We start from the raw sequence: 72,089 nt of genomic DNA, 5'->3' as shown, positions 1-72,089 counted from the left end.
GATTTATGCCATAACACGGTACTGGTGCAGTATATTATGTGAGCAACTTGACTTAAAAAAGGGGCTAGCTGTTATTAATTCTTTCTGCATTAGTAAAGGTTAATCTCCTAACTGTGACACTGTACAGGTGCCTGTGTGACCTGAATTATGATTTGAAAATAAAGAAAAGAGGTTTTCTTTTGCTTGGCGGTGCCCCTAGTCTTTATTTGCAAAACGTATTCAAATATTAAAAAAAAGACTAGTACAAAAGACTTTATTCTTCATTAATGAAATCATTCAGTAACTGAAAGGGGAATGAATACAGGTTTGTAGCTTCAAGGGTACGTACTAGGCTAGCTGCCCTTGTGGGCCATTTTAAGCCTAGCAAATTTCACTTTTGGTGCTTGAATTAACGTATCCCATTTGGTGTCAGTTTGGCCTTACCCATGCCTTGGTCGATAATTATATATTACCCTTAGTAACAATAACTGGAATTACCCATAGATAATTTGAGGGTACCTATGCATGGAATAAAGCATCAGGAGCTGCCTATGTCCATCAGTAGTACAGGGAGCAGTACTCAGGTAAATTAACTATGACTCATCTATCGATCCAAGTTGCCCTTCGATATGGACAGGAATGAGCTTTGTTTACAAGGATGGGGAGTTTGTCCCAGAGCAGTTGTAGCCTCTGTGAGACATACCTCTCCTTCTAAACTGTCCTATTCATGTTGCAAAAGAGGTTTAGATCTCTAGGCCAAATATTTCTGATGCCATTTGACTTCCTGATTTGCAGTAGGTCTGTGACGTCCCCTTTCTGGGCCAGTAATCAAGGATCCTGAATCCTCACCACTGACACTGAAGAAGGACATTCACGAGGAACAAAAATGGATACACCTAGTATTTCCAGATGCAGCTTTCTGCATCAAGCACAATTTTCCTTAAGAGCACACAGGAAACACGCTCAGTCAGTTGTCTGGATTTCTCTCTCTCTCTCTCACTCCAGGGCCCATTAAGACTGTCTACTGGCACAGCTGTAGAGTTGAGTCCTCAGCTGAGTGTCCAAACCAAGTCCTCCAGTACTCTTTCTGTTACACCAGTGCTTCGTGTCCCTGCTGACACACACACATTCTTGGAGATTTGATTTGCACACACACACACATACACACCTGGGAAAGGCTGGCACAGATTTACTAGCTATGCCCCTCTCTGCAAGGCCATAAGGTAGTTACTGCCACCAGACACTCCAAAATCAGCTACTCTAAGGATCTTATAAGGGTAAGTAATTGTACTGAGTGAAATTAATATTAATACACATGATAGTGTTTGACCAATGCAGTAAGGCTTCCAGGAGTGGCCACAGAGTCACCAAATAAATATAAGTACTCTCAGAGGATAAAACACTCTCTAAAGGACCATCCACAATGAAAATTTTAAATATATTTAATAATAAATAATAAAATAACATGAAAATACTAAATATCCATTTACAATAAACACAAGAGTTTTAATTACAGGAAATATTAAAATAACACAGATGAATAGATTGACATAGATACAGGAAAACAGTACTTAACTAATTTCTCTATATTTTCCTGACTGATCTAAAGAATTACTATTCCCTGGTCACTTACTAGAGCAAGGCAAGATGAAGTAGGTGAGGGGTCCTTCTTTGTTAGTTTTCAAAAACAGACTGCTCTGAGACTTCTGTCTCATCTGGTATTAAACATTATTTTTGCTCTAGATTACAGAATGACACCACATACATCTAGTCATCTGACTTCTGGTTCCCATGCTACCCCCATTGCTTGAAACTGAACCAGAATGTAGCACATATGTGTTGCCATACACATAGACAGCAGTTTTTTGAGATGTGTTATTGCATCTGTAAGCTATAATACCATAAAACACTTCCACTCTTACTACAGGAGCTAATAAACTATTCTCTGGCACATGAATTTAGTCTCTAGATGCAGTCAGAACTGTAAGATACAATCTTTATGGTCTAAATTAAGTAATTTAATTTCTTACTATTTTTCAAAGATAGCTGGACTGAGATTAACCTCATCTCTTCCAGTATGCTCTGTTAAAACATATTAGAAAATATACATTTAATCAGTTCCAATACAGTCAAGACCCACTATTGGTACATTTTTAATACAAACAGCTTTACAAATACATTTTTCAGCACAAGCATCTGTACAAATCAGATTGATATACAAATGACATATAATTCTTTACAAAATTCCATCTAGCTATGTTGGCATATGTTACTCATCCACTGCCCTGCTTCTCCTGGCATAGCTGGCAATACCTCACATCATCCTATGGTCCATCAGTATTGTATGCCGGACACAGGTCACTTTATAGCACTACATAGGATACCAAATATAATGATAGGGGGTTTGATTTGGTCCATGTAGGACATATTTTCAGGCCTTTATCGTTTTACTAAGGTATCTATGTGGCCATTCCAGTTTTTGCATGTGTCTGGATGTATGCATGTCAAAGGAGGTATTATACTCAATGACTGGTCTAATGAGGGATGAGTAATGGGGACAATGGCATTCCTAGATCTAGACACAGTCTTTTTGTTTATAAGCTGATCAGTATGGAAGGACTTTCTTATAACAATGAGTAAAAGCTGGTCGAATACAGAATCAAGGATACCACTGCCACACTGGAGACCTCACACCCTTCTAGGTATAGCTAGCTTTGAAGTTGTTGCAAGGTGAGGGGATTTGGTAACAGAACAATTCTGACAGAAGGATTTGGAGAAGGGGATTGATTAGTGAATCACTTTTTGGCAGAGTTATGTTCTCATCTGTCATGCTTCTTCCGTTTACTACAAGTAGCTATTTGCAATCACTTGATGCAGGCATTATATGACAATTTAAAGCTTAGTGCAGAAAATTTACTTGTGGCACCTTGTAGGCTAGACTGGTAATAGCAAAATATTTACTTTTGATAAGAGATGGCATCAGACAAATACAAATTACATGAAATATCATATCTACATTTAGGGTTTTTCTTGTACAAGTAATGCATGCCATACAATACCTTTGTATTTTGTGGATCCCAATTATCTTGTGGTGTTACCCAAGAGATCACCCAACTTAGTTATAATTCCATGAAAGTAAGCCACTAAGTATATCCCTGCTTCCCATCAATATGAGTGTGGTTTCTTTCCATTTGCAGCAGTAAAGAAACCCATCCCAATCTTATGTATGGAAATTTTCTCCATGATCTTATGCCTAGATTTTTTTTTTTTTTTTTGCTTTTAATCATGAAAGTCTAACAAAATTATAAAAAATAAATGATGAGGTTTCAAAATCACAAAACTTGACATAATTTATTATGTGTTGCTTTTTTAACTCTTTCATTAAATGTTTACTCTGGATGTTTCACCTCCTAACACACCACCTTCTATATAATTTACTCTGGTTCTCTCTAGTTTGGCATTTGAAAAAACAATACCTGTATAAATGTCTGGTTTTGTAAGGTTGAAGCCTTGACATGTATTTATTGCAGTTTTGTTATGGACCCATCCATCCTTCACATAGCATGTCTTATGCTTTTATGCCTGCTTGTGCATACATAATTGTTTTAGCCCTCCTTCACTTCCAGTACATTTTCTGTTTTTTTATTTTCCCTTGTACATCATTTTCCTTGCTTTTAATTTTATCCAGAGTTTGGAATACATTGTTACAAGGTACAGTTCCTATCAGTATCTACTGCCTACTTCTCCATAAATGTGTTTACCTGTTCAGGGTTTGCCTTTTACTTAAAGACTACATCAGTGCTGATGGTTTCCTTTAACATGTCACATACCCTGCCACATTCAGTTCTTTCAGTTAATAGCAGCACCTTAAGCAAAAGGAGCTTTTCTGTATGTATTGTGTATTGCATGCATCGCATTGTATATTGTATGTTTATTTTATTATTTATTTATTGCATTTGTTAACCGGGTGATGTCCAACTGGGCTAAGAGCCCATTTTCAGTGGAGACCCAGGGAGAAAAGCTCCACAAGTTACAATATAAGCATACAGAAAATGTACCCGATACATTATAGAAAATACAGAATAGAATTAGGAACTTCGAACAGTGACTTGAAACTAAGTGGGCTAAAAGCAGTACGGAAAAAAAGTACACAGTATTGTCAATACAACTTAATTGCAGTCACAGTAGAAAAACTTGCAAACAACATTATGAGGAATCTGTACAGCAGTATAGTTAGCTAACAGTGAAAGATGTATGAATAAATATTACAGAATATGAGAAAAAAGATTGAAAGAAATAAGTAAAGCATGAATGAAATTACCCTGGAGAATAGCAGGAACAAAGCCAATGATTGAAAAAGTGGAGTTTTATGTGATTTTTGAATTCTAGATAATTAGGGTTTTGTGTGATTTGCTGAGGGAGTGTGTTCCAAAGTTTGGCAATTTTGTAGGAATAGAGGGAGTCTCCGTGTTAGTTTTGGGTGTGGGACACTTGTAGCATCAGTTTATCTGAAGATCTGAGGGCCCTAAGACTGAAACTAGGTTGGAGAAGGTTAGCAAGAGCAGGGAGACTGCTGGGCTGGTGGATAATTTTGTGGGCCATGGTGAGTTGATTGAGGGATAACAGGTTAGGAAGTTCAAGCTAGCTGAGTTGAGAGAGGGCAGTACAATGGTGGGTCCTATATGGCAGATTTGAGACAAATTTAGCAATTTTGTTATAACAGGATTCTAGGTTATTGAGGTCAGACTTGTGCAATTTTGTGAAAATGAGAGAGCCATAGAGGAGAGTAGAGAGCAATTTTGACTGAGCAGTGGCTAGTCTAGCACTGTGGGTTAGGAAAGTATTAGCCCTATAGAGGGCACCAAGTTTGATATGAACTTTTTTGATTGTCAGAGAAATATGTTTGTCAAATTTTAGGTTTTCATCTATTGTGGCACCTAGAAGTTTAGTTTGGTTGGTGGGGACTATCCTGGAACCATTTGAGGAGAGAAGTGATAGAAATGACTGATTGATATAATTTTTTTGATATTGAAGACTATTACCTTAGTTTTGTTAGGGTTTAGAATGAGTTGGTGTTCAGAGAAGTACTTTTCTATGTCTTGAAAGGATAATTGCATTTTTTCTTGAAGTTCTTGGGGTGAGGGGGCTGAACAGATGAGAGAAACATCATCAGCATATTGGACAATGGAGACCAGTTTAGTTTCAGAGTTGAGGTAATTTATAAATATGCTATAGAGGAGAGGGCCAAGTATAGAACCTTGGAGTACGCCGACAGAGAAGTAGAGCAGGGGGAATAGGTTGTTTTCCCATTTAGTTGCCTGCTGGTGGTTGGACAGATAGCTATAGAACCAGGACAGGGATGAGGAATTGAGGCCATAAGAAGAGAGTTTGTAACTAGCTGTTGATGACAAACGGTATCAAATGCCTTGGACATATCAAGAAATATAGAGGAGACAAGCTGGCTTTCATTTAACAGATAATGAATGGTGTTGGTGAATGATAATAAGGCAGTGTTGGTACTATGTGTGGGTCTAAAACCATGTTGGGAACTGGATAATAGGTTGTGAGTAAGGAGATGGTTGAGGAGTTGATTGTGGATGCACTTTTCTAGTATATTTGAAAGGGGGGAAAGGATGGCAATGGGATGGTAGTTAGTGAATTCTCTGGAAGAACCAGCTTTGTGAAGGGGAATGATGTGGGATATTTTCCATAGAGTTGGGACATAATTTTCAGAAATAGATCTATTAATTAGGATTGATATAGGGTAGGCAATGGAGGGAGTGGCAGTTCTTAGAAATTCATTTGGAAGTAGGTTAGCTGCAAGGCAGCAGGATTTTATCTTGTACATAAGAGTTTTTATGTAACTGATATGGATGGGAGACAAAGTGAAGGGATAGTGTTTGTCAGGAGAAGGAGTGGGAAGTGTAAGAGGTTTGTTAGGTTGGTCATTTGGCAGAGTGGTTATGGTATGTACAAAATGAGTGTTGAATTGAGTAGCAATAGGGTCAGAATTATTAGAGGTAGGAGGGCCAGGTGTTGAGGAGTGACCTGGGCTAAAGAGATAATGCTTTGCCAGAAGTTTTTGGGGTTGTTTAAGTATGTATGTTGACAAGTTAGGAAATAAGTTTGTTTATCTTTCCTGATTTCTTTTTTAGCTTGGTTTCTTAGCTGCTGATATGCAGATAGGTTTGTATTGTCTCTGGTAATGTGGCACACTGCCCAAGCTTTGCCTCTATGGTTTTGTTGTCTGTGAAAAGCTAAGAAAGGTGTTTTGCTTTTAGGTGGGTTTTCCTGGTGGGAGCGAGGAGATTAAGTATACTAAGGAAGGTACTGTTAAAGTACTGCACAGCTAGGTCTAGTTGAAGGACTTTAAGTGGTGTCCAGTTACATTGCTGGAGTAACTGATTAAATGTGGAAGGGGAGAGGTTTTTCGTACTATGGGTGTATTTGTAGGTAATGTTGGTCTGAGAATGGACATGCTTTCTGTATACAAAGGCTGGTGTATGGTCACTGAGGGAATCTGGGAGGCAGCCCGCTAGGTAAACAAGGTTGGGTTTATTAGTTAGCATCCAGTCAAGTGTTGACTGCCTATCGGTATGTTTGTCTATGCGGGTTGGGCAGGTTATGGTTTGAGTGAAGTTGAATAGGTTTAGGAAGTTAGAGGGGCTGTTGCATGAGTAGGAGCACCAGTCTAAGTTGAAGTCACCAAGAATAATAGTTTCTTGGTTGAATTTGCTAGAGGCCCATGAGAGCAGACATTCAGTCGGTAGGAGGTTATTGCCAGCAGGGAGGTAGGTGGCTATAATAATTATAAATTTATTAGGGTTAAGTTCTAGGTGTTTAGATAGGATTTCAGCATTGGGCAGATCAGGAGCAGTGCAGCTTAGTTGTATAACATTGAGAGTGCTTTTGAACATAATAGCGACTCTACCACCTCTTTTGTTTAATCTATTGAGTCTAATGATGTTATATCCAGTTGTGGTCATTTCAAAGTCTTTGATGTGGGGCTTTAATCAGGTTTCAGTGATAACAGCTATGTCAGGTGAGTAGGTAGATAGGGCAGTGTGAAACTTACTAACTTTGTTTAGTATGCTATGGAGATTGAAGTTGGTAAAGAGCAGGTCTGTATTAGATGAGTTGGGTAAAGTGGGTAAGGGTGAGAGTGGTTAATAGATTTATTGAGTGAAAAATGGGGAACTGGTGGGGATGATAGAGGGCAGGGAGAGAGAGAGTATTTGTGGGACCTGGGTTGGAATGAATGTCAGCTTGGAGTTTGATCTGCTTTAAAGAATGTTGTAGGGGGTTTCTAAGTTTTGAAATTAGATTGTGATATCTGAATGTAGGAGCCATGGGGTAGTAAGAGTATATGGGTTTGAGATGGTAGTGAAGATTGGCGGGATTGCTAAAATGTTGAGGGCTAATGTTAGTATGAGTGAGTTAGGTGGAGATAGGGTCAAAGAGGAAGTGTAGGTGAGTAAACATGATTAATGTAGTAGGAGTGTGGGGAGGTAAAACTATAAGTAATGTAAAGAAAGTGGAGTAGTAGTAATTTGGTAAATAGGGGAAAGTAAGGATTCATGACAGACAGAGTAGAGTACACTTGTGCTAAATGGGAGGGGTGGAGAAGATTACAGGAGGGAGTTGATAGGATTAAATGTAAAATGAGAGTGGTTGGGAAAATGGCTGAGATGACAGTCCAGGATAGGCTGAAATGGGGAGGAGTGTGGTTTGGATAGTTATAAATGTAGAGAGGTCAGGGGTGGGTGGGAATGGGGTAGGGTAGAGGAGTGGAGTGAGCCTGGAGAGAAGCAGAAGGCAAATAGAGCAGGGTGAGCCAGAATTTAGTGAGTCTAATCCAGAGAAACTATCTCCAACTTGGAGAAAGCAGGTAAATATAGAAGGGAAGGGAGAGTGAGGTAACACTGGGAAGGGATATTGGATATTGCATTGTATACTGTATAGCTGATTGTGTAGTTTTTCTCCCCAGACCTCCACTGAAAAGGGACTCACTAAGGCCCAGTGGACCATCCTGTTAAACAAATGCAAATAAATAAATTAATTAATTAAATACATTGCCTCTTTGTCATGTCCTTGACATTGGATAAGCTTCATAATGGCAGTGGTGCAAGGTTGTTACTGTCTCAAAGCCCTTGCAGTGTCAAAGTATTAATGAAAGAGAGCTATCATTTGTGTGTGGCACAACTGCCTGTATCACTGTGCCCTAATAGTAAATTCCAGGTAACACAGGAAGTTGGTCAGCTCTCTCTAGACTTGCAGACTTAAACGATTTTTCTCATCACATTTTAGAAGTGGTAACAGCAAGGGATTATGGACTTTAAATGACACTATGAAATAAGGAGCTTAAAGTAGGAGCACTTTACATTGAATAAATACATGCCAGAATAATAATACTACTGGAGAATGGTTTACAATTATGTGGTTGAAGCTCATCCTGAAAATGTCGGAAATGTGGACACTGAAGGTCAGAATACAGCCCAAATTTGCCCCCCTTCTGGACACATGTTAGCATTTGTTCCTAAGTCCAGAGTGGTAGGTTTTTTTTCAGGATTCAAGGTTGTGGTTGACATGGTGTATAGTTGGATTCTTTTTTTCAGTGGTGCATTTTGGTGTTTCAGGGCGTTGAACTTCCAAGACTCGACCACATAATAGTGAATAGTGGAAAATATAGCTCTTAACCTTCCATCTCCAACATGTAGAGTGCTACCTCTCATAATGTGGAACCTCTCATAATGTGGAACATGGATGTTTTAAGGCTCAAAATAAGGATCATTCCTCATAATAAGGTATACTTTAGAGGTATATTGGTCAAACCCACATAGAGGGTACTTGCTATGGTGTTACCTATTATTTTGTGGCTATGTGAAAAAACATGATTTTAAAAGCATTTGTTGTCTTACAAAGATTTTCTGACACAGTGCTTTACCCAATTGATTTTGTCCATCATAACTTCTCAGCTATTTATTCTTCTTTCAGCTTATCATGATTTTATCCCATATTTCTGCAGGGGCTAGGATTCCTGAATGCTACTTTCAAACAGGTCTTTATCCTAGCAGTAATGAGACTTTTACTGGATACTAGATTAAAATAAATAAATATATATATATATATATATATATATATATATATATATATATATATATATATATATACATGTTACTGTTTGAAGTTTTGATTATAAGATCCTGATCAGACTGATTACAACCTAGATCTGATGTGCTCAGTCTTTGAACCAATACAATACATGCATTTTCTGTCACAATGTAAAGAAAAAACAACTTCACAGACTTCACAGCAAGCATACCAACTGAGAATTTTCTTTAAAGAATATCTGCTTACTTTTACTGGTTTATTTGTAGCATAATGTATCTGTAGACATCTCAGAATTTCCAAGGGGAAGTTTTCAGGCCTTTTTTTGTAATACATGTTGGCTGTTTTCTTCCACTATATGTCAGCACACCCTCTCAAATAGCAAAACAGACTGCATCTAACAGCCTTACCAAAAAACCTAGATACGTTTCAGTTTTCTATAGGGATAGTCATTAAGGATACAAACTCCATTTATGCAGTTGAGTGTTTTACTTCAACAAGAATGACATTGCTCAGGTAATACTTTTACGTAAAGGGGCATTATCTCATTCCTAAAATCGCATTTCTGCCTCGGACCGAAGCTCAAACACTGCCAGTCACTTAGTTAATCACCTCCCTTTTTGTGACATCACTCACAAAGTTCTCGTAATCCCACCCATGGCATTAAGTTTCTTTTAAAAGGTGTGCAAACCTCTAATCCAGTCCTGCTTTTGTTCCCTCTAGAATAAGCGACTCAGAGTTTGGGTTTCCTGATTCACACAGTGCTTCCTACTTCTTCGCTGTTTGTTTCTGCGTTGTTTAAGATAATTACACTAGGCATTTTTTCTTTTATTTTTATATGCAAGTATCCGAATCCAACCCCCAAGATGGGCTTACTTGGTATCCACACTCATATAAACTTCTCATTTCAAACCTGAAAATATGCTAGGTGTATTTAACTTTATTTTTATTGTATGATTTTTGCAAAATTGTTCAGCCAAAATTCAAAAACACCTCAGATGTCTAAAATTGCTTGTGGTATCAGCTCCAGCTGGGCCAAAATGACATGCAGATGTGGGCTGTCTGGGGCTAAAGCATAATTAGTACAAGTCGGCCTTCTTAGTGGGTCAGGGATGACAGTGGTGCCGTGAAATTGCCGGGTTTTCTGGACTTGTAAATATTGGCATTGGTTACTAGAGGCTTGACTGAGACATTGAAAGGTTGTGAGGGATGGATAGGGGTATTGAAAGAGGGACAAAGTAACTTGCTGTCAGCTGTGTTTTTGACTTATAAAAAAGAATACACATGAGATAGCTAAAATGAGAACATAGCAACTGTGTATGTATTACAGAAGTTATGTGAGAGCGCAGTCTATCATGCAGTGAACACTTTTGCTATTCTGTTTCTGTTTAAAAATGTACTCCACATAATCTACGTTATTTAAAGCATACTGCTAGGGAAGGCCATTTGCTATTAGCTTGTTACAGCAGTTAGTACTGTCTTTCTGTTTGATACTGCAGCTGCAACACGAAAGCATGCATGTAGAGAAAAACAGCATTTCTATAGTGGCATTGTTATTTGTTCCTGTATTTCAGTAGTGTTTTTGTAGGTCACCATATACATTTATGCATGCAGATATTTTCCCTTGTTTCTCTGGAAAAGTACTTTTCTGACAGAACAGCATGATATAAAAGAAATACTTTCCTGCCATCTCATATCCAGCGTGCTATTTACCCATGGTGTGCATACTCTCCTGGATACATCTAGAGACTGTAATCATTAAAACACTGATGTTTAGTTTTTTCCACTTCGGTTGTAGAAGTATTTCTGTCACAAATAACTGCAAGCTGGCTAATACAGTAGAGAATCAAAGGAAATGAAGTTGAGTCTGGGTGTTTGAAAGGGGGACTCAAAGATAATCATGAAGGGAAGGTTAGGGAAGTCTGTTGTACCTAAAAAAGTCAGTTTCAGAAGTTGACTGTAGTAGTACACACGCTAACCAAGAAAATAGTCTGGGTTAGGGCTTATTGTTGGAGTGTCAGGACTTGTTGCAGTGTCTGTGAATATTCAACTGTAGTAGCTATGGATTGCCTCACTTTATCTCTTGGCACCTGTTTCTAATATGTAGCTCCAATTTAGTTCTGGATCGATTGCTGGCAGGTTCATAGGTGTTCATTAGGCTAATGACCACAAGGGCCTTTTTAGGCCTACTCATGCATCCCAAATCTTTGACAAGTTCTGATACCCTTGATAAATGCAAACATGAGCCTGGGAAATTAACCATTTATAGGTTACCTGTGTCCATTAGAGACATAGGTGCCAAACCAGGGCTGACGGATTCATATTCCAATGGCTGTAGCCCCTCTCCTCCTCTTACTTCATTCCTTTATTCATTTTCCATTCTATCAACTTCCCGCTGTCATTTCTAGGAGTTGACACTTTGTGTTATTCTTGCACCATTTCTCCTTTCTTCAATTACCTTAATTGTCATGGTGCTTACCCTGTGTGCTGACTCTCATTTCTTCCTCACATATTCATTGGGTTGATTTGTTTGTTTGTGTCTTTTGGCTTTTCCCAGTTAGAGGTCGTCACAATGGAACTCCGGTCCGCTAATGATTGGCAGTTGATTTTTACGTACCGGCTTTCCAGGCCTGATGCACAACCTTCAATGAAGGTACGCCCATTCATGCATGTCTCCACGTCGAAGACGCTCTAGCTGAGAATCAAACCAGACAGCGTTTTACTGTGAGGCGACAACGCTACCGCAGCACCACCACCATGGGTTATATTCATTGGGTTGATATTCTTCCTTATTTATAATCCTATATTTGATGCATTCTCCTTAAGACGAAATCATTATGCCAGCTTATTCACTCCCTTCAATTTCATTCCCGAGCAACCTATATCTTGGCAGCTCCTTTTTACACCTCTTCTAGTCCCTGACCCTTATTTGTATGACACTAGTACTGTGTGCTGTCCCTTGCTGCAGCACTGATTGGAACTCCACATCTTAATTCTCTGACTTGATGTGTTGAATAGCAGTAATACCCAGCCACAATCCAAGACACCCTTGTTTGTTTTTCTGTCATGTTCAGTGTCCATTTTCTCTTTCACACTCTGCTCTTCTACTTTTGTTATGCCACAATTGCCTTTTCATCTTAATTTAAAGACATCATTTTGTATGCATACCTTTGCAACCCAGCTTTGATAATTGCTGTCTCTGTTGGGCTTAGATGGAGCCTGTCCTTTGCACAGAGCTGATCTTTCTGTCAACTCTCAGCCACTCCTATACCAGCCCTAAGCCCTTCTCCCCTGTTTACTGCCATACTCAGTGATCAACATGCCTTTATTTCCTTTTTCTCATTATGATATCTGGATGCAAAAGTAATAAACCTGAGAATGCTACATCCAATACTGGTAATTGTCACTTTCCAGGTCCTTCTGATTGCCATTTCATCTGAATGCTCTAACATTGTGTTTATGCTTGTATGTCTGCTACAGTATTTGTCCACTAGCTTGGCCACTTTCTCTCATATATGACTAGGTCTAAGCATTCAGGCCAGTTCACCTGTATCCTCGCCTCTTCTTTTTCTGTTGTCAAACCTCTTAATCACCTTCAGTGACCAAAATGCTCTCTTTCTGTTCCCACTCCGGGTTTCACCTACTGTCTCATGTCAATACCCTTCCTTCTTGCAGCCAAAATGAGTAGGAAAGAAGTTGACTAAACTGGTAGAAGTGAAGCTGGCTCCTACAGAGCAAAATGTCATAGCTGGGAGAACCTGTCAAATGAAAGAAGTGCTTAGGGTGGTTATACAGAGGTTGTTCTAGGAACAATTGATTTTTGAAGTTTCATAGGTAGTTACGAGGCTTGCAGTTCAGAGGACCACTGAGAAGCTTAGAACAAATTCTCAATTGGTCTGTGCACTGTCTGGGTAAGTGACTTGCTCAAGGTCACACAGTGAACAAATGAGGGTTGAGAGAATCAAAGCCTGTACCACAGGAACTAACAGCTCACCTATTTAACACTCTGCACAGTATCATTGTTATTAGCTGTACCACAGGAGCTAACAGCTCACATATTTAACACTCTGCACAGTATCATTGTTATTAGCTGTACCACAGGAACTAACAGCTCACCTATTTAACACTCTGCACAGTATCATTGTTATTAGCTGCACCACAGGAACTAACAGCTCACCTATTTAACACTCTGCACAGTATCATTGTTATTAGCTGCACCACAGGAACTAACAGCTCACCTATTTAACACTCTGCACAGTATCATTGTTATTAGCTGCACCACAGGAAATAACAGCTCACCTATTTAACACTCTGCACAGTATCATTGTTATTAGCTGCACCACAGGAACTAACAGCTCACATATTTAACACTCTGCACAGTATCATTGTTATTAGCTGCACCACAGGAACTAACAGCTCACCTATTTAACACTCTGCACAGTATCATTGTTATTAGCTGCACCACAGGAACTAACAGCTCACCTATTTAACACTCTGCACAGTATCATTGTTATTAGCTGCACCAAAGGAACTAACAGCTCACATATTTAACACTCTGCAAAGTATCATAGTTATTAGCTGTACCACAGGAACTAACAGCTCACCTATTTAACACTCTGCACAGTATCATTGTTATTAGCTGTACCACAGGAACTAACAGCTCACCCATTTAACACTCTGCACAGTATCATTGTTATTAGCTGTACCACAGGAACTAACAGCTCACCTATTTAACACTCTGCACAGTATCATTGTTATTAGCTGCACCACAGGAACTAACAGCTCACCCATTTAACACTCTGCACAGTATCATTGTTATTAGCTGCACCACAGGAACTAACAGCTCACCTACTTAACACTCTGCACAGTATCATTGTTATTAGCTGCACCAAAGGAACCAACAGCTCACATATTTAACACTCTGCACAGTATCCTAGTTATTAGCTGTACCACAGGAACTAACAGCTCACCTATTTAACACTCTGCACAGTATCATTGTTATTAGCTGTACAACAGGAACTAACAGCTCACCCATTTAACACTCTGCACAGTATCATTGTTATTAGCTGTACCACAGGAACTAACAGCTCACCTATTTAACACTCTGCACAGTATCATTGTTATTAGCTGCACCACAGAAACTAACAGCTCACCTATTTAACACTCTGCACAGTATCATTGTTATTAGCTGCACCACAGGAACTAACAGCTCACCTATTTAACACTCTGCACAGTATCATTGTTATTAGCTGCACCACAGGAACTAACAGCTCACCTATTTAACACTCTGCACAGTATCATTGTTATTAGCTGCACCACAGGAACTAACAGCTCACCTATTTAACACTCTGCACACTATCATTGTTATTAGCTGGACCACAGGAAATAACAGCTCACCTACTTAACACTCTGCACACTATCATTGTTATTAGCTGTACCACAGGAAATAACAGCTCACCTATTTAACACTCTGCACAGTATCATTGTTATTAGCTGCACCACAGGAACTAACAGCTCACCTATTAAACATTCTGCACAGTATCATTGTTATTAGCTGTACCACAGGAACTAACAGCTCACCTATTTGACACTCTGCACAGTATCATTGTTATTAGCTGCACCACAGGAACTAACAGCTCACCCATTTAACACTCTGCACAGTATCATTGTTATTAGCTGTACCACAGGAACTAACAGCTCACCTATTTAACACTCTGCACAGTATCATTGTTATTAGCTGCACCACAGGAACTAACAGCTCACCTATTTAACACTCTGCACAGTATCATTGTTATTAGCTGCACCACAGGAACTAACAGCTCACCTATTTAACACTCTGCACAGTATCATTGTTATTAGCTGCACCACAGGAACTAACAGCTCACCTATTTAACACTCTGCACAGTATCATTGTTATTAGCTGTACCACAGGAACTAACAGCTCACCTATTTAACACTCTGCACAGTATCATTGTTATTAGCTGCACCACAGGAACTAACAGCTCACCTATTTAACACTCTGCACAGTATCATTGTTATTAGCTGTACCACAGGAACTAACAGCTCACCTATTTAACACTCTGCACAGTATCATTGTTATTAGCTGCACCACAGGAACTAACAGCTCACCTATTTAACACTCTGCACAGTATCATTGTTATTAGCTGTACCACAGGAACTAACAGCTCACCTATTTAACACTCTGCACAGTATCATTGTTATTAGCTGCACCACAGGAACTAACAGCTCACCTATTTAACACTCTGCACAGTATCATTGTTATTAGCTGCACCACAGGAACTAACAGCTCACCTATTTAACACTCTGCACAGTATCATTGTTATTAGCTGCACCACAGGAACTAACAGCTCACCTATTTAACACTCTGCACAGTATCATTGTTATTAGCTGCACCACAGGAACTAACAGCTCACCTATTTAACACTCTGCACAGTATCATTGTTATTAGCTGCACCACAGGAACTAACAGCTCACCTATTTAACACTCTGCACAGTATCATTGTTATTAGCTGTACCACAGGAACTAACAGCTCACCTATTTAACACTCTGCACAGTATCATTGTTATTAGCTGCACCACAGGAACTAACAGCTCACCTATTTAACACTCTGCACAGTATCATTGTTATTAGCTGTACCACAGGAACTAACAGCTCACCTATTTAACACTCTGCACAGTATCATTGTTATTAGCTGTACCACAGGAACTAACAGCTCACCTATTTAACACTCTGCACAGTATCATTGTTATTAGCTGCACCACAGGAACTAACAGCTCACCTATTTAACACTCTGCACAGTATCATTGTTATTAGCTGTACCACAGGAACTAACAGCTCACCTATTTAACACTCTGCACAGTATCATTGTTATTAGCTGCACCACAGGAACTAACAGCTCACCTATTTAACACTCTGCACAGTATCATTGTTATTAGCTGTACCACAGGAACTAACAGCTCACCTATTTAACACTCTGCACAGTATCATTGTTATTAGCTGTACCACAGGAACTAACAGCTCACCTATTTAACACTCTGCACAGTATCATTGTTATTAGCTGTACCACAGGAACTAACGGTTCACCTATTGAACACTCTGCACAGTATCATTGTTATTAGCTGCACCACAGGAACTAACAGCTCACCCATTTAACACTCTGCGCAGTATCATTGTTATTAGCTGTACCACAGGAACTAACTGCTCACCTATTTAACACTCTGCACAGTATCATTGTTATTAGCTGTACCACAGGAACTAACAGCTCACCTATTTAACACTCTGCACAGTATCATTGTTATTAGATGTACCACAGGAACTAACAACTCACCTATTTAACACTCTGCACAATATCATTGTTATTAGCTGTACCACAGGAACTAACAGCTCACCTATTTAACACTCTGCACAGTATCATTGTTATTAGCTGTACTACAGGAACTAACAGCTCACCTATTTAACACTCTGCACAGTATCATTGTTATTAGCTGCACCACAGGTACTAACAGCTCACCTATTTAACACTCTGCACAGTATCATTGTTATTAGCTGTACCACAGGAACTAACAGCTCACCTATTTAACACTCTGCACAGTATCATTGTTATTAGCTGTACCACTGGAACTAACAGCTCACCTATTTAACACTCTGCACAGTATCATTGTTATTAGCTGTACCACAGGAACTAACAGCTCACCCATTTAATACTCTGCACAGTATCATTGTTATTAGCTGTACCACAGGAACTAACAGCTCACCTATTTAACACTCTGCACAGTACCATTGTTATTAGCTGTACCACAGGAACTAATGGCTCACCTCTTTAACACTCTGCACAGTATCATTGTTATTAGCTGCACCACAGGAACTAACAGCTCACCTATTTAACACTCTGCACAGTATCATTGTTATTAGCTGCACCACAGGAACTAACAGCTCACCTATTTAACACTCTGCACAGTATCATTGTTATTAGCTGTACCAAAGGAACTAACAGCTCACATATTTAACACTCTGCACAGTATCATAGTTATTAGCTGCACCACAGGAACAAAGAGCTCACCTATTTAACACTCTGCACAGTATCATTGTTATTAGCTGTACAACAGGAACTAACAGCTCACCTATTTAACACTCTGCACAGTATCATTGTTATTAGCTGTACCACAGGAACTAACAGCTCACCTATTTAACACTCTGCACAGTATCATTGTTATTAGCTGTACCACAGGAACTAACAGCTCACCTATTTAACACTCTGCACAGTATCATTGTTATTAGCTGTACCACAGGAACTAACAGCTCACCTATTTAACACTCTGCACAGTATCATTGTTATTAGCTGTACCACAGGAACTAACAGCTCACCTATTTAACACTCTGCACAGTATCATTGTTATTAGCTGCACCACAGGAACTAACAGCTCACCTATTTAACACTCTGCACAGTATCATTGTTATTAGCTGTACCACAGGAACTAGCAGCTCACCTATTTAACACTCTGCCCAGTATCATTGTTATTAGCTGCACCACAGGAACTAACAGCTCACCTATTTAACACTCTGCATAGTATCATTGTTCTTAGCTGTACCACAGGAACTAACAGCTCACCTATTTAACACTCTTCACAGTATCATTGTTATTAGCTGTACCACTGGAAATAACAGCTCACCTATTTAACACTCTGCACAGTATCATTGTTATTAGCTGTACCACAGGAAATAACAGCTCACCTATTTAACACTCTGCACAGTATCATTGTTATTAGCTGTACCACAGGAAATAACATCTCACCTATTTAACACTCTGCACAGTATCATTGTTATTAGCTGTACCACAGGAACTAACAGCTCACCTATTTAACACTCTGCACAGTATCATTGTTATTAGCTGCACCACAGGAACTAACAGCTCACCTATTAAACATTCTGCACAGTATCATTGTTATTAGCTGCACCACAGGAACTAGCAGCTCACCTATTTAACACTCTGCACAGTATAATTGTTATTAGCTGTACCACAGGAACTAACAGCTCACCTATTTAATACTCTGCACAGTATCATTGTTATTAGCTGCACCACAGGAACTAACAGCTCACCTATTTAACACTCTGCACAGTATCATTGTTATTAGATGCACCACAGGAACTAACAGCTCACCTATTTAACACTCTGCACAGTATCATTGTTATTAGCTGTACCACTGGAACTAACAGCTCACCTATTTAACAATCTGCACAGTATCACTGTTATTAGCTGTATCACAGGAACTAACTGCTCACCTATTTAACACTCTGCACAGTATCATTGTTATTAGCTGCACCACAGGAATTAACAGCTCACCTATTTAACACTCTGCACAGTACCATTGTTATTAGCTGTACCACAGGAACTAACAGCTCACCTATTTAACACTCTGCACAGTATCATTGTTATTAGCCGCACCACAGGAACTAACAGCTCACCTATTTAACACTCTGCACAGTATCATTGTTATTAGCTGCACCACAGGAACTAACAGCTCACCTATTTAACACTCTGCACAGTATCATTGTTATTAGCTGCACCACAGGAACTAACAGCTCACCTATTTAACACTCTGCACAGTATCATTGTTATTAGCCGCACCACAGGAACTAACAGCTCACCTATTTAACACTCTGCACAATATCACTGTTATTAGCCGCACCACAGGAACTAAAAGCTCACCTATTTAACACTCTGCACAGTATCATTGTTATTAGCTGCACCACAGGAATTAACAGCTCACCTATTTAACACTCTGCACAGTATCATTGTTATTAGCTGCACCACAGGAACTAACAGCTCACCTATTTAACACTCTGCACAGTATTATTGTTATTAGCTGTACCACAGGAACTAACAGCTCACCTATTTAACACTCTGCACAGTATCATTGTTATTAGCTGTACCACAGGAACTAACAGCTCACATATTTAACACTCTGCACAGTATCATTGTTATTAGCTGTACCACAGGAACTAACAGCTCACATATTTAACACTCTGCACAGTATCATTGTTATTAGCTGTACCACAGGAACTAACAGCTCACCTATTTAACACTCTGCACAGTATCATTGTTATTAGCTGCACCACAGGAACTAACAGCTCACATATTTAACACTCTGCACAGTATCATTGTTATTAGCTGTACCACAGTAACTAACAGCTCACCTATTTAACACTCTGCACAGTATCATTGTTATTAGCTGCACCACAGGAACTAACAGCTCACCTATTTAACACTCTGCACAGTATCATTGTTATTAGCGTTAACACAGGAACTAACTGCTCACCTATTTAACACTCTGCACAGCACCATTGTTATTAGCTGTACCACAGGAACTAATGGATCACCTATTGAACACTCTGCACAGTATCATTGTTATTAGCTGCACCACAGGAACTAACAGCTCACCCATTTAACACTCTGCACAGTATCATTGTTATTAGCTGTACCACAGGAATTAACTGCTCACCTATTTAACACTCTGCACAGTATCATTGTTATTAGCTGCACCACAGGAACTAACAGCTCACCTATTTAACACTCTGCACAGTATCAGTGTTATTAGCTGCACCACAGGAACTAACAGCTCACCCATTTAACACTCTGCACAGTATCATTGTTATTAGCTGTACCACAGGAATTAACTGCTCACATATTTAACACTCTGCACAGTATCATTGTTATTAGCTGCACCACAGGAACTAACAGCTCACCCATTTAACACTCTGCACAGTATCATTGTTATTAGCTGTACAACAGGAACTAACAGCTCACCTATTTAACACTCTGCACAGTATCATTGTTATTAGCCGCACCACAGGAACTAACAGCTCACCTATTTAACACTCTGCACAGTATCATTGTTATTAGCTGCACCACAGGAACTAACAGCTCACCTATTTAACACTCTGCACAGTATCATTGTTATTAGCTGCACCACAGGAACTAACAGCTCACCTATTCAACACTCTGCACAGTATCATTGTTATTAGCCGCACCACAGGAACTAACAGCTCACCTATTTAACACTCTGCACAATATCACTGTTATTAGCTGCACCACAGGAACTAACAGCTCACCTATTTAACACTCTGCACAGTATCATTGTTATTAGCTGCACCACAGGAATTAACAGCTCACCTATTTAACACTCTGCACAGTATCATTGTTATTAGCTGCACCACAGGAACTAACAGCTCACCTATTTAACACTCTGCACAGTATTATTGTTATTAGCTGTACCACAGGAACTAACAGCTCACCTATTTAACACTCTGCACAGTATCATTGTTATTAGCTGTACCACAGGAACTAACAGCTCACATATTTAACACTCTGCACAGTATCATTGTTATTAGCTGTACCACAGGAACTAACAGCTCTCATATTTAACACTCTGCACAGTATCATTGTTATTAGCTGTACCACAGGAACTAACAGCTCACCTATTTAACACTCTGCACAGTATCATTGTTATTAGCTGCACCACAGGAACTAACAGCTCACATATTTAACACTCTGCACAGTATCATTGTTATTAGCTGTACCACAGTAACTAACAGCTCACCTATTTAACACTCTGCACAGTATCATTGTTATTAGCTGCACCACAGGAACTAACAGCTCACCTATTTAACACTCTGCACAGTATCATTGTTATTAGCGTTAACACAGGAACTAACGGCTCACCTATTTAACACTCTGCACAGCACCATTGTTATTAGCTGTACCACAGGAACTAACGGATCACCTATTGAACACTCTGCACAGTATCATTGTTATTAGCTGCACCACAGGAACTAACAGCTCACCCATTTAACACTCTGCACAGTATCATTGTTATTAGCTGCACCACAGGAACTAACAGCTCACCTATTTAACACTCTGCACAGTATCAGTGTTATTAGCTGCACCACAGGAACTAACAGCTCACCCATTTAACACTCTGCACAGTATCATTGTTATTAGCTGTACCACAGGAATTAACTGCTCACTTATTTAACACTCTGCACAGTATCATTGTTATTAGCTGCACCACAGGAACTAACAGCTCACCCATTTAACACTCTGCACAGTATCATTGTTATTAGCTGTACAACAGGAACTAACTGCTCACCTATTTAACACTCTGCACAGTATCATTGTTATTAGCTGTACCTCAGGAACTAACAGCTCACCTATTTAACACTCTGCACAGTATCATTGTTATTAGATGTACCACAGGAACTAACAGCTCACCTATTTAACACTCTGCACAGTATCATTGTTATTAGCTGTACCACAGGAACTAACAGCTCACCTATTTAACACTCTGCACAGTATCATTGTTATTAGCTGTACTACAGGAACTAACAGCTCACCTATTTAACACTCTGCACAGTATCATTGTTATTAGCTGCACCACAGGAACTAACAGCTCACCTATTTAACACTCTGCACAGTATCATTGTTATTAGCTGTACCACAGGAACTAACAGCTCACCTATTTAACACTCTGCACAGTATCATTGTTCTTTGCTGTACCACAGGAACTAACAGCTCACCTATTTAACACTCTTCACAGTATCATTGTTATTAGCTGTACCACAGGAACTAACAGCTCACCTATTTAACACTCTTCACAGTATCATTGTTATTAGCTGTACCACAGGAACTAACAGCTCACCTATTTAACACTCTGCACAGTATCATTGTTATTAGCTGTCCCAAATGGCATTAAGAACTGCATCCTATTTGGGAATGACACTAAGGCTAGAAGGATATTGGAGGATGGGAGCATTAAATGACCAGGTAAGACTGGCCGAATCGCCTGACAAGTGACACTAAAGTTTAATACGGCAAAATAAAAAAGGTGCTTCACTATGGGCTGTTATAATCCCAGATTTAAATATGAACTGTGAAGAGTCACCCTAAGAAGCAAAGATCAAAGAAAGACTTTAGTGCAATAGTAACAGGAGAACTGAGCCACTATGTAGCCAGTGCCGACACAAAGTTGACATTTGTTTATTTGTATGTATGTATGTATGTATGCATTTACTTTACAGGCAGAAGAACTGGACTGTTAGGATTCTTCTTCAGTTGCAACCTACTTACAATCAGAGGCACTAGAAGCTGTTGAAGAATGGGGGTGGAGGGTGAGAGGGGCACTTAGTGATCTAAAAAGGGCAGTTTTACTACTACAACATAGGTTCACTTGAAGGACATTTTAAGCTTAGCCAATTTCCCTTTTGGTGCTTGAATTAACATTTTCTGATTGATCTTACCTATCCCATGGCTGTTAATTGTATATTAGCCCTAGTGATAATAAATGTGATCGTACTATAGATAATTTGAGGATACCCATGTAAGGGATGCAGCATTTAGGAACTCATTAGTGGCATGAGAGGCAACCCTGGAGTACATTTTCTATTACCCATCCTTAGATCCAAGTTGCATTTGAATATGGACAAGGATGAGTTTTGTTTTACTTGAATGGACAGTCTGTTCTGGAACAATGGTAGCCGCTGTGATATATAGCCATCTATCCATAACATTCAGTTTAGATACCAGGACTATTTCTGATGCCATTTGACTTGCTGATGTTTAGTAGGTCCATCTGTATTATGTTGGAGGATGCCTTGTATGCCAGACATGTCAGTCACCTCTAAGCACTCTGTAGGATACTGAGTATAGTGATAAATCTTTGAGGTGGTCCATGCAAGACCTATTGTTTAAGACTTGTATTCTTTTAGTAAGTTATCTTTGTGGGCATCCCAATTGTTGCATGGGTCTGTATAGATACATGCCAAAATGGGCATTATACAAAATGATTGACCTAATGAGGGCTTTATAAAGGGGGACAATAACATCTCTAGATCTAGTCATAATCCATTTATTTATAAGCTGTGCAATATAAAAATACTTTCTTATGACTCTGGGCACATATTGGTCAAAAGTTAGGTCACTGTACACACACGTTCCCAAATGCCAAACAACTGGGTCATTTATCAGGGGGCATTGTCAATTTGGCAGTTCCCTGGAGTAGATGACTTCCCAAAGAATATGATAATGTATTTCTTGGAGTTTAGTTTCAATTCATGATTCTGGCACCAGTTATTGTTAGAGACAAAACTTCCTACATGATGGTTAAGTCATTTGGGGATTCAGTAACTGCTCCTAGCTTGCAGTCATCTCAAACTTAGTCGGCCACAGCCCTTTGGTATTTCCTTTTACTTTTGAGATGTATATGCCAAACAGAAAAAGTCTCAACACCAAACCCTGGGGGACTCCATTGGTGAATGGCCTCTTCTCCTATTTTGATCTCATGTATCCTGTGAGCAAGCACACATGTATGCATTGTTTGATTAACCTTCTTAATTGTATTAACCTGATTGTATTAAATTATAATCCTTGTATAATACAGCACCACTTGTTAGAATGTGTTTTAAAATTGTAGTTTGGAACAGTCTACTAGTAAGCAATGAAACAAAATGTATGAACCAATAATGACAAAACTACCCATTTCAGAAAATTTCTACTATAAAAAGCCACTAAAACTTCTGTCATTACAATCCATCAATATCAGTAAATATGCAAAATCTCTGCAGAGGTAAGTCATCTAAATAATTCCACGTTAAAGGGAATCTGTAACTAATGAAGAGGTTGCTGCTAGGAAACAACTTTATATTTCATTGTTTCATCTACATAAAGTACCGGTTGCCCTTGAAGAATATATTGCCTATGCTACATTACAAAAAATGATAAGCTAGTAATTTTGCAAGGGGGAATGGATGGCAAACAGATAACAGAAACATAGTTACTATGTAACTCCTCCAAAGCAGGACATTCATAGGACTGCATCATCCACTTTAAAGTACAACACAGTACAGTATCAGCAATCTATCTGCATACTGTGAGAGTAGAACCCACAGCTCTCTGCATCAAAAGCAAGTATACCCCGTTGTGCTACTAACAATGCAAACAACTTAGCATAAGTAGCACTAAAATTCTCTTCCCCTGAAGCTCTCAGCTCCTTATAAAATCCAATTGACACTCAAATCTCTCAACTTTACAGCACAAGAAATCTGGAAAAAGACAACATTTAGGGGGGGGGCAAAGGCCCAAAACCAGGGACACATTTTAAATATTGCTTTTATAATCTTAGAAAGTTGGTAAAACAAAACTGTTATGTGTTACCATGCGTTTCCTGAAAGATAGGAAGACTGAAACTTAAATGGCTATTATTCTTTAGTGAATTTAGTTCTCACTGATTTGCCAGAAAACCACAAGTTTTAAGAGGAACAGACCAAAAGTATGAGCCAAATATTCTGTGAAAATCTACAGTTGAGAGCTATGGACTCAACTCCCTGAATCACATGTGGTGGTATGGGTGGAGAATTCAGGCTCTTGTTTGAGCCTGAGTAACACTAACCACCAGATATACCTAACTGGGGCATTTTATACACACACACACACACACACACACACACACACACACACACACACACACACACACACACACACACAAGCAGCATAACTCCTGCAAATAAAAGAATAAAACTATCCTTACTGGCATGACTCTGGCTCTGCCAGCACCAACAGAACAAAGGCAGCATAACTCCTGTAACACAGAGCTTGTTGTGTCTTTCGGCTTTTCCTGGTTAAGGGTCGCCACAGCGGAACTCTGATCCGCTAATGATTGGCAGTTGATTTTTACGTACCGAGTTGCCAGCCCTGACGCACAACCTTCAACGAAGGAATGCCCATTCACGCATGTCTCCACACAGAAGACGCTCTAGCTGAGAGTTGAACCGGACAGCGTCTTACTGTGAGGCGACAACACTGCCGCAGCTCCACCACCAACTCCTGTAACACAGAGCAATAAGAAAAAAAGAACAGCTAGTTTAGTTAGTTTAACTTCTGCATACAAATCCATGCTAGCATGAAAACTCCAGTTCATTAATTTTCCAGACAGGTCTTGCAGCTGTAAAATTGGGGGGGGGGGGTCCCCCTTGCATCACTATATGTATGCATGTTACTGTTTGGGTAACTTTCCTAACATGTAGAAATTTCTACAGCTGGCTGGAGCCAGTGGAAGTGAAGTTTTGATTATAAGAACCTGATCAGACTGATCACACCCTCCCTAGATCTGATGTGCTCGTCCTTGAACCAATACAATACATGCATTTTTCTTTTACAATCCAAAAAAAAAACTTCACAGACTTCACAGCAAGCACACCAACTGGGAGTTTTCTTTAAAGAATGTCTGCTCACTTTTGCTGGTTTATTTTTAGCATACTGTATCTGCACACCTCAGAATTTCCAAGGAAAACTTTTCAGGCCTTTTTTGTAATACACATTGGCTGTTTTCTTCCACTAGATGTCATCACATCTTCTCAAATAGCAAAACAGACTCCGTCTACCGCCTTACCAGAAAACATAGATCAGTTTTCTGTGAGGGCAGTGACAGTCATTGAGGATACAAACGCCATTTATGCAGCTGAGTGTTTTATTTCAACAAGAACGATATTGCTCAGGTAATGCTTACTTAATTTGCTCATTTTTTTAGGGAGACTGGACATAATCTGTGTTTGTGAAACATTAACAGTTAAACCTCCATTTCAAGAAAAATATGTATCCTAGAAACGGTTTGGGGAAAATATTACATGCTTTCTGACTTCTACTGCTACATTTTGAGAAGTATTAATAACTTGTAAAACTTGTAAGATTCCCCCTCTTTCATTCATTGCTGGTAGAATATGAAAACTGTATGCTGCTTTGCAAATGTCATGTGACAAAAGAGAAGTCATATTTTTGTAGATCATGATGTCTGCTTTTGAAATTAGTTTACAAATGTTCCTGTCATGCCCTGCTCAATCTTAAGATGTGCTTTCAGTTTATCTTTTGTGACAAAAGAGAAGTCAGATTTTTGTAGATCATGATGTCTGCTTTTGAGATTAGTTTACAAATGTGCCTGTCCTGCCCTTATTTTAACATGTGCTTTCAGTTTATCTTTTGTTTTTTTGGCAGTGTAAGATCATCATTTCTGTTTCCTGGTTTCATTACTTTGTTTATGTATCAGCTAAACATCATCACACAGCTTTAGTCGGCCTTTTGCTGAAGAAATAAAGCCATCCTCTTTCTTAAGATGAGCATTTGTTTGTAGTCTTTTCGTAAGTTACCATTCATAAATTGTATCTCGCCGTTTTTTCATTGCTGCTATTCCTTTTGTTTGTTGCCAGAGACCTCTTGTCACTGCTGTCCTTAAAGTTCAACAGGGGACTTGGGCTGCCCTTATATTCTGAGGTTAGCAGGTAGTGGACAGCTGGCTTACAGAGCTAGGTTGCAGTGGAAGGCATTATGTTTGGATAAATAGACCTTTTTAATTATTATAAAGTTGAGATATGTAGTGATGGTGGACCCCTGCCTTCCCCATCCTTTTGTGCAGCTGGTATTAGTCGAAGAATTGCACAGTATTTTGTAGAAGTTACACTAGCACTTGACAGTTGTGCCTGTCTCAGCCGGGAGAAATGTCTAGCTGGATACATATTTGTCCTGTTGTTACTCTCCTCTTGTCTTTTGTGTTTTCTGATTTGAAGCAAATGCTATTAGTTTTTTCCATTAGTTTTAGATTCTCTTACTGTTTAGGCAGGTTAGCAGATACAGAGATGAGGCTCTCAGGGGTGTTGATAACTGTTTTTACTAATGAATCTTGGAGTCAGTAAAGTGACCAAAGGTGATGTTAAATGATCTATGTCTCCAAAAGCAGCCATGGCAGGATGTGAAATAAAGTGACTTTCAAAGACTAAGAGATTCATAACAAACTTTGATACACAGGCTGCAGAAACGCAGAAGACAAGCAAAAGAACTGGAGTTAAAGACTGCTTGATCCATTTAATATGTTCACTAACCTATATAAAGGATAAATTGCAGTTATGTCTCATATGTTCTTGAATTACCACACTGTTTTGCATTCCTGAACATCCTCACTAGAGTCACTCCATGCTCTTTTAATGTGTAAAATAAAAACATGTTCCCTTACATTACTTCATGTGCACCTTGTGAATTTTTTTTTTGGGGGGGGGGGGGGCTGAGCTTTGGAGGACTGACATTAGTATTAGTCAAGGTGGGATAACTATATAATTAAAAACTAATCTTGGACTGTGGACCACAGTTCAGAGGGTGTTAGGGGGAAGGGATAATATTATGTGACAAGAGTTTAAACAGCACAAGCTTAACCCCATGGGAACCATGATGTGTGTCTGATGTGACTGTTGGATGTCTTATTACAGACCTAGGTTTTTCCCTTTGCCTACCCTTAAGTTGTCTGATCTGCTGGGCTTTGTTAATTCTCATTAGCAATATTTATCTGCCTTAGACTTTGTTATACAGAGGCATTGTTTTTCCTTCTTTGCATGAATATCAGTGGCAGTATTTTTGAACTTTCTCCTTACCGTGTAAAGATCCTTTTCATTTCATCTGTCCAATGTTCTGCATTAACCTTCCTGCAGGTCTTTGCATCATCACTGTATAGACATATTTTCTCTACCAGTACAAATCCAATTTCACTTATATGGACAATGAAGTTCTGACTTTTGAAATTAACTACAATAATGCCACTGTAGCTGGTCTTCCTTCTCTGTGGGTTTCATCCCTTGCACCCTTTTAGCAGATGTGGGTGCACAGGTTTGTGGAGCTGACCCCCATCTTTTATTCGGTGCTGTTTGTTGCCAAAGGCACTGCAGTTTGCACCACCACATTGGCTAACTTGACACTCCACATGTGGGCTGATGGCTTTCCCACATGCTGAACAATTCATCTGCTCATACTCAACTATAACATCCCAGTATCCCCCACTGTTTTAGTAAGGCTTGAGGCTTATAAAAACAGAATGCCTAGACCTCTCAACTGCATGCACATTACTGTTTCAAACACTTCAGTATTCAGTGTCACTGTACCAATGAAGTCTTTTGTTGAACCTGTCTCTTTGGACTATGCAATGCTGTGAGAGTCTCTGTCAGGCTTTTAGACTAATTTTAACAAGTGTCTTTGTCCTTAAGGCCAGTCTCAAGATATTATATGCCTCTTGATTTGGATTTTTGCTATGGAAATCTTCTGTTGTTCTAAACTTAGTTCATTTGTTTAGGAATACTCTGTTCCTTTAATCCATCTGATCATCTTTGGTTCGAAGTAAGTACGTGAGTTGTTCTGCTGGTATCTTGACATCACCAGAATCCATACCTCATCCTACAACAAACCAGTTATCTGCCTGACTGCATTTCTTACATTTATTTTGTAGCTCTTTTAAAATGCTGCTACTGCTGTCCATCTTTTTTTTTTTTTCTGTCACTTGTATATTTTTACGTGCACCTTTGGCTTTTGCAGTTTAATCATCTTAATAAATTTACTGTTCCCATCAACAGTTTTATAGGCAGCAAATCTGTGGTGTGCTGCCAGGGTCCATTAAGGCCACCAAGAGAGCCTTCCATTCCTTCCTTGCCTTTTTAGCACTGTATGAAACGTGTGTTGTTGCTTTCTTCCACAGTGCACTGCTTTATTATCAGTATCTAAGACTAGATGTCACATGTTCAAAATTTTAATTGATCACAATCTGGGAAATGATGCAGGCAAAAAATTTGGACTATTGTTTGAAATTAATTGACAAGGAATAGCACAATATGCGAATATTGACTTATTTTACAATATTACCGTGCTGGGATCTGGTTTTCTTCCCTTACTTTCATAAATTCAGAATACTTTGAACAGCAATCTTCTATTAATAAGCAGTGTTGTGCCTCAAAGTAAACCAAAAAAAAGTATTTTTTCTTTCTTTTTCTTGTTTGTTTGGAACATTATATTCAGCTTTTGCAGACATTCCATCTTTTGATTAACTTTTTGCTTATGCATGCATTTATAGCCAAGGCTGGTATGTCATCAATTGTAATGAGTGTCAGTTGTGAAATTTTTTTTAGGTGTAGAATTACCTGGAGTTGTATATTTCATCAAACATACAGAATTTGTAACTGTTCTTTTAGCAGACTGGAACTGTATTTTTATATTCAGTGCTTCGTACCAAGAGTTGAATTATTTCACTTGGGAATGGAGCTGTGTGCATGTTGTGACAGCTTGGTCTAAAAATTAGTAAAATATTGTGGAGGAAGAAGCTTTTGGTAGGCAAAGTAGGTTGAGGCATTTCCTCTCCTGGCCCTATGTTGTTGCACATCGTTATGGCGCCAAAGTGAGGATAATGTGAGTTCCTTACAAGGTGTAGTTATGAGCCTTAAACCCCTTACAACCTATTAATGATACAACAGTGGTAGGAGAGGACTTCAGTGTTGTTTCCCCATAGTTAATGATTATACCTTCTTTGGTAATTCTGGGTGGGGGGGTGGCTGTCAGGTTGGATAAGTGGCTGGGGGGGGGTGGCTGTCAGGTTGGATAAGTGGCTTGTAAGCCATAAAGATGTACGTTTGTTTATCAAAGTGTGTGTCAAACCTTCGGGCCTTTCAGATCATTCCATGCTTATTTTCGTATGAAGTTGCAGCCTGTCTCCAACATGAAAACCCAAGCCTTTACATTTAAAGAGCCCACTTTTCTTACAGCCCTTCAAGACTGGATATTAGATTTTTAGCAGAAAGGTATCTTTGACATTATCACTTTTTTTGAAGTTGTGGTGTTGTACATAGGTTCATAATTTTACTAGGAGGATGAAAACCCAGCAGAATAGGGACATGTCTGCAAATGAGAATCAGCTGAAAGGGATGGTCTTTTTCTGTTTTATATGCCTTGTGATAGAAAACTGTTCCCTTCAGATGCCTCCAATGATATAGTGTTAGTGCTCCCAAGTCCAGTTGAGAAGCCCCATCTGACTGTAGAAACATTTCACTGTTGCAGTTAGAGTATAAGATTTTTGCCAAGATGTTAGCTAATAGGACAGAGGAAATTATGTTCCACTTTATAGGAGACATTCATTTGAGTTTTATTTATGGATGTGCAGGAAGCATTCAATGTGCAGGATGTGCACACTAAAAAGAGAAATGTAGTGACAGTTTTGCTTACAGACTTTATCAAAGCATTTGACTCTGTTAACTGGGGTTTTATGCAGGCTTCCGTGCATAATCTTGGATTTTCTTTGTTTTATGAAATACTGTAAGCTGCTTTATGTTACTCTATCTGCCCAAGACTTTTCCAATAACATTTTCTCATCTAAAACAGTTTTGTAGAACAGCACAAGGCAAGACTGGCCTCTTGTTTATCAGTAGTAGCATATGGGGCTGACTTTTGTCTACAATTTTATTTTGATGACTATAGGATACAGCATGATTGGTGGATAGCTCATTTAATGACATAGTTTGCAGATAAGTGCTGTATTTGGTTGCAGGATCCCATCAATCAAGTGGGCCCCATAACTGCCTTCCTGCAGGATGTGTCAGGGTATTCAGGCCTACAGGTTAATGATGTCAAGTCAGTAGTCATTCCTCTTAGTATGACCTTTCTCAGCAGGAAGCAGACTGTCCACTCACAATTGTAATGGAATATGTATAAGCAGACTGTCCACTCACAATTGTAATGAAATATGTATATTTGGGAATACCTATGAAACTCTGACTAGATAAGCTAGATGGTCAGTACTAAGCCTATTGTACAAATGATCAAGGACACCTTAAACACCTTATTTTTCAAAGAAATTCAGGCAGTTCAAATGCGTTTACTGCCTAAGGTTTTATGCATGATGTTAGTTATCTTCCTCATTCTTTGCTTTCCTACTTTAAGTGGTGGTATCAGACAGCAACTTTTTGCAACAGGGCAAGGTCCCTCCATATTAGCTAGAAAAGTTCAATGGCACCTAAAAAGAAAGGTGGTTTTGGGCTACCCAATTTGCATTCTTATGGTGTAGCCATTATGGGATGGTATGAAATGATAAAACCGAACACCAATAACCAGAGTCATTGCTGGCTCTTCTAGTGCCTGGGATTTTTCTTCTTCTTCAGTCTGCACCCCACCTCCATAGCTCTTCACTTGAAGAGGAAAAAAAGTCTTCTCTGTTAGCCTGGCACTCCAGTCCAGATCCCCACCCTCTCCTCACACACTCAGTTTTCATTGGAATAAAAGGGCCTGTCCTCAACCCTTCTTTTGTTCTCCGTTTTAAACTGTAGCAAGTAGATTCAAAGTGTTGATGCACTGAACTGCTGTACCTGTATTTGCATGTAACTGGGGTGGTTTCTTCCCTCTGCACTGTAAAATAGAAAAAATATCAAACAGAACAGTGAATTCACATCTGTGGATAGTATGAATCTTTATTAAAGTAACTAATAAGTACTTATCAGACTAGTTCATTGTAAAGCAACAGCAGTTAAATAGCCAAAAAAAAAAAATTAATGTGACAATGATTATGCGGCGCAGCGGCAATTACGTGAAAAAACAAGATAAAGTAAAACAGGAACTCCTTACTACTCTATAGGTCTCTTCTTTTCTGCATTTCTTTCAATTTTATATGATCCTTCATCTCTGGAGGTGCTGATGCATTTAAAAATAACTGTGATTATATTGTCTGCAATCGTATTAATTTATCAACTCTCCTTCATTTATGTTAAGATTCACAATATGTATCACATAGAGTAACAAACTTTTAAAAATCTGCACAGACAACAGAATGTTTAAACACGTGCAATTTTTGTCATTAACTGAGATGGCATAGTTCAGCTCATATATCATTCATTTTAAAGTATGCTTCATCCTTTTGACATAAAATACATCACAGGTAGTATAAATCAAACAGATGGGCTTGCAATTGAAATTGAAATACTACAAGGCCGCATTTAAACCTGATGGTGTTAATGCAATAAAAGGAGCAAGAATTGGCAGCACATATCCGAACTGTTTTCATGAATTGCAGGAATGTGTGCCTTTCAGTTGTTTGGTATTTACTTGTGGCTTTCTAGCCATCCTCTACAGTGGCTTTGATCAGTTTTTTCCTTATAACAAAAAGATGGAAACCCTCCACTCAATTTTTGATATTTCCATTTGCTGTTAGAATCTTCAGATTGTAACTTCACAAATTGCAAGCTGTGTGTCAAAACTAGAGTCAAATTCATATCCATGTCCTGGTGTTGTTCACTGTTCCCACTTTTGCTTTATTACATTTGACTAGTTTGATCGTGATTGCCTACAATCTAGGCTTTCAGGATATCCTCTAGGTAGTAACTTCGTTCCCAGCAGCAACGTTGTGTTCATGAAAGACACTTTCTTTTGCAGATAACCAGCTTGTTCTTACCATTTGCCCCTTAATGACATTCTGCTTAATGTAAGAGAGATGCTTACTCTTGTATTCTAGACAGTAAAACTGCTGTGAAAATTGTTGTGTTAGAAGCTGTTGTTTAGAATATTGTGCACCAAATGCTGTGTTTTAAAGGAGGCTAGTTTATTTTAACAAGAGGGAGGAGCATAGGGTGACATACAAGAGTGGAGGAAGATGCACACAGGTGGATTACATCTTATGTAGAAGGGCCAATCTGAAGGAGATTGGAGACTGTAAAGTGGTGGCAGGGGAAAGTGTAGTTAGGCAGCATAGGATGGTGGTTTGTAGGATGACATTGGCGATCAAGAAGAGGAGGATGAGTGTGTGAGGGCAGCACCAAGGATCAAATGGTGGAAATTGAAAAAGGGTAATTGTGAGGTGATGTTCAGGGAAGAGTTAAGACAGGCACTGGGTGGCAGTGAAGAGTTACCGAATAACTGGGTAACTACAGCAGAGCTAGTAAGAGAGATGGCTAGAAAGGTGCTTGGTGTGACATCTGGAAAGAGGAAGGAGGACAAGGAGACCTGGTGGTGGAATGAAGAAGTACAGGAGAGTATACAGAGAAAGAGGTTGGCGAAGAAGTGGGATTGTCAAAGAGATGAAGAAAGTAGACAAGAGTATAAGGAGATGAGGTGCATGGCAAAGAGAGAGGTGATGAAGGCTAAGGATAAGGCATATGAAGAGTTGTATAAAAGGTTGGACACTAAGGAGGGAGAAAAGGACCTGTACCGATTGGCTAGACAGAGGGACCAAGCTAGTAAAGATGTGCAGCAGGTAAGGGTGATAAAGGATAATGAGGGAAACGTACTCACAAGCGAACCTATGAACCTATAAGAAAATGAGAGGGAGAGAAGGTTGGATGATGTGCGGATAGTGAATCATGAAGTGCAGTGGATTAGCAAGGAGGAAGTAAGGATAGCTATGAAGAGGATGAAGAATGGAAAGGCTGTTGGTCCAGATGACACACCTGTGGAAGCATGGAGGTGTTTAGGTGAAATGGCAGTGGAGTTTTTAACTAGATTGTTTAAGGAAATCTTGGAAAGTGAGAGGATGCCTGAGGAATGGAGAAAGTGTTTTGGTACCGATTTTTAAGAATAAGGGTGATGTGCAGAGCTGTAGTAACTACAGAGGGATTAAACTGATCAGTCACAGCATGAAGTTATGGGAAAGAGTAGTGAAAGCTAGGTTAAGAAGGGAGGTGATGATTAGTGATCAGCAGTATGGTTTCATGCCAGGAAAGCGCATCTGTAGTGCTATGTTTGCTCTGAGAGTGTTGATGGAGAAGTACAGAGAAGGTCAGAAGGAGTTGCATTGTGTCTTTGTGGATTTAGAGAAAGCATATGACAGGGTACCTAGAGAGGAGTTGTGGTATTGTATGAGGAAGTTGGGAGTGTCAGAGAAGTATGTAAGAGTGGTACAGGATATGTACGAGGGTAGTGTGACAGCGGTGAGGTCTGCGGTGGGAGTGATGGATGCGTTTAAGGTGGAGGTGGGATTACATCAAGAATCAGCTCTGAGCCCTTTCTTATTTGCAGTGGTGATGGACAGCTTGACCAACGAGATCAGACAGGAGTCCCCGTGGACTATGATGTTTGCAGATGACATTGTGATCTGTAGTGAGAGTAGGGAACAGGTGGAGGAGACCCTGGAGAGGTGGAGATATGCTCTAGAGAGGAGAGGAATGAAGGTCAGCAGGACTAAGGCAGAATATATGTGTGTGAATGAGAGGGAGGATAGAGGAATGGTGAGGATGCAGGGAGTAGAGGTGGCATAGGTGGATGAGTTTAAGTACTTGGGATCAACAGTTCAGAGAGTGTGGAAGAGAGGTGAAGAAGAGAGTACAGGCAGGATGGAGTGGGTGGAGAAGAGTGTCAGGAGTGATTTGTGACAAACTAGTATCAGTAAGAGTGAAAGTGAAGGTCTACAAGAGGATAGTGAGACCAGCTATGTTATATGGTTTGGAGACAGTGGCATTGACAAAAAGGCAGGAGTCAGAGCTTGATGTGGCAGAGTTGAAGATGTTAAGATTTGCACTGGGTGTGATGAGGATGGACAGGATTAGGAATAAGTATATTAGAGGGTCAGTCCAGGTTGGAAGGTTTGGAGACAAAGCCAGAGAGGCAAGATTACGCTGGTTTGGACATGTGCTGAGGAGGGATGCAGAGTATATTGGGAAAAAGATGCTAAGGATGAAGCTGCCAGGTAACAGGAAAAGAGGGAGGCCTAAGATAAGGTTTATGGATGTGGTGAGAGAGGACATGCAGGTGGTTGGTGTGACACAGCAAGATGCAGAGGACAGGAAGAAATGGAAACAGTTGATCTGCTGTGGTGACCCCTAACGGGAGCAGCCGAAAGTAGAAGTCTCATAAAGATTGCTGCTGATGCTTTAAAGAAGAGCACACATGTATAAATCATATGCACATGCTTATATTTATATATGGATACCTATACACACGTTTACATATATGTGTGTTTATGTATATATGTGTGTGTGTGTGTGTGTGTGTGTGTGTGTCGTCTAGAGGACCGGAGTTCCGTTGTGGCGACCCCTAACCGGGAAAAGCCGAAAGACACAACAACAACAGCAATGTGTATGTGTATTTGTGTGTGTGTGTATATGTGTATTTGTGTGTGTGTGTGTATGTATATATATATATATATATATAAATATATATATATATATATATATATATATATATATATATATATATATATAAATATACACACACACACACACACACACACACACACACATGGCTTTCTGTCAGTTTGTTGAGTATGCACGTTATCAAGTGGTGTGTGTGTGTGTGTGTGTGTGTGTTTGCTGCATAACTCCCAGGGGTCCCATAGCCAGCCAAGAAAATAATTTTATTTTAAAACTTTTATGATCAGCACTGGTAACTCACCTTAGTTAGAATATGTGCTGAACATAACATGCAGTCATTGTTTACCAGCAGTTTCTGGAGGGGGCTGTCTGTGCAATGGATGAAGGAAATGTGCCCTTTTCATTTGCTCAGTTTAGAAACTGGCAGTAATGGCTGCTGTGGATTTGGCTGAACTAAACTTAAATATTTAAGTTTTTAATATGTTGGCAGTTAGCCAGTTTGGGTGGAGGTTGTCTGTGCTGTGGATGAGAGCAACTTTCCATTTCCTTGGCTCAATTTAAAGTTTAGTTTTAATGGCTAGTGTGTATTTGTGTGAAATAAACAGGAATATTTACTCTTTTTGTAATATGTTGACAGACATCACATGTGGGACTAGCACTGCTGTGGATGAAAGCAACCTGCCGTCTTCATTTGCAGAGTTTAAAATCTGATGATAAGGACTTGTTTGCATTTGTGTGAAATAAAAAAAAAATGTTTACTGTCTGGCCACTCTTTGTGTGAAGCAGTTTTGAAATTGTCACTGATGTCATAGAATGCCCTTGTTTTTGCCTAATATTTTGGTCTGAATCTTACCCTCTTGTTGCTTGCCCAGTTTACAGTTTAACTTTACAGGACTAGTGTTCATTTGTATGAAATCAGTTGGAATATTTTCCCTCCGGTGCTGTTTGTGTCAAACCATATTCATAGGTGGTTGCTAGGCTAATAGCCCAAGAGCCATTTTTGAGCCTAGCCAAGTTTACCCCAAACTTACTAAAAATATTACCAATATGTCAAAACCCCAAGGAATTTTATAGTTAGGCTTGTACTTACCCTGCGCTTACAGGCTGCCCGAATCCATTATGATGTAGGTGCCAAACCAGGGTAAATTTGCAATTTCCCATCTATTGGTCCAAGTTGCATTTGAATAGGTTAAGGACGAGCTTTGCTTCACACAGATGGAAGTCTATTCCTGAGAAGGGATAATCTTTCAGATACATATGTGTCCCTCCAACGTGTCCTATTTATGTTGCATATGATGTTTAGGTCCTTTGAACAGGTATTTCTAATGCTATTTGTTTTGTGTATGTGTTAGGATCAGTGGATGCCTTATAGGCTAGGCATAGATCACCATGATGCAGTCTGTAGGAGACCAGGTACAGGGACAGGGTTTTCAGACAGTCTGCATAGGATTTGTTATTTACTCCTTGTATTCTTTTTGTGAGGAACCTCTGTCTTTCAAGTGCCTGGTCAGGTACATGTGAAAGGGTGAGTGGAATTGAATGACTGGTCTGATGAGAGCTGAGTACAGTGTAACAGTGACCTCCCTGAAGCTGAATGCCTTGCCGTCACTTATAAGTTGTGCAGCGTTGAAAGATTTTATCACGGTAGTAGATACATAATGGTCAAAATACATTCCGAGATCCCTGACCACTGGGTCTAGTTTTAGTAGTGTACTGTCAATGTGGTAATTTCCAGGGGTGACTGTCTTTCTGTGGGGTACTAAAATGCATTTTTTTTCATATTGAATTTTAGTCCATGGCTCTGGCAATAGTATTTGCCTTCATCAGGCTCTTTTGAAGGATAGTGGTTACTTTAGAAGATTCAGTGACTGTGCCTTGTTTGCAGTCATCTGCAAACTTAGTCAGTCAGAGGCTCTTGATGTTTGCCTTGACTTCATAGAAGTAGATTCCAAAAAGGAGAGGCCCTAGAACTGATCCCTGTGGGACTCCACTAGTGACTGGCCTCTCTGTGTAGATAGATTCCCCTATCCTACATTCTTGTGTTCTATCGATGAGCTAGCTAGCTAGCTATCCTTTGGGAGACATATGAGTTTATGATTAATTTTGTAAGTTTATCTATAGTACCTGAGTGAGATATTGTCAGATGCATTGGCCAGGTCACGGTAGGCAGTATTCACTGTTTTGCCCACATCCATAGCTTTAGTAAACTTCTTGAAGACATTGAGCAAGTTAAGTAGGCATGGCCTATCTTTGACAAAACTGAACTGGGTAAGGTCCAGTGTCTGTAGCTTTCCTATATCATTGTTTAGCAGATCCATGATAATTCTTTCCATGGCCTTGCATTTGAGACTATTCAGATTATCTATAGTGTAGCTTCCCTGGGTCCGCCGAAGGACCCCAGCCACCCCCACCCTTTGTGTAGAAGGATAACATTTGCAGTCCTCCATTCATGTGGCATGAAGTCTGTCTGGAGGCTATGGTTAAACAGAAGGTCTAGCAGGGCCAAGAGGTCTTGGTTCATGCTATTAAGGGGGCATTCTAGAATATTATCTGGGCCCATTGAAGCAGTGTTCATGGCCAGAGAGAGCACAGTGAGGACCTATTCTCTAGTGATAGTTGATGGAGAAATTGTGGGAGGTATTTCTTGTTGGGGCTGTGACTGGGGGTGATGGGAGGGGGGAGTGAAGCTAAATGTTTTGGCCAGCTGATTTGCTATATCCTCTGTCTGCATGTAAGTGGTACCATTCACCATTAGTTCTGTACATTGTTGGGTGTTGCCTTTAATGAAGTGGATGTAAATGAAGACATTCATATGGTTGTTCATAGCTTAGGAGGATATTTTTATCTCAAATTTAACTTTAGTGGACTTGATTAGTTCCCTGAGTTACTTTTTCAGATGGAGGAGAGAGTTTTTACCTTGCTAGGCAATGCCCTTCCTGTTTTTGGATATGATTTTCTTTCTCCTGTTATATAACCTATTTATACTGTGATTCCATCAAGGTGTCTTGGTTTTGGAAATTGTCCTGTGTTTATTTTGGCTAGATACAGCTGTCTCTAAGACCTATTTACATGATTGTATGTGAACATTTCCTCACAGGCAGCTGTGTTCTCAGGATTTGGGTGGGTGGGAGGGCTTGGGAATTTTGCGAGACCCTTGCTTAGTAGGAGGTAGTTAGTTTTGCAATATCGTTAAATGTTCTGGAGTGTCTCCAAATTATTCAAGTACATGGTTTTCCATTTCTGGGTCATGGTGGGGGATCTATAGCTTGTACGGATATAGTATGGGACTTTTACTTATGGTAAGTTGGATGTGGATAAGCTCAAGTGTGTATTACTGTTTGACCAGTCTTGAGATGTGTTCGTGCTTGATGCAAATTGAGACTCCAGCACTTTTAGACCTTACCTGGTCAAAATGTTTGGAAGGTAGTATAACCTTGCACTGCTGAGGTGCTATCTACAGCTGTAAACTAAGTCTTGCTAACTGCACAAATATCTATAGTCTCTAGAATGAGGCAAGCTTGCAGGGAGTGACATTTCCTGTTTATGTTCCTGAGATTCAACAGTAACAACTTTAGATTATTTTGAATCAGTTTGGCTATGGCTATGTCTGTAGGTTTATTGGGTTGATACTACCTAAAAAGGCATAGTGGGATGAACACTGTTTTAGCCAATATTTGAAAACTTATTGGGGACAGGTGCAAACCATCCCTGGCAAAACAGTGTGGTCTGTCTACTATATCCTCCCAGGCAGACAAATGTTGTACCACCTTGGAGTGACACCAAAAACTAAGTCAAGTATTAAAGTCAATTATCGTCAGTTGGTACTGTGGCATCATCCTTGGAGAAGGTGTAATGATGCTCAATGTTAGGCTCATGCAAGCCTGGGACACATAGTGTGAGAGGTCTATCATGTGTCTCTTCATATACTCCTGGGAGGTATATCTCGGGTCATTTACGCCTGTGTGGACTATGACAGACTCATAGTGGTACTTGTTTTACAATGATTTGTGTGCATATGTGATCTAGTGGATTTTGGCCCCTGACAGGCAGCAGGTTTTGACTCTGTCTTTGCTCAGCGTGGTGAGTGGACATCTATATGTCTCAAAATAAAATCTCCTATGACTGAAATATTGTGCTGTGTGCCAGTTTGCCTTATGGATTTAGAGGTTGGGGCATCCTGTTACAAAACTGTATGTGCCTTGAGGTGTGTTGCTTTAGAAGAGTGCTCTCAGGGTTGTTGAGGATACTTGTTTTGTGTGATACATCTAGGAGGACTTTGAGGTTTTGGAAGATTGCATTTCAGAGCTTCAGCATATGTGGGTCTATGTATATAGTCCATGCTATGTGCGGTAGGTGTAAGGTTTGTGCAGCTGACAACATGTTTGTGTTGGTGCCTTGCCTCCAGTGAAACTGAATAACTATGTCTCTCACATACAGTATTAGTTTGTTTTAGAACTGGGTGGTTGTCAGTAAGCATGAGATAATTTTTGTATTATTTCAGGACACTCAAATACGCCAAGCTGGCTACAGAAGTATTAGGAAAGTGCAAATCCATGGTTATAGAGCCTTAATTTGTGCTTTATTTCTTGTGGATGTTGCAAGGGGGTAATGGACTCCAAAGCAAGTACAAGTATGACTCCGTCATTGTCCATGCTGGTGTGAATGACCTGAGACGTACCTCCCTGGACTACATGAAAAGAAACATAGAGGAGCTCTCTGACCATGTAGCCCAGGCTGGTATGGCCATGACCTTGAGTAGCATCTTGCCCTCACCAAGAATGATGCAACAGTATAAAGACAAAATTATCAGTTTCAACAATTGGCTAAAGTATTGGTGTCATTCAAAGGGGATCCAGTGTCTGTCAGCCTGGGATGACATGCTCGACAAGCCACGTTGCTTCACTAGGGATGGCTTGCACCTGTCACCCTTAGGCTTTCGTATACTGGCCAAGGCTCTTGTCACCCCCATAGTGCCTTTTTGAGGCAAGGCTCAAAGGACAAACCCACCTCCATAGACAACCCAAGGATAAAAAAACTAAAGGTAATGCTACTCAATGCCAGAAGTCTAAACCTCAAGATGCACGCACTCGAGGCTCTCCTCAGTATGGAGAAAATTGATGTCTGTGCAGTAACAGAAACCTGGTTCAAGGCTCCTGAGAGCACTCCAGCACTACCAGGTTATAACTCATACCATGCGTTTCGGCCCCAAAACTCGAACCGAAGCACAAAAGGAGGTGGAGTATCTATATTCATCAAAAATACCTACACCTCCAGGTTAGTGGCACTGCACGAAGCATCGGAAACCATCCGTGTGCAACTAACAGCGGGCAAAACTGCCTTTCAGTTTGTAGCCTGCTACAGAACACCCTCCCTATTACAGGAACCCCACTTGACATTCCTGAGAACACTGGAGAATATGAAGGTTTCTCCAAACACTATGTTATTGGGTGACTTCAACTACCCAAACATTGACTGGGAAAACTACTCAAGCCCAAACATCCTCGCCCAACGGTTCCTTGAATTTATAAACTCTAACACAATGGAACAACTGGTCACCACTCCCACAAGAGGGAACAACATATTGGACCTGGTCATCACCAACATAGGGACTCTATGTTCCACACCAAAGGTAAACACCTCATTAGTAAGATCAGACCATAAACAAATTTCCCTGGACATCCATATCCCGTCCCCACCCCCAGCCAAGGAAATCACTGTAAAGAATTTCTCAAAAGCCAACTTTGCACTTCTCAAGACTGAGGTGGAATCCTTCAAAGCCTCTGGGCCAGAGGATAATAAAGCCCAATCCGCATAATCCTTTACAAATGCATTCTATGAGCACCTGGCAGGAATGCATGGATCGTGCTATCCCAAATAAAACCAAGACTCACTCCTCCAAAAACAGGAGACCGGTCTGGTGGACCCCGGCCATAAATAAGCTATACAACAGAAGGAGGAAGCTACTACATGACAGAGCAAAATCCCAAAAAGGGAAGGCATCTCTGATCAGTATTAGCAAGAAACTTCGATCCCTCATAAAATCATCAAAGGCCAGTTTCGAAAGAAAAATTGCCCTAGACACTAAAGATAATCACAAGGCCTTCTTTAGTTATGTCAGGAACATGAGCGGAAACTCCCAGATATGCTCTGAATTGTTGCATAATGGTACAAAATATACCGAACCTACAGACATAGCCAACATCCTGGCAGACAGATTCAGTGCAAACTTCTCCCCCTCCTTCCCCCCCAAAGGAGCAAATGCCTATCCCAACTGAATGTAACCTCCCTGACATCAGAGATGCACAGGTGAAAGCTGCCCTCTCCAAAGCAAAAAACACAGCATCTATGGGACCGGACAGTGTCCCAGGCTGTGTCTTACATGAGTTCCAAGAAGAACTGAATCCTCACATTGTCACTGTTCAAACTTAGCCTTACTACAGTATATGTACCCAAAGAATGGTGTACAGCTACAATGGCCCCACACCACAAAGGTGGTGCCACAACGGACCCTGGAAACTATCACCCCATAAGCCTGACTAGTCTGGTCTGTAAAGCTATGGAGCGTATTATCATGGAACACATAAACAAAGACATTGGGAGCCTCCAGACAATGGACCCTACCCAATTCAGCTTTGTTAAGGGCAGATCTTGCCTCTTAAACCTAGTTGATTTCTTTGAAACAGTTACCAAAGCCATAGATGAGGGCAAGGTAGTCCACACAGCCTACCTGGACCTCGCAAAAGCCTTCAACACAATACCCCACTCGGGCATCATAAATAAGCTTACCAGCTTAAATATTAACCCCTATATCACAATATGGGTTGCAAACTGGCTCAGAGATAGAACCCACATGGTCAGAATCGCAGGTGCCATGTCCGAATCCAAACCAGTTACAAGTGGCATCCCACAGGGCTCAGTTCTGGGACCTCTCTTGTTCGGTATATACTTCTCTGAGGTTCAGGCTAACACGGGGATTATGGCTGACAAAGTTTGCAGATGACTGCAAACTGGGGGCCATAATCGAATCTCCAGCTGACACAAGCATCCTCCAAAAGGGTCTCACAGAGATGGAAGCTTGGTGCCAGAGCCACGGCCTCAAGCTAAATGCTAAAAAGTGCATAGTCATCCCCTTTGGAAAAAACAAGGTGCCCACAAATTACCACATAGGTGGTAGTCCATTAAGTATGGAAGAAGTAATTAGAGATTTGGGGACCAACGTAGATAGTAATCTCTCCTTTGATAATCACGTTGCCAAAGTGGTTAGAAAGATCTTCTATATAGCCCACCTTATCACGAAAGGGTTTGCATCTAGATCAAGAGAGGTCATTGTGCCCCTCTACTCATCACTCATCAGGCCCATAATTGAATACAATGCCCCTTTTGGGATGTACCTTACCCAACACCTGCAGCAACTGGAGAGACCCCAAAAGCACCTCACCAAGAGGATCATGGGCTACAAGCAGATGTCCTATGCAGCTCGACTAAAGAAACTCCAGCTCTACTCAGTTGCTTACCGCCTACTCAGAGGCGATCTATGCCCAACGTACAAAGCCATGTCAAACCCAGAATTAATGGACATGCTCCACCTCAAAAAATCCAAGTCCCTTAGAGCTACATGCTCCAGGGACCTAAAGCTCAGCACAGAAATAAATAGGACATGCTGGAGGGACAGATTCATTTCCCAGAGGCTCCCCTCACTCTGGAATAGAATCCCAATTCATGTTAGACATAGCCCCTCGCAGACCCTCTTCAAGCGAAATTTGGATGCGTGGATGGAAAATCGTAAATTCACCCGTGGGATCTCTCTTGTGTCCCTGCTAGACAGAGGCACAGTAAACTAATCTTAAAAGGGTACCTTCTGTGACCTACTTTACAGAGGCACAGTAGGCTAATCTAATAGGGAGGAGGAAGCCAAATACACTCTGGCTAGGCTTATAAATGCCCTAGGGCAGATAGCCTAGTTCATAGGGACTGTGGCAAGGGGGGTAATGGCTGGTTACTAGGCTGTTACTCATACTAGGACTGTTGCAAGGGGGGTAATGGCTTGTTACTAGGCTGTTACTCAAACTAGGACTGTTGCAAGGGGGTAATGGCTGGTTATTAGGCTGTTACTCATACTAGGACTGTTGCAAGGGGGGTAATGGCTGATTACTAGGTTGTTACTCATACTAGGACTGTTGCAAGGGGGTAATGGCTGGTTACTAGGGTGTTACTCATACTAGGACTGTTTCAAGGCGGGTAATGGCTGGTTACTAGGCTGTTACTTATACTAGGACTGTTGCAATGGGGGTAATGGCTGGTTACTAGGCTGTTACTCATACTAGGACTGTTGCAATGGGGGTAATGGCTGGTTACTAGGCTGTTACTCATACTAGGACTGTTGCAAGGGGGTAATGGCTGGTTACTAGGCTGTTAGGACTGTTGCAAGGGGGTATGGCTAATTACTAGGTTGTTGCTCATACTAGGACTGTTGCAAGGGGGGTAATGGCTGGTTACTAGGGTGTTACTCATACTAGGACTGTTTCAAGGGGGGTAATGGCTGGTTACTAGGCTGTTACTCATACTAGGACTGTTGCAAGGGGGGGTAATGGCTGGTTACTAGGCTGTTACTGATACTAGGACTGTTGCAAGGGGGGTAATGACTGGTTACTAGGCTGTTACTCATACTAGGACTGTTGCAAGGGGGGTAATGGCTGGTTACTAGGCTGTTACTCATACTAGGACTGTTGCAAGGGGCGTAATGGCTGGTTACTAGGCTGATACTCATACTAGGACTGTTGCAAGGGGGTAATGGCTGGTTACCAGGCTGTTACTCATACTAGGACTGTTGCAAGGGGGGTAATGGCTGGTTACTAGGCTGTTACTCATACTAGGACTGTTGCAAGGGGGGTAATGGCTGGTTACTAGGCTGTTACTCATACTAGGACTGTTGCAAGGGGGATAAGGGCTTGTTACTAGGCTGTTACTCATACTAGGACTGTTGCAAGGGGGTAATGGCTGGTTACTAGGCTGTTACTCATACTAGGACTGTTGCAAGGGGGTAATGGTTGATTACTAGGTTGTTGCTCATACTAGGACTGTTGCAAGAGGGGTAATGGCTGGTTACTAGGCTGTTACTCATATTAGGACTGTGCTCTTCAACACAAAAAAACACTTGCTCTTTGCCCAACTAGGTACTGGGGAGTTTTCTAAGGTAGTTGTGTGACTATAGAGGGCAGTGTAAGGTGCATCACAAATTTAAACTCGGCTACATCTAAATAAATAAATAAATCTAAAGCACAATTTTTAGCACTGAAATAAGTGCAAACAGTATCAGTACACTCAGTTTTAAGCAATGTTATCAAAGGTCTCTTAGCCTGGTGAAGAAGTTAAGGGGAGAAACTGTGCAAAATAAAAATTATATGCTTACTGTTAGAGCCATTAAAGAGTGAGCAGGGGGGTTATGTTGTTAAATTAATATGGGACAAGAACCGATATACTGGGAGAGACAGAAAAATATTAGGCCCTTAAAGCTCCGAGATGACTGGTGTGGAACTGCTTTAATGCAAACTCTAATTCCTGAATTAGCAGAATACACACTCGCTACTTTAGAAAGAAACTATGGTTTAATACCAACAGTTAGTCCACTTAAATAGCAAAATGAAGTGTAACTATGTACTGGAATTACTAACACAGGATTAAAGACTTTAGCTAATGTAGATACAAGCTATTAAAATGAACTTAAAAACAGATCAAAAAATGAAAAACCTTCACTTATCTTCATTGCTGTATGCAATGGAACTATTACATACCTACAGAAACTGTTGAAACTGTTCTTTACTTTACAGAGCATTCCTGATAGTTCTCATATAAAATGTATGGTTTGTGGGGTAGGGGATCTAGCTAGCTATGGATGAAGGTGACTTACTTCTTGTAGTTTGCTCAGCTACAGTCTAACTTTTCCTGACTAGAGTGCATTTGTATGAAGTAAACTTGAATATTTACTCTGTAGGTACTGTTTATGTGAAACCATGTTGAAACTGTTCATGATTTTGCAGAATGCTTCTTTGCTTCATATGTTTTGATACTTTATGCCTCATAAAATATGTTTTTCTTTCTCTCAAATCATTGAGTATCGCAGTCATTAATGGGAGGGAAGTTGGCTGCACATGGAAACAACTTACATTGAGAGGATTGATATGCATTTATATGAAAGAAACTTTGGATACTGTTTGTGTGAACAAGTTGAAACTACCCTTTATTTCACTGGCTGTCCCTGATTTTTGTCTCATTTAGATGTATTATTCATGCTTCCTAGGTATATAAGATCAATATTTAAAATCTGCCCCAGATTTTGAGCCTCTGTTAACAATTTGCTTTTGAAGGGCAAATGTGAATTTGTGTGAAGTAAGTCAGAGTACTTCTAGGCTGTCTACTGTTTATGGGGAATAAAGTTAAAATTACAGTTACAGTCCTTATGGAGCACCTTCTGTGTGGAGTCTGCATGTCCTCCCCATGGTCAAGTGACGTTTAAAGACGTGCAGGTAGGTGATGCGTGAATGGGCGTGCCTTCATTGAAGGTTGGGCTTCGGGCTGGCACCTCGGCACCGTAAAAATCTACTGCCAATCTTAAGCGGACTGGCGTTCCACTGTGGCGAGCCCTAAGCGAGAAAAGCCGAAAGATATTACTTTTTTATTTTTGTTGAGGACTTATAGAATGAAAGCCATCCAGGGCCCAAGGTACACTTAATCTGCCACTATATATGTTGCGTGTGTGCACACACATACACACACACACACACATACACACTTATATGTGTGTGTATATGAAACATTTTGATTCATTTAAATATTAGAAATTTCATAGACGATAATAAAAATAAAGCTTAAGAAAAGTGTCATATTTACTGGTAATTTGTTGTTAAATTGCTGTCCTCTTCAAAATTGTACAAATGTTTAATAAATGCTACTATAACACAAAAAAAAAATTAAAAAAAAGTTAATTAAATGTAAATTGCAGTGTTTATGTCAACATCACTATAAGTATAGGCTTATAGGAGTTTGCAGGGAGGATTTAGGTAGTTAAATCATGATGTTTGTCTTTTCGGCTTTTCCCAGTTAGGGGTCGCCACAGCGGAACTCCGGTCTGCTAATGATTGGCAGTAGATTTTTTTTTTTTATGGTGCCGAGTTGCCAGCCCGACATCCAACCTTCAGCGAAGGCATGCCCATTCACGCATGTCTTTCGGAGGCCACTCGACCGCAGGGAGGACGTAGTTAAATCATGATAAAAGCCATAAATACAGTCTTAATAGAAAGATGTGGGGTGTTCAGAGTAATTATGATTCCTGTCTCTGATTGGACAATATATATGGGAATTTTCTGATTGGTCTAGTGTTGGACTGTTGTGCAGCATAGCTCTCTTTTATTGAGCTGCTGTATGTGGTATATGAAGGAAGACGTTGCAAAAAGCGTATATACTCCTGCAACATTTGGCTGATCACTAAATAGCTTATCACTTACTCCTTAGGAACTAGCTTGGCATTAGTGCTACTGTTTTCCTCCTGATAAGAGAAAGAGCAAAGGGATATTGATTCCTAGCTGAGTGTAGGTGCTGTGAGACCAGCAGTAGTAGTAGCCAGGTAATAGCCAATAGGCGAATCACTGATTATTTATCATTCTTGGCAGTCCTTCTTCTGTCTTTTCAGTAATTACTGCTTGATTAACAACCATCTAACCTAACTTTAGAGTATCACCCTGGATATTTCATATATAAATCTTCAGGGTCCCTTGGCCCCCTGAGTACTAAGACCAGACCTAGTTCTCCACTCTCTGGTAACATTGGTCAGCAGTCAGCTGTCACCTCGTCTGTGGTCAGTTTCATTGCATTAGGTGCTCTAAGTTGTGTAACAACTGTTCACTGCTTCTACAGATTGATACTACACACTGAGAGAGATGCAAGTATTAAAAGAAATATACAAAAGGCCATTGTCAGTAAGAGTTATACAGTCACAATACACATCAATCACAAAGCACCACTTAATCCATTACATATGCTGAGGCTTTAAAAGAAAAAAATGCCAAAGCCTCCTAGAATATACTGTAAAAGATATCATCCTCCAGTGCACAATGCAACACCTGTTCCTTCTCTACTTCCACATACTGCAACTCCACACAGATCACCCAAGAGTCACCAAGAGAGCAGGCCTAAGCCCATAAGGTACACTAAGCCTACTTCCACACAAGGGCATGTCTTAGACGTAGGCATCTCTGTAGTTAGGCATCTCGATGCCAGAGTCACCATAATGGAAAAGAACAGTGCAGCTGCAATCTGCTTGGCCATTGCCAGGATATCTGATGTCGCAAGGGCCCTGTGGTTCCTTAAACCAGACAAGTATGACTATGACCTAGTTGTGGCCCATATGGGAGTGAATGATCTGAGGAGTTAAACCCAGAGGGACATGCAGAAAGACATTATGGAATTTACTATGTATGTGTTACAGGCAGACAAGGGTGATGCTGGTCTTGACTAGTATCTTGTCTGTAACAAGAATGTTGTCAAGATGCCAACACAGGAAAACTGGCTTTAACAACTGGCTAAACAGTAAGTGTCATTTAAGGAGATCCAGTAACCTGGAATGAGATGGTAGCTGAAACTTTCCTGTTTCTCCAGAGATGGCTTACATGGCTTGTACCAGCGATATGCTTACTTGCTAAAGCTTTTGCTGCCCCAAAGTACCTTTTTAGGCAGAGTCTTCCTGCTTGGCATTCCTATATAATAAATCAAACCCAAATTCAAATGACATCATGATGGCACTACACCATGCTAGGAGTCTTAACAGAAAGACTCCAGAGCTTGAGGCCCTCCTGCAACTTGAACATATTGATATCTGTGTAGTTACTGAAACATGGTTTCAGTGCAATGACATCACCCAAGGTTTAGCACGTATCATGCATTCAAGTCCTTGGTTGATTACAGAGGAGTATCTGCGTTTGTCAGAAACAGTATCACCCCACATCAGATTACCCATAACTTGGAGCTCCATGTGATCCAAATTACCCTTAACAAATCGTTGCAAGTTACTGATCCCCATCAATGTCCTTCAAAGAGCATGGAAATTACCTTAATACAGTTGAGGAGTTAAATATCAAACCAAATACCTTCTTGGGGTATTTCTGTAGGGGACTTAAATTACCTAAGCCTTGAGTGGCATTAACTGGCACACTTACACCTCTAAAACTGAATATATTCAGCATTGTTCATAGTTTAATACCAATGCACTGGTGTAAATTGTAAAAGTACCCTCTAGAAACTCCAGTATCTTTGATTTGGTCTTTAGGTAAGTACTTACGAATGTTCATCCTACATGGGAGAAAAGTTGGCTAATTTACCATCAGACCAGGACTAAGCCTTGAGTGGCATTAACTGGCACACTTACACCTCTAAAACTGAATATATTCAGCATTGTTCATAGTTTAATACCAATGCACTGGTGTAAATTGTAAAAGTACCCTCTAGAAACTCCAGTATCCTTGATTTGGTCTTCAGGTAAGTACTTACGAATGTTCATCCTACATGGGAGAAAAGTTGGCTAATTTACCATCAGACCAGGACTAGTAATTATATGCTATGTTAAAGGGGTATGTTTTTAAAGTCTATTTAAAACCTCTGTTCATGGGAGCATCCTTAGCCAACTTGGCAGTATTTTCCAGAGATGTGGCTTTTGGCAGACAAAAGAAAGAGTACTGGCATTCTCCAGCCACAACCCTAAAAGCACCAAGAGCCCCAAGATGGCTGAGTGAGGCATGAGAATTGGCTAATATCAGGCCAGCAATTCCCTGAGATTGGAGGACCCAAATCATATAGAGCTAAAAAGAACAAGATCAGAACACTGAATGGAACATGATGTTTAATTGACATCCAGTGTAATGTGATGGTGCAAGGTACCTCAGTAAGTAGCTGGGCTGCAGAATTCTGAGAAATTGAAAAGGATCGAGTTCTGAATCCATAAGCCCTGTATACAAGGCATGATAGTAATCCAGATGGGTGGAAACAAAGGTAAGGCACTGCAGCAGGGAGGTTAGCTAACAGATTAAGATGCTTAATGAGGGCAATATTCCTATATTGGAAAGAGGATTATCTGATGAAACCTTGTCTTTCAGAGTCAGCCTGGAATCAGATACTACCTGCAGGTTATGCACCTTCACCTTGAACTGAAGTTTGTCCCTTTTGTAGATGGTAGTGGGAACTAAACTGGTACAGGTGAGTCTAGGAGGGTGGCATGAATAACCATGGCAGACATCTTCCATACATTGTGCTTCAATTTATCTTTGGTCATCTAAATGTGAATGCATTCCAAATCCTCTACTTTAGACTTCTGTGCAAAGGAGAAGTAAAAAAAAAAAACACATCATCAGTGTAGCAGTGACGCTGCAAGACTTTCTCCCAAATAATGTTACTTAAAAGAATCGTATAAACTATGAATAACGACTGACCTAAAACTGAACTGCAATATTCCCCAGGCATTAGAATAGAAAGTGGAAGAATAAACTCTGAACATCAATTTCTAAATTTGCCTGGAAAAGTAGGATGCAAAGCAAATCCAGACTTCTTATGTGATACTCCGGTATTGACTAAGATGACCCAGAAGGATCCTGTGGTCAGTGGTGCCAAATTCTGACAAGACTACTAAGAGGACCAAAACAATGGCACTGGTCAGTCACCATTAAGAGACCTCAGAGGGTCTTCAGGAGGGTCATAGACTGAGTCCGTACAATGTACACTGGACTGGAATGGATCATTGATGATGCTGGTTCTCAAACAAGAATCCAGTTGTTCATATACTACAATCTAAAGAAACTTCTCTTTGTAATAGCAGGTTTAATATGGTGCTGTAATTATCCAGGCCATAAGATCTATTCCAATGTTCTAAGGATTTACATGACTGAGACCTTCTTCAGCACTGCTGGAAACATCCCATCCCTATGTTGGACATGCATGTTCTGGTGTAGGACTGGATCCAGAACCTCTTTAAAGGATGAACTGATGAAATTATAAAACAGGAGATTTTTATTTCTGGCCTCCTTGTAACATTTATCAATTGGATTTCCTGGCCCTTGTATAGGGTATTGTGCCACCTGACTACAGACATGCACACCTGGAGTCTTACATGTTTTCAACATGGGGGTCAGAGATTAATCAGATTCTGCACACTGAGGTACCTGCAATGCAGACAATGTCTGCTGTACTAAGCTTACTCTGGTACCTTTAATTGTACTTTTTTTATCCTGCAGACAGTCGGATGTTGCCAGTTAGAAGGGAAAGCTTTACAAATAGAACTAATTCCTTATTTTCTCTTCCTTATCTCATTCACACACCAACATTGTGTGAGTTTGTGTGTGTATGCGTGTGTGTGTGTGTGTGTGTGTGTGTGTGTGTGTGTGTGTGTGTGTGTGTGTGTGTGTGTGTGTGTGTGCAGTACTGGTTTGCCAAAATGTAAGAGCACACTTCACGGCTATTGGGTTTTCTGGCAAATCACAGGCAAATCATTGAGGACTAAAGTCAGCAAATAATGGCATAGATTTGAGTTTCAGACTTCATATCCTTCAGAAAATTCATGCTAATGCAAAAACTGTTATTCTGTCAACTGTCTACATTTGTAAGAGCAATATTTAAAAAGTTTCCCTATTTTGTGGCCTTGGTCCCCTCATATTTGTGGCTTTGTCTAGATATTTTTGTTCTAAGAGGTTAAGAGGTGTGACTAGGCCTGTGCTACAACAAAGATTTTCTGCAGATGAATTAAATATACACAGAGCCATACCTGAGTGTACTCTTTGCTGTAGCTAGTAAGAACCAAAACAGATGATGAAGATTAAGGTTTGTCATCTGAACTATTCAAAATATAAAACCGAAAGAATCAGCACAGGCCTGCATATACCTTATACAGATTAAAACTCTTTCTGCATTCAGCATAATGCCCATATACCGCTGACTGTTTCCTCCAGTACACAGGAGTAACAAACTGTCATTATCAGCAGTTGTGCTGGTCTTTATACATTGCTTTTACTTTTTATGTACATTTGCAGAGCTGGTCCTGGCAGGGGAGATAACAGCAAAGGTATCATTGCTTCTGTACATGAACATCATGGTTCTAATTTGTAGTTCTTAGATGAAACAAAGTGTGGTAGTTTGTACCATTTTTACTATCTTGGCAAGTACACTTTTGACTACCATATAGTAATATAGTGTCCCATCAAAGTCTAGTATATCTTAAACCATTCCACTGTGTGTGCATGAAATGTATTCTGATGGTGGGTTCCTTTGGTCCTCCTCCATCTTCTAATGCATTTTACCCCACTATGTTTTTCTGTGATAAGCTGAGGTTGCCTGTATGATTTGTTTTCACTGAACTCTTGCTGAACCATGGTACCAGGTGCAGAAGATAGGTTTACTATACTGATTTATTTTTTTGGCAGTCATCTCCTGATGTGGGCTGATCTCAAGAGCACATTACAAATGGAAACATACCAAAGGCTTAGGCTGCAGTTTATCATTTTATGTTTAATACTGAATTTTTTTGAGGTTTATATTTAGCCAGATATATATTTCTTCATATATCTTGGTCCTATTTATCCTTGCCAAGCCAACCCTCCCACTCTTCCTAATGGCCATTTCATTCCTTGTCATCCTGCTCAACCATTCATGACTACACACATTAACCTTTGTAGGCATTCACAAGGAAGACTACACACATTAACCTTTGTAGGCATTCACAAGGAAGATATGCATTATCAGAGCAACCTTTGTGGCTGACATTGGAGGACAAGAATTGAGAGCCTTATGGGATCATCACCCACAACTGGATCAGCTTTGTCACACTGGCCTAATCCACTTCCTCTTGGCAATTATCAAGCATATTGTTATCTGAACTGTCAGACCTAGAATCTTACCACCTGACCATTGCTGTAAGAAGGGAGGATGAAAGGAGCAACTGCTTTGGGCACTATGTTGCAGTGGTACTGAAGAAAGCTTGATTAAAACAATTTGACAAATTATGAGCTGCACTTAGTCAATTGCAATCACCTATGGATAACTTATAAACTGTTTGTCGGGTAGTTTGTTTACAAAAAAGAAAAAGAGAAAGAAATAGAAGAGTTTTCCAAATGTCTGTTTTTTTTTTTCTTTTGTTAAAGGCAGTTTGCAAGCTGTCTAAAACAATGTTTACAGTTGGTTTACTGTAAGTAATTAAGTAAATGCGTAATGATCAAACTTTTTTAAAGTAGTGATGAGTTATTGTGTTGCATAGTAACCTATTAACATATTGGCAGTTCATAAGTGCTTATTTATCATGATTGCTTATATTCAGGGAGGTGGACGTTGTTCCAAGCACCAAATTGCCTTGCTAGTACCCTACATCTACCAGGTGACACATGAACTATTATTAGCCCCCCACCTTCACCACCACCAGCACCCGATGGATTAACTGGCATAGGCTTCAAACTCACATCTATCTCTGCTGGTTTCTCCAGCACTTGGGTCCCCTACATATTTGAAAAGTATTTATGCCTCATAAAGTAGTGCTGAGGATATCTGGTCCATGTAAGTTAAAAATTCAGAGCAGATGTCATGAATTCACAAAAGTTTCTTAGATTCAGACTTTGACGCATAGATATTCAAAGACCTGAGTGTTATGATCATTTGTGTCTTGCCAGTACCCTCTCTCAGGCTGCATCTCCTTTCTCCAGGAGGACCATGCTAGATAGTCCTGTAGTAAAAACCCACCCAGTTGTCTAGTTTATATTTAAATAAAGATAGTTGAACTGCTTAACATGCATGGGAAGTTTATTCCATAGGTTATGGTGGTAATGGGTTATAAACCTATCTCTCCACAATGCTTTATCCATCTCTGGTTCTAGGGTTGATGTTGTGTTTGGACATAATGGAGATAGAAGAGGTCCAGGATAAGTAGGTCTCTAATGGCACAGTAAATGAGACAGAGATCTCCCAAAGTCTGTAAGACACTGAATAAAAGGATGGTGCTTCCAGCCTCTCTTGCTCATGCTCCCAGCTTAGCATTGGACTGCATTTTCCAGATACTATAGAGCATTATAACTAAACATGTACCGAGAAACTCAGAGACCACCACAGTGGGCAGCTGCTTTCTAATACATTCTTACTGCTTGATGTGGATCCCAATAAGTAATATTTAATGAAAATCTTACGAGTGTTATGGATATTGTAACATTCAAGTCCATCTTTTTAAGGAACTGGTAAAGCTTGATACTAAGAGTTAATGTAGTTAATGGCTGCCATGTGGATGTCAATTATTTACTTGGGGCTAGTTTAGCCTTAAGACTACATGCATGGGAACTTGGAAGGAGCAGCATGCGTGGAGTGCTTTTGTAAAATCACATAAAAATGTATGTACTGTAACAAGGGCAAAGCTTTACCTGGTAGCAGTTTTTCACTAAGCTTATTTAATAAATACAGTCTAGTCTGGAAAAATATAAACTGTTGAATGTCGTAGTACAATTAGCAGTAATGTAAACATTGGCTTCTTATTATTATTAACATGAAAGCATGTGTTTACCCATTCATTCAGGTCAAGGCTAGAAATCAAATGTTTTGGATTCCATTACCAGATGATCTATAGATGAACCCAAGGAATAGGTAGCTTTCATTTCAGCTGGAGAAAGTTCCAAATTTACACCACTCTGCTTTTAAATCAGTGCATCTTCATGCCAAACATGAGTGCTTGCCTTTGGTATCTAGGTAGTATATTAATTTGTACATTAACCGTGTATCTGTTTATAACCCCGGCTTTGAAAAAACAACCTTAATATCCCTGGACAATTCTAAGGCTCAGTGAGTTTTCATTTAATGTTTGCAATCTTTCATTATTTTTAAAACTTCTTATTTCAGTAAATCTTTGAATCATTTCTTATCTTGTAATTTGTTTGGCTTCATGTGGCATCCATGAAGAGCAGCTATATTCCAATGTGGAAGGAGTAAAGACACACAAATTGATAAACCATGTGCAGATTCTAAATTTATTCTCATACACAACAGATTATAGATATATTTACAAAATCTTATGCAAAACAGTTTGGCCAGAAAAGGGGTAATAAGTTGTCCCAGTGACATCCAGGTAACAACAGATACTGGAATCAAATTAGATTATATTGAAAAAGAACTGTGCAAACTGGATCCATACAAAGCACGGGGATGAGACAGACTTAGTAACAATGACCTGAGAATACTTCAGCAAGAACTTATGGTACCATTATATCTATTATTCACTAGGTCATATAAATATGGGGAGATTCCTCAAGACTGGAAATGTGCGCTTATTAAACCTGTCTTCAACGGAAAGGGGAGTAGGACAAACCCAGAGTCATAAAGACCCTTAAGTCTACTTTCATGTTGTGGAAAAATAATAGAGAAGGTAATATTGGATAAGTTATTGTCAGAACTGGATAGATTAGGACTTGAAACCATATATCAGCATCCATATGTTGAAAACAGATATATTACCATCTGTAACTTGATGTTCTATAACAATATGATAGCAGCTATGAATGAAAAATTGTGCTGTGATGTAATTTATATAGATTTAACTTCAGCATTTGACAGGGTCATTCACAAAACAGTGATCAATAAATTAATACAACTAGGTATTGATGTACTCTTGATAAGATGGATAGCTTCATGGCTTACAAAGAGGACATGGCAAGTATCATACAGCAACTGGACAGGTGAAATCCTTGGTTTCAGTCCTGGTGTCCCACAGGGCTCTGTCCTAGGCCCTTACTTGTTTAAGTTGTATCTTTCAGACCTAACTTTTTCATCTAAGTTGTTCTACTATCTATATGCAGATGACCTGAAATTGGGTAAACTAAATATATGTGTTACAGATAAAGCATGTCGGCAAAATAACTTGACTAAATTAACCATTTAGGCACAGGAGAATATGCTGATAAATACATCAAAAAGTAAGCATATGAGATTTGGGAGACATGAATTGAAATGTGAATATTTAATACAGCACACAATGATTGAAACTGTAGACTCATTTAAGGACCTCGGTATATGGGTAGATTCATCTGTGAGTTTTTGTAATCATATCAACCAATTGGTTATTTGCAGTTCTAGAACTATAGGTTTATAAAAAGATTCATAAAGTCTAGGAAATCAAACATTATGTAGTCATTGCCTGTTAGTTACATTAGACCCAAACTTGAGTATGGAATAACAATATGGAAACCCTATAAGAAAACAAGCATGAGTGAGCTAGAAAGATTACGGTGAAAATATACCAAGGGCATTCATGGATATAAAAATTTAAGTTATTATGAAAGACTAAACTATCCAAACTTGTGCAGTGTCTCTTAGAGATATCTAAGAGGAGATCATATTCACTTATATAGGGCATTTAGAGACAACTACACCTGGGAATATTTGGGGTTATTAAAAAGTATTGGAGAATCATCAGACAACATATGTAGAAGATTCTGTAGGAATGAGAAGTGTACTAATTGGTTCTCTGACACAGCAGCTGATGCATGGAACAGACTGCCAAATTACATTAAAGCAAGTACTAGTTTAGATATTTTTAAGAACAGTCTAGACACTTATTATGGGAACAAGTGTTATGGTATATTGGCAAGCTAGAAGGGCATTTAATGCCCGTGCTTGAAATATTTGTATGTATGCATGTATGTGTTAACGTATTAGACTATTAAACAGCCATTAAAACACACATATCACTTGAATTTATTCTCCTTTTTATACATTGCAGTTCAAACTGCTAGATGTTACCACTTTAAACATGTCTTTGCTTATTTTCTTTATGTAGGCCTTAAAGTTAAACTTGTACCATTGTTCCCAAGTCACAGTATGAGTTAGGCCTTGTTGTAATGTGTCTTTCTTAAATATATTGATATTCAGCATTCTAATGTGGAATTCTTATGAATTTAATTAAAAGGTCAAGATTGTGATATCTTGGAGATTTCTTTTTAACTTGAGGTACAGCAATCTTAAAGTTAGCATATATAAGTAGCAAGAAATTTGCCACCCTGTGATATGCTTCTGTAGCAATTTTCATAATTTAAATTGTAATATTTTTAATAAATGCCACCCTTGTTATTGCATTTGTGAGTGCTGATTATATGATATTCATATTTCTGTAGCAGAGTTTTCATGCACTGCTAAACTAAGATTAGGGTGTAAAACATCACACAATTCCTTGATAATAGTAAATTCAAACTCCAAGACTTCACAATGGTTGCTTGAGGAATGTTTGCATGTTAATTTGTGAATATATTTTGTCTTCAGTCTTTCAATAAAATTCAGTGGGGCTATACATTTTGAAATTGTTATAACAAAAAAAATAAATTCTCCACATGTGATCATTTTAATGTTATGGTATATATATTTTTTATTATTGCCTTTAGGGCAGCAAATAGAAACAATTTCATTTTTTTGGAAATTTGATTTCAGTGATTGCAGATGTAGCTGTGAAGATTATTAACTGGAAGCCATTTTATTAGACATATATTTGGCCAGTCATACTTCTGCTACAAGTAAAAATGTTCTTCATAAGAATATGTGACTTTTGGTTACACATGACTTTTGTTTTTCAGAGGCAGTATGGCTGTTGCACATTCAATTAGTGAACAAGAATTGGTTGAGATGAGAACCACTGTTCAGTCGAAGGTAGTGCTGGATGTAGTAAGGCAGATGCAGTCCCTTCTGGATTCACTGGAGAAGGCAGAGCTTAACATCGCTGTCACAGGAGAGTCTGGTGCTGGAAAGTCCACTTTTATTAATGCTCTTCGTGGACTCGGGGATGAAGACAAAGGTGCTGCCCCAACTGGGGTTACAGAAACAACTATGGTGCCCACAGCCTATCCTCACCCAAAACTCCCCAGTGTGCAACTTTGGGATTTACCAGGTACTGGAACACCTAGTTTCCAGCCAGATAAATACCTAGAGCAGGTCAATTTTAACCAGTATGACTTTTTTATTATCATTGCCTCTGAACGCTTCAGAGAAAACCATGCTAGGCTTGCTACAAGCATCAGGGCAATGAGTAAAAAGCTCTATTTTGTGCGCTCCAAAGTGGACCTTGATGTGAATGCTTGCCTAAGACGTCGCAGAGCTATGTTTAATGAGGAAAGCATCCTTAGAGAAATAAGAACAGACTGTATTAGGAACCTGAATGAATATGGGGTGGAATCTGCACAAGTTTTTCTATTGTCCTGCTTTGACCTTTCAAAATATGACTTCCAGGACTTACAGGAGACACTGGAGCAAGAGCTTGAAGGGCACAAGAGGCATGTCTTCCTTCTTTCACTCCCTAACACATCTTCCACAGCTGTACAGAAGAAAAAAGCCTCCTTAAGAAAACACATTTGGAAGAAAGCCTTGTCCATATGCCTTGCTTCTGTTCTGCCAGGATGCTGTATGTTAAACTGTATCCCGTTACTCACAAAAACCTTAATTTCATACCAGCAACATTTTGGCCTTGATGATCAGTCCATCTCAATGATCGCTAATCAAACAAAAAAGTCACCTGACCTCCTCAAAGGCGCAATTGCCTCTACTTTAGCCAAAGACCTGTCACAAGACATTGTGATGTCTTTGCTGAAGGAGGCAGCACTTAGCAGCCAGCTAGTGTCAGAACTGATGGACAGATGGGTTCCAGTGGTGGGAGTCCTTGTTACGGGAGGGATATCTTTTGCTGCAGCATATATTTTACTTCACACTTCATTGGAAAAGTTTGCAAAAGATTCAGAAAGGGTGCTAAAGTTGGCATTTGAAGATGAAGCATTATCTTATCCTTTCCTTAGTTATCATGAGGAAAATTTGTTCTTTTATGACTGACGCATCCTAATGTTAGTATTGTGACTGGGAAGTGCAATGATAAGGAACAAAACAGAAAATAAACAGAGTGGGTAATGTTAAACTACTGAATTAAACAAATTCGGCAGTTTGAAAGTGTTATAAAATGTTTTCAAGTAAGACTGATTTTTAACATAGAAGCACAATTTCAGGCTGAGTTCACTGAGACAGAGCAAAATTGTAAGTGAGCTTATTTGCCATTGAAGGTTGGCTGGAAGTTGGGCACCTGCAGCAATGACTGTCCCAAAAGGCACTGCCCTTCTCTGCCAAGGGAAGGGGATTACTGCGGTATCATATGAGACTGTGACCATGTACTGGAATACTAGAACATTTTCAGTGTTTGCATAATACCATAACTGTCTTGCAGACTATTATCTTCAGTAGGTGCATGCAGTGGGAAGAAGATCCTCAATATGTTGATAGGGCCAGTGTGGAAGGCTACATTTTATGACAGCTAAATTGCATGGGAGAGCTGTGTTGCATAGGAGCACATTTCCAGGATATATCCTCCTGTGTGAACGATTGTGCATTGACAATATGTGAGAAACCATGGTGATAGAAAAATGACTGTTATGAAGAATGCTGTAGTGCATTTATATGAGTTGCATATTTCCCTTACCCATGTGTCATTACTTTGCTGGATGTTCTGCAATTCTTTGCCTAGTGGCAAACTCCTCCTGTTTCATCACAGATAATTGACACAGCAGCTGGCAAGGGGCTTTACCTAAGTAAGAGTGTTTTCATATTCTCTAGAGTCAAAGTACAGTTGGTTTTACAGTATGAACAGAGCTATTGCTTCAGTTGCCATGCAACTGACTTGTTGCATAATTAACATGACAAGTGATATTTTTCCTCATTAGAGGAAGTTCAACACGCTTTTGCAGTATCTCTGTGTATTGCAATGAAAATAAACTGGAAACAGAACTCAAGAACATTAATCTGAGGGAGAAAGCTGTAAAATCTTTAAGTTTAAACTACAGGAGCAGATGCCAGTTTAAGGCAGGCTGAACGTTATATACCGTTTGTATGCTAATATAAATTACTTTGCACTTGGCAAAAAATAAAAGTGTTTGTTTAGACATACTGACACCTACAGCTTATTTGTCCAATTTAATTCCCTTTTTGTTTATAGGATGCAAAATAATTATATTTACAAGGGGTTCAGGTGCAATAGCATTAGAGGTGGCAGCTTATTAAATATGATGGCTGCCCCTCAATACTGGAGCTAGGATGCTTTGCAAATATTATTTGGATGGTAATCTAGTTTGTGTAGCAGCAATAGGAAACTTACTACAGTCTTTTGTTTTGGTTCTAGAAATTCTGCTTTGCTTAACAGCTTCTGTACTTATCTCACCGATCTTGACATTGACTTGGCCTCTCGAATCATTCAGCTTTTAAAACCGAACTTTCAAATGACATGTCTGTGACCTCCCATAATTCATCATTAAAAAGAATCTGGAGGTAAAGCCAAACATGACAACACTAGCAGTCAGAGTTGTGTAAGCAGTCAGATGACGTGTGCTTTGACTAGAGAATCCCCAATGCCTATAACTGTGACTTGGGTACATAGGTACTTACTTGGCTATTGGTCTGTGAGGATATTAAAATGCCTAGCCTTACAGTCCCATGGTAGTTGTAAGCCCTTATATTGTGTAAGAATAACCCAGAGGCAGGCAGAACAAGGATATGTTAGGACATTCACTTGCTGTCCCTCTCCTTCAGTGACATGAGAGTAGTTTCCCATCCATTCATCCAAATTTCATTTTGAATAGATTGAGAAGTATTTTGCTTTATACAGAGTGGAAGACGATTCCATAAAAGACATATTCTCTGTGATACATACCTTTCCCTCCAACATGTTCTATTTATGTAGCACAAGAGACTGAGATCAAGTAAATAGGGGTTTACACCACTGTTCTGGCTGAGAATAGCATTAAGTTACTTAATCTCTGCTAACTCACCATTTGAATGCAGACATTAAGCTCTACAGAAACCTAACAACAGAGTTAGGAAACAATGCATGTTTGAATAATCAGATTGCTTTTTAAAACATTGTCAGCACTTACTGATTACTTGCAGAATTTTACCTTTGTGCCTATAAAAAGCTGGACATAATCCTGTCAATCTAGCTTATTTGCTGTCCTGTCCTGGGTGGTTTCCAGTGAGGGCAAGAGCTGACTGGCCATCATCCAGAGAACCATGGGGATGTTTTGTGCCTTGCCCAGCATCCTGTTCCTAATTCCACCCTAGTGGCTGATTTGAGCATTAACATCACCACAGTGATATCCTTGCCTTTGTGTGTGTGTGTGTGTGTGTGTGTGTGTGTGTGTGTGTGTGTGTGTGTGAGCATGCACACATAAACGTAAACACAGACAGACACACACACACACACACACACACACACACACACACACACCTGTGTGGGTTACCCTCACTGATCTGGGATCACCAGGCCCACATCCCTGGGTCCTAGGACTTTGGATCAAGCAAGCCTCCACTTGCACAGGAACAATCAGCCAATGGGAATCACCATCTCCCTGCCCCAAGGATAGTAAAGCTGTCATAAGCTGATCTTGCCCACCCTCCCATCCAGGGCAGTATTTGAACTCAGATCATCTGTGTTGTAATCAGAAATGTGTCTCTCTACATTACAGAGTTGAGCTAATGAGGTTAAATTACCTATTTCCCATTTCATGTGAATGAGATCTGCTGATGAAATTCATTCTTTATTAACCTTTAGGACTGCGATGCTATATATATTATCAGCTTTCCCAGGATATACTTCAGCCTCTTCCTACCCATGCTGCACTGCATCTCTCTCTCTCCCTTTTCCACTTTCTTCTCATCATTAAACACATTTGTTTGGATTCCACACCATTAGCCCCTCTAACAGTGGAAAGGCTGCTGTTGATACCTTGACATCTGGTCCTTTTCCACATGTGGCTCATGTTGGTTCTGTGCTGCTTTTAGGATTAGTAGTAGTGTCCACTCCTACACCGGCCTGTCTGTCTGCCTCTACAATGACTTCATAGTTTGTTCCTACATCAGCTCTTTTAGTTTCCTCACCGGCATTGGTCCAACCTCATGATGGATGGTTGTTGGGTACAGCACTTGTCTACCCAACTTTGGATAGGGGATCATTGGCTAGGTTATTGCAGGGTAATATGGTCTTCTTCAGAAGACTGACAGACCAAAAGACTGACTCCCAAAATACTGAAAGACCAAAAGACTAAATCCCAAAATACTGAAAACTCAAAATACTGAAGAATGGAATTTGCCCCTTTTCCACTGTTGTGCAGTTTTGCGCACCCCACATGAGGGATGCAGTGGGGTTGCCCCCTGCATTAAACATGTTTTCAGTATTTTGAGTTTTCAGTATTTTGGGATTCAGTCTTCTGGTCTGTCAGTATTTTGGGAGTCAGTCTTTTGGTCTGTCAGTCTTCTGAAGTAGACCCGGATAATCAAATATAGTTCTCCTTGGTAGAGAGCCAACATCTGCTGTCCAGACACCAGATATCCCAGTGAAAAACTTAAAACTAGTTCCAGTGATGACTTCTCAGGTGACCATGTTCCTGGTCTCTTTTGCAGAGGACCCTGGGACTGTTGGCTTCTGGACATCTGGATTAAGAAAGGTCATTTACATCTTCAGATATGGAAGAAGACATTCCAAGGAAGAGGACCAGAAAGGCTAACAATATTGATTCCTCCATGGATTTAGAGGATACATAGGATTCATAGGAATTTTGAACATAGGATTCATAGGAATTTCGAGTCAACTGGCTCTTGTGATCATTTACTCTTTGCCAATATCTACCCTTTGGCATACCCCTTTTCTAAAGGAGGGCTAGGTAAGTCAAGCTCTGGATGAATGTGTGAGTCCTCATCCAATCATCTAGGTCCTGTTTGATGGATAGTAGTATATCACACTACTTAATCTGCAGGGACAGTATGTTCCATAGTAGGGAGGCATATGGGCTAAATATTGAATCTGCCTCTCTAGCTTGTTTAATTTATTAGCTGATGATGATTTAGATCCCTGGTTTTGGTATTTGTGAACCATTAGATGTACAGTAATATAAAAGATCTGTGACAACTGGGTCTCTAATGGCAGAGAGGACAAGGTATGTTTCTCCCCCCAAGAGTCCATAAGGTACTGAATAAATGGGCAGTGCTTCCTGTCTTGGTAGCTCAGGGTCAATAAGCCCATTATCCTCTTAGTTGGGCTTTTCTACTTGTCTGATATATCTAGTGAGGTACATCCCCAAAGGGGGCATTATACTCAATAACTGGCTTAGTCCATACCAAATATAAGGGAACGATGACCTCTTTAGATCTGGATGATGTTCCCTTGGTAATTATCCTTGCTAAGTGAAATGATTTTCTGACTACTGTTGACAAGTGATGATCAAACGAGAGGGACTTATCTATTCCTGATTCAAGATCCCCAACAACATTTTCATTTTGACATTTGGTACTGTCTTTGCTGTATGCTGAGGGGAAGGCTTGTTTACCAAAGTTGACATTATTGCACTTTTTTTACATTTAATATGAGCTAATTTTCAGTATATCAAGTTATTTATGAGTGAAAAATTTGTGCTGAAGAGTTAGAATGTAAAAGGGTGACTTGACAGTAACTGCCAGTTAGTTGTCATCTGCAAACTCAGTTAGTCAGAGGCCTTAGTTTCTAGTCTAGAGATCATATGAGTAAATGCCAAAAAGGAGAGGTTGCAGCACTGAACTCTGGGGGATATCACTGGTTACTTTCGTGCCATCTCATCAGTCACCTGTCACTCGCACTATGTGGGTTCTGTCATTTAGCCAATTTGCTATCCATCTTACCACATAAGGATCTATTTTAAGGTGTTTTGCCTACATCGGGTATGGTGTCAAGCACTTTGACCAATTCAAGTTAATCTGTTGTTGGCAGCCTGTGTAACTCTGTCAAAGCAGTTCACCAGTTTCATCAGGAAGGGGCATCCCTTAACAAAGTCAGACTTCTGTGGGTTAAATCAAAGGAGATTTTTGGAATCCTAGTTTTTAAGTTCAGTTATAATACATTCCAAGGCTTTGCATGTGAAACTCGTCAGGCTGTTTGGTGTATAATCCCCAGGTTCAGTGTGGGCATATAATCCCCAGGGTCAGTGTGGGTATATATTCCCCAGGGTCAGTTGTACAGCCTCCCTCATGGACTGGCATCATTGCGGCTATGTGCTAAATGTTGGAACAAAACCTGTAACTAAACTTAGATTAAATTTGAGGAATGTCTCTGCCAGGGCATGCTTAGTACTGTTCATTAAACAACCAGGTTTATTGTCAGGCCCCATGGAAGAAGTATTTTTGATCTTAAAAGAAATCTTCAGTATGTGTGCCTTTGTGATAACAAGGGGTTTAAGTGATTCAGGGATATATGGACTTTGGAAATAAGTCTCTGGGTAAAATTAGCAGTGAATTTGTTTGCTAGTATATTGGCAACATCTTTTGGGTTTGAAAATATGGTGTCATTTTGAATAAGCTAAGAGCATGTCATAATGTAGCTGAAGAAGAATGTGTAATTTTTTCTTAGATTCAAATGCTAACCTGTGTTCATAGGTTGCTTGAGGATAACAAATTTCCCATTTCTCCACCTTCTTCTCTGGAGGACCCAAAGTTTAGTAAAGTTTTACAGATGCTAAAGAAAATAGGTAAGTGTCCTTCCAAGGAATTTTTTTTTCATTGGAAATTTCAAGCTACTTATTGGTGCCACCAAGAATCCTCCTGGTTGTTTCCTCCCTTGGTTGATGTTATTGGCAGTGCAGGGAGAACTTAAGATAATCTGGGTTCAGTGGCAAAATGTCTAAGAAAGCTGAATAGGATCTTTAGATTGTGCTGCTTGAATGGATACTTCTTAAGCCAGATGTGACTGTCTCTGTGTCTGCCTTGTGGAGAAACCCCACTCATTAAGCTCAGTCTCTTCATTCCTATGATAAGAAATCCAAGGTTTTGGACATAATAGGAAAGCAGACTTTTGTGTTCTCCAGATTATGTTTGGGCAACACTGAATTATCGTGTGGAGATGCTTTATTTTCAGGAGGAAATTTCAGTTGAAATGTTGCACTACTGACAGCCTTTCTGATGGATCTATTAAAGAGAACCTTGTTATTCAGGATTCCACATCTTCCACAATCAGCAGTCACATGATTCAAGTTGCATTTAACATGATGTTGCAAACCAGTAGGACAGCAGGATCCAGCGTTTCTATGCAGTAGCACTCCTGGGTACATATTCTACCTTCACAAAGGTCACTAAAGTGGCATTTATGCATGCACCTTTTAAGACATCTTTGCTGCTGCAACCTGTAATTAAACAACATTTTCAGAGCAGGGAGAAGAATGGGTTATTATTGTCAACCATTGGAGCCACGTTTCACTTTCCACGCTATTCATTTTCTATGTTTTCTAGGACTCCAATGATCCAGAGAAAGCCATTTTTTTCTGTTCATCTCCCAAGAGCCCATGACAACAGGATTCTGGTTATGCTCAATTCTCTTCATCTTGGTACCAGTATTGCTGATGTTCTGAAGGTCAGGGACCTCAACATTCACTGAGATGCTGAGATCCTTCTAAGAGGGGCCTATTTTGTTTCTTTTCCCTTTCTGATCTTCTTCCATTGGGACAGTTAGAGGGGAGGTTCTCCCTCCAACTCTCTCAATGATGCAAGACGTCCACACAGGGGTGGATAAAGGTACTTCCTCTGTTTCAAGTCCAGACCAAAATGTCAGCCTTTAGCCTTATCAGGCATGTCACCTCAGGAAAAAGTGCAAATGAAGAGAGAGGTCCAAAGCTTTTCATAAAATGAGCCACTCAAGAAATCACAGCACTCCTGCGAAGACAATAATCTCATTTAATATTCTTTTTGGTGTCCAGAAAGATGCTAGACCTCAGGTCCATATTGAATCTCAGCATCCTAAATTCCTTTGCCCAGGAGGTTTTTTTCACATAGTCACAATTTTTTACCTCCACTGTACTTATCTTCAAATACAAACTGCCAGTGCATCTAGGAGATTCCTTTACCTCAGAACATGAGCCACTCATTACCAGATTTGGTCTCTGCTATTTCTTCTCACCTCTGCCCCAACCCACCCCATTGTTTTCACCAAGTGCAGAGTAGTAGTGGCAGTGTACCTCTGCCTGCAGGGCATTAGACTTTTTCCCCACCAGAGCAACTGGTTTCTAATGTTGCCCACAAAGACACTGTATCATTTTGCACATAGATATTTCTGCTCTAATTATTTACCTTGCTGGGGATCATTGTCAGGCTGGTGAAGTCGTACTTTAGCCTCACATAAGAAATTCTATCCAAAGGGAATGTGATTATTGCCAAAACATGTTTTTATTGATCTATTTCTCATCAGAATAAAACACTCTCTTCCTTTCTTTCTCAGACATCAAGTACTAGCAGCTTTTTTCCTCTGAGTTCTGGAGCTTGTGCTGGCTATAGATTTTGTAGTACCTCACACCAGATTACACATGTAGTCTTGCAATGGACACTCTGAGCTCAGTGGTTAAAGCCATTGAATCCAATGGAGAAAGCAATGAGGCTTTCCAAGGCATATAATAACATTACACTTTCATAGCTTCAGCTGGACAGTCTTCAAGGCAGTCCCTTGTTGATCCTACCATTTTACTCAGTCACCATAGATGCCTCTGCCATAGGATGGGAGGTTACTTTAGTGAGCAAACTGTCCAAGGGATCTGGTTTCTATAGAAGTTGTCTTTGCACATCAGCTCTCTGCAGATGCATGAGGTCTTGCTAACTCTGCAGGACTTCCAGACCATTTCTGCTTCTGGAGCACTGGATGTATATTTTAGACAGTATGGCTGTAGTCTGAATATGGTGGAAGAAGGTCCTACACCCCTTGTTGGGAAGTGATGCAAGTGTAGAAGTGGGCAGTCTCAACCCCATTTCTGGTTGCCCTGCATATTTCCATGGTTGCCAACTCACCCCAAAGCTATGTAGCTGAAACACTGTATAGTGTTATGGGGTCATTTGCATATATCCTACGGGCCTTCATTGTGGAATGTTTAGAATATTACACAGTGAAGACCCTAGCTTGGCTGAGTCTTACTTGCAGGTATTATTTAAAGTTTGTCTGTATAACCCTTAACCCTTTACGTAGATGTTGTTTAGGATATTTTACAGGAACCCTAATGTTTATGTGCATCAACAAGGTTTTAAGCCCTGTGTTTCTAAAGTATAAACAAACAATCCACTTATGCTGTACTAATAAGGTCTTCAAATTTCAAAACCTGGCATATCTACAGTTAGTTAGGTTTGGCTTTATTGGTCTGAATGTAGCCATAAAGGCTTAAAAAGTAAAAAGTCATAGGTATTCAGAGGCCAAGTAGTGTGTCTGTGTGTGTGTGTGTGTGTGTGTGTGTGTGTGTGTGTGTGTGTGTGTGTGTGTGTGTGTGTATGCATATGCGTGTATGGGGGGGGGGGGGGGGGGGCAATTGTGTTTTCCACATACTAGGGCTCAATGGCCCAGTGACCCAACTTTACTGAATCAGGGGGTACATCCTATCATTACCCATCATAAGATTCAATGAAATGTGTTTAGTTAGTGAGAGCTTGGTAAACAGTGTACATTGAATTGAGGCCTGCCTAACTAGTGGCTTGACTAAATAAATGTGTGTGTATGTGTCTTTGTGTCTGTGCAGAGAGAGAGAGAGAAAGAGACTTTATTGACTGGGTAATCAAGCTGGTCCAACAAATGTTTTCAGTCAAGATCCAGGTTTTTTAGGGCAGGAATGCAGACGTTTCCATTTGTATCTACAGTTTTACACCTGCTAAGTTATATAGGAGCTTCAGTTGACTGTAGCAACTTCCCATTTACTTTACAATTGCTGACGTTATGCAATACAAGATATAAATTAATATAATTATAGCATATGGCTTGGTGTAATCATCAGGGAAAGGCTGCTTTAGGGCAGATATCGCAATTGTCCAGATTTTTGCAGAATGTCCAGGTTTTTGCCTCATGTTTTTGGTCTTTTCCTCAAAAATCTGTGTTTTTTTCTGGAAAATCATTGAGGATTGAAGTCACCAAATAATACCTGAGTTTCAGACTATATATGCTTCAGAAAATACATAATAATGTAAAACCTGTTATTATAACAATTTTCTAAGTTTATAGGAGCAATATTTAAAATATGTCCCTATTTTGCCCCCCCATTATTTTTGGCTTTGTCCAGAATTTTAGCACTGAGATGTTGAGGTATGCTTTAGGGAAAAACAGTAAAACCAACATCATATGCTGAACCAGGATGAGTTATAGCCAGTATAAACAAAAGATACAGCTCACAGATATAGTAATTCACATTTTAACAGACAGTTATGTAGGCTAAGCTACTACCAGGCTATGAGAATGAACAGTAACCCTAAGATAGTAACATTATTTATAGTACAACATCTATAATTTAGTTTTCTATATATAGTAAGTACAAAATTTCCCAGTTTGGATATACAGCAGCTTAGAAGGGATGTGGTAGTTTTCATTCCACAAAAAGAACTGCCTTAGTGATAAAACATGATCAAAGAGCTTCGATTTTCTGTATGCAGTTTTGACATGAATGAAGGAGTTGTAAATCCGTGATTGTAACTCTCAGTTCATAAATGTCCCCAGCGATTTTTAATCTGCCAGTTTGTATTTATCCAAATGTAAGTTTCTCCATCTTCCAGCACAAAAATGCTTTTCATGTAATACTGGTCAAAATGTCAGGCTAGAAGCCATCTTTTTCTGCTCCGTCCAAAGGCTGAATGTGTTTTGTGTGAGTATAACTTACTTTTCTTGATTGAGAAAATGTCTGTCTTAAAAGTGCAGACTTCCTGCTGATGTGCTCATTGTCTGCAGAGCAAAAAGAGGGCTGGCCTTGTTTGCTCTGCGTCCCATGTACTTGCATTTATAATGATATGGTATAATAAGCAACCTGCAAGTTCATCATATTCCAGTGCTTTTACATGAGCACAGCACATCTAGCCATACCCATAATGCTGGGGGTGCGACGCCTGCATCACCCTAGCTATATAACTGTCCCTGAAATAACCCGAGCTTGAGATAAGTTAGTACTTTTCATCAGAGGCCTGTTTGGTCTGTCACTTGACTAACCAGGGAAAATAAACTGACAAGTAATCAGCCATATGAATATTATTTGTAACTATCTTCTCAGCATTTAATACTTTAAAATAATTTATTGAACCTTTATTAACCAGTTAAATCTTCATGACCCGGATTTTTGGTGTATCCCAGAAACTGTAGTCTGTTTATTTGTGTTCAGTTAATTGATGCACACTGTAGGAATCAAACTCTGATCTGTAAGATGTAACTCCTCTTACTGCCTTATTACTGTCCTGTTTTGTCAGGTAGTATGCAGTTTTTTGTCATAGATTTGTTTTATTCTTGATGAATTGGCTGCTGTGTTCACCAGTTCAGATTGTCTTGCAGGAAAGTTTGCCTAGGTACCACCAAAAGAAAGTCGAAGCATTGGTAATGACAGAGGACATTGTCAGAAGATTTATTTCCTTGTACTGTATCTTTTGATATGAATGTATGTACATCTACAAATGTGCATTGGTGTGCATGCCTAGCAGCAGGGCATGGCATTTCTGAAGAGGATGTTTATGAGCAAAGGTGCAATGAATAACAGCTCTATTCTCCTGTAATTATTTATGTTTTATTGAGAATGTAAGTTTATTGAAAATACACAGCAAATGATAATGAGGCTGGCTGATGTATATAGGAATCATCTACATTTGAAAAGCAGAAATTAGCAAAGATGCTGGAAAAAGTCCATTGTGGGTAGCAGGTAAGAAAACACCTTGTGCTGATCAAAATGGCAGACTAGATGTTATATTGATAGAAAGATGCTTAAAGTGATGGTATATAACATAAAGGATGTTCAGAAATACTTATTTAAGATTACCTATACTGTATTATTTGGAGTTAAAAAAATATTTTCGCCTCCTAGCCTACCATCTATCAACCCTCCCCAGTAGCATACCAGTCCTGCTTCCCTGGTGGTAATGACTCAGCCTCCAGATCTGCCCAGGGCGGTCTTGTGTGGAGAACTGCTGTCATTTGGTTGATTGTCTGATGTGGTTTGCACTCTTGCTGGCATTCCATCCATGCAAGAATTATTTCATGTATATTTATCTTTATTCCAACTTCACTGTAGGTAGCATGCCCACCTGTGTCACTGTGAGGCTTGTCTATGCTCTGACCATACTTGCACATCCGCACATTTTCAGGTATGTAGGTAGGGGCTACCATCACAGTGTTGGGCAGCCAGTAAGCACACCCTACTTGACTGACTGCTGCTTGTTGGTGCTATGTACAAATGTTTTCCAGTGAGAAAAGTGACTGACATTTTAAACGTCTGTCTACAAATTCTTATAATGTAATAATTATGAATTACAGCCAAAAGAAGCACAGTTCAAGTACTGCAACAGTAGATGAGCATGTATACAGGATATAAAGCGGGATTTGCATAACATGGATTTAGTGATCAATATGCAGTGAAATTCTAACAGTCACGATAGGAAAAGGAATGGCATAAATAAACAAATTAATGAATCTCTCTCTCTCTCTCTCTCTATATATATATATATATATATATATATATATATATGTGTGTGTGTATGTATGTATATATATATATATATATATATATATATATTTATATATATGTGTGTATGTGTATATATATATATATATATATATATATATATATATATGTAAAATGTGGTAGTAACTGCATTATAAATAGGGAGAATTAAAGTTAGTATGCAGAGTAATTTTTTGGGATACAACAAATGATGCAAACAAAATTAAACTATGTTTATGCATTACTCAATTTTGTAGAAAAGTGTTTCAAGTACTTTCCAAATGTTTAAATAATGTGGGGATGGTATTCAGAAACAGTGTACTATGCATGCCATTTTCTAGCCAGATTGCTCAATATGCTGGGAGGGAGGGATTTAAATACTGCTGTAACACTAGAGCTGCACAAACTGTCTGGTAAGTAGCACTGCAACAATCTGCTGGATAATGTTCCATACAAATGCATCAGTCCTTGGGTGCAGCTAATTTAAATTAGCCATGTGCTCTGTCGTGGAGCCTTATATAGTATGACAGAATGATTCGAAGACAAGCTCTCCCATACTGTTTCATAGCAGTGTAGTGGGAGTGAACACCCTTTTTTATGACCTTTACCCATTGCTTTCTATGGCAGCAGTGGGGAGTAACTGCAACAACAGGTAAGTACTGTGAGGCTGTTTTTGTGTGTTGGTGTGTGTGTGTGTGTGTGCGTGCATGCATGTGCATAGAGACTATAATTTGGACTTTATCAGTGCACAAATATGTGTGTGTCTTTGACTACCTGGATGTTGTGTCTTTGACTACCTGGATGTTTGTGTGGTAGCATATGTGTGTGTGTGTGTGTGTGTGTGTGTGTGTGTGTGTGTGTGTGTGTGTGTGTGTGTGTGTGTGTGTGTGTGTATACCTGCCTGTAGGTGCACGTCTAAACATCTTGCATGGGTTGGAGAGGGACGATCACTAATGTTATAGTTCTACCTGCAATAGGGCTTTGATTTAGAGATGTGTAAATATGACTAGATATGTATCAAGACACTAATCTTGCATGGAGTAGTTCATGTCCATATAGCACAGCAGCGTGCCATGCATATTCATGAAAGCACGCTGCTCTTCTACTTATATGGACACGAACCGTGAACAAGTGCAGGGGGCATGTTCAAGTAGTGCACAGACACTGAACATGTTCCCTGCACTCAAAATGCCGTACATCACTTTCTAATAAGGATCTGGCATAATATTAGAGAATTACTCTAATATTATGCCAGTATTTCAGTGTCTGCGGACACTGAAATTAAATAAATAATCATTTCAGTGTCCGCGGACATTGACATAAACACAGCATCAGAAAAGCAATGCAGGGGGTATATGACAGGTTCTGTGACACACACCCTGCATTGTAAAAGTGCTGTACTACACCTCCACAACCTGCTAAAGCAGGAAATATGTGCAAATGCACAAATAATGGGGGATAAATCCCTCAAAAGGGACACAACATACATATTGTCCCACAAACTTAGAAAGTTGATAGAAAACAGATCATGCATTAGCATGAATTACCGAAGGATAGAGGTCTGAAAGCAAATGTATGCCAATATTCCCTGACAGCAGTCCATGTGGAAAAAGGCACAAATAATGGGGGGAAAGCAATAAAATAGGGACACCTCTGAAAAATTGCCCTCACACACTTAGAAAGTTGATAGAAAACAGAATATGTATTAGCAGGAGTCCCTGAAGGATAGAAGCTGAAAGCCAAATGAATGCCATAATTTCCTGACTGCAGTCCTCAATAACTTGTCAGAACACCACAAGACTCACTTATATAACATAATAATATATATTTTTTCTAGGCTAAGGAATGTTTAAGCATAGCTAAGCGGGTGTGCGCATTATGACCCTCCGCTTACCATAGCTTAAACATTCTATAGGACATAAATACAAATATACATGTGAAAATTCCAAGCTGAGATAGTATAGTGGTTAGAGTCCCAGCTTTACATGCAGGTGCTCATGGTTCGAGTACTAAGACAGGCAACATATTTTACTATGGGAAAGTAGTGTTAAAATTATTTTTGTAAACTTAAATTATGTAGCAACTGTTTTTTGCCAACCAGGGTAGTGTAGCTGGTATACGATGCAAGTGTGAGTGCATATAACATGTGAAACTACCCATGTACACACAAGTACCCCATACATTGTAGTCACACCCCTTGCCAATGTAAGGAAAGCACATAGAAGGATACCATGTAAAGTATATATGATATACACTTAATAAATGAAAGCAGTCCTCTGATATATTAAAAAAAAATTAAAAGTGAGCAATGGTTAGCAATGCTCAGCTATGCTTAGCAAGTGTAACCATTGCTAAGACGTGATTGCTAAGCAGCAGATGGTTCAGCTAAGTGGATTTGCGCACAGTTAAACACTGCTCAACAACTTGTCCTTTAAGCATTGTTAAAAACAGCTCAGCAGATTTGTGCACTGCTTAGTGGAGTTAACCTTTTCAAAATGGTCCAGTGACAGCGAAGAGTGGGAATATTGTACTATTTAAATGCTGCAGGA

General features: G+C 39.7%; 1 protein-coding gene across 1 annotated transcript; it reads left to right on the top strand.

Moving 5' to 3' along the window:
• Nucleotides 1-25,570: 25,570 nt before the first annotated feature.
• LOC122809246 (interferon-inducible GTPase 5-like) lies at nucleotides 25,571-58,984 on the top strand. The gene is made up of 2 exons (XM_044080572.1): nucleotides 25,571-25,654; nucleotides 56,641-58,984. Exon 2 carries the CDS (start codon nucleotides 56,648-56,650, stop codon nucleotides 57,881-57,883), a length of 1,236 nt encoding a protein of 411 aa, XP_043936507.1. The 5' UTR covers nucleotides 25,571-25,654; nucleotides 56,641-56,647; the 3' UTR covers nucleotides 57,884-58,984.
• Nucleotides 58,985-72,089: the final 13,105 nt, after the last annotated feature.

This window comes from Protopterus annectens, chromosome 8.part0 (assembly GCF_019279795.1).
Source record: "Protopterus annectens isolate FY-2018-M chromosome 8.part0, PAN1.0, whole genome shotgun sequence".
Lineage (NCBI taxonomy): Eukaryota > Metazoa > Chordata > Ceratodontiformes > Protopteridae > Protopterus > Protopterus annectens.
Note: the sequence above shows the minus strand (reverse complement) of the source record. Positions and strands in the feature narration are given on the sequence as shown.

Coding starts and splice junctions, on each gene's coding strand:
- LOC122809246 (XM_044080572.1), top strand. CDS start 56,648: ATGGCTGTTGCACATTCAATTAGTGAACAAGAATTGGTTGAGATGAGA.